Source organism: Pantherophis guttatus, chromosome 5, assembly GCF_059756535.1.
Source record: "Pantherophis guttatus breed Tessera chromosome 5, ASM5975653v1, whole genome shotgun sequence".
Lineage (NCBI taxonomy): Eukaryota > Metazoa > Chordata > Lepidosauria > Squamata > Colubridae > Pantherophis > Pantherophis guttatus.
In genome coordinates, this window is record NC_142067.1 from 50,235,819 (window position 1) to 50,307,907 (window position 72,089).

A 72,089-nucleotide genomic window follows, 5' to 3' on the forward strand; every position below is an offset into this window, starting at 1 on the left:
GCAGGTTGGAAACCAGAAGAGCAGCTGGTGACGGCTCACATGCCCACAAAGAGGGTGTCGACCTGAGAGAGGGCTTTGCATGCCACCTCTGGCACACGTGCCATAGGTTCACCATCATGGTCTTATATGCTATATCTGTGAATATAGGTAGTACTCAACTTACAACCACAACTGAACCAAAAATTTATGTTGCTAAGTTTGTTAAGTGAGTTTTGCCCCATTTTATGACTTTTGTTTTCACCTTTGTTAAGTGAATCACTGCCGTTGTTAAAATTAGTAACATAATTGTTAAGTGAATCTGGCTTCCCCATTGACTTTGCTTGTCAGAAGGTCACAAAAGATAAGCACATGACCCTAGCACACTGCAACCATCATAAACATGAACCAACTGTCAAACATCCATGTCAAAATACAGTAGATGTCAAAAGAAAATGTGTTGAAATTTGAATTTCAAAATAGTACCACTGCATATATTAGACATCATTATTTTAAGAGAACTATTAGCCATTAGTGTTTAATATTGCAAAACAAATACCATTTAATAGACACCGCACAATTTTCTATTAGTTAATAATAAAAGTTGGTATGTGCTGCTAGTCAATACAATTTTGCTTTAGAATATCTGCAGCAGCTACTCCTACAGAATATTCTCAGACTTGGCTTTATGTTTATTAAAATGAAATTTGCTTCAGTTTCCATGTTAACTTAATTTGGGAATATTCTGCAAGTCAAACTAGCTATTTAATTTACCACAGGGTATTCTGCTGTTACCATCTTTAGCCTTTTTCAATTTGTTACCTAAACCAGCCACTCTGACTGCTGGAATGTAATCTTAGGTAAAAGCTCAGAGCTTCCTCCTCCGCCAAAATATGATTTACAATATGTGACCATTAGTACCTCTGAAGTCTCTGTATATAGAAAAAGTTGGCACTGCTTGTATAACATGAACTGAAAATTTTGTTTTGAAATATAGTTCGCTTCTACTGATTCAGTTTTAGCTGTTTCAAAGAATCATCAGTACATCAGTAAGCAACAGTGACATTTCAATGTTTAATGGAGATATCATATCCAGCAGTAATATATAGTACTAGCAATGTATGATCTCCATGATCTCTTCATAGATAAACAAAGGTGGATGGGGAAAGAATGGTGGTATCAAATCTGAGATAAAATGTTTCAAATCACAAATTCAAGTTACTTATCTTTTAAAAATTTTGGATTTACTGTGTATTAGTCATGTCTTGCTGATTTCAGTCAACAACTTTATAAGGTATGTAATATTGTAATGCAGTTTGCATAGGGACTGTAGTATGTTTATATATGTGATACATATATATGTGATACAGCCACACTTCCATACACCCAAATATCTTTATTCATACTGCTTAACATACACACACTTGCATGCATCACAGTCACTTACACATGTTCTATTTTTTAAAAATATTTTAAAAAGCAATATAAAAGCAACTAGTGCTGTGGTAAATTCATATAGCACTTTTGATTCAAATATAAGACATAAATAAAAAAAGAGAAGAGGAAAAAATAATGATTGAAAAACTATTTAAATATAGAAGAATTTTTACAATTGGCATTTCATGTTAAATAATATAAATAAATTCATTACATCCATTCACATACCAATTTGTAAAAAAGCACAATAAATTATTGTTTTTTCAGTGCTATGTTACTTTTTTTTCTTTTTGTATGTTTTCATTTGTACATCTATTTTATCAGTTGCCAGCATACTTTCATTGATTTCCTTTCTATCATAACAACTACTTAAAGGGAAAATTGCTACATATTCAATTAATTTGAGTAGGTTTTGTTGATAACCTACATGCCACTATTTCCCATGTGTTCCAATGAACCCATGATTTGGGTTTTAGCATTTACATTTAGGTACTGTAAATACATACTTTAATTTATGGCTTAGGTGATTGTTCAGGAACACAGAGAAGGGTCTTACCAATGATCAAAATCTGGTAATAAACTGAGACTTTAGCATTCAATTTAATCCAATTTAGCTGATTAAGATTTTCAGAAAAACAGAATAATCGAGTAGTAACTAGGTCGAAGTCCTTGAAAGTAGCCTGCTTCCAAATTAATCTCTAGAACTGTAAGATAATATAATTTGCACCAGCTTCACATTTACAAACAGACAAAGTAGTGTGGAAGACATGAAGATGTAACAAAAACAGAAGTATAGGAAAGTGCAGGCCCATGGGAAAAAGCTGAAATATACATATCAGTTTAATTTTTCAACTTTCTGCTTGCCAAAATTTACAACCACTCTCACAATTGTTAATACAATTCTAATCATGATATAGTAAAGAACTGAAACCCAATTTTTCTCATGCTTTTATTTAAAACTATCTATCTTACTTACACATGCTACGTAACTTAGACTGCTGAGTGCATCCTATCAACTTCAAAGATTCTTCCATTGATTATTCTTTCCTGCCTGACAATGTGATGATTGTTGTTAGGTGAAAGCCTCAAGCACAGGAGAAAATCACTTCACTGTTACAACTCCATGTAGGTATCTATCTATCTATGTATGCATGTATGTATATACAGTGTTATGCGTTTATGTGCATGTGTGTATATAATGCCAAAATCTAATGACAAGGAATTTCAGGAAATGCTGAAATAAGAATAGAATCTGAACATAGTATGAAATGAAATTTATTCTTAATTATTAAAAGAATAAATTTTGAAACTTGGAGCTAAATTGAGATCTTTTTGTTTTTACTTTGCACTGCCTTTTCTCTATTACATAATAATAATAATAATAATAGAAATTGGCTGAATTCTGAGGAAGTTATAGAAAAGACTGCATATTTTCTCAACACAAAAGTGCATTTTTACTTGCAAACCTGCATTATTTGTCTTATAGTATAGTTTAATATTTCTCTTAAACCAAAACAGATAAAACTACTGTTTTATAGCACAATCCAGAGAAGAATGCTCTGAAATTTTGTGCCTTTGTGGATCTGTGATTCAGAAACCTATGCAAGTATATATGCAGTTACTCATCTAAATGTACATAATGTAATGTTTATGTACATTGCCTTGCTTTTGATGGGAATATTCTGAAATACCTGCCTTGATATGTGCATTCCTAGTGACATTCTCTTAACTAATCGTATAGAATTGTATTTCTTTACAATTAGAGACATTTTATAGAAACCTGACATGTGTAGGTTGTTGCTATGGTGCACTGAGAAATGGCAATCTTATATCACTTGATGGCCTGAAGATATGAAACTGCAAGTGTTTTACATCATGGATAATTGCCTCTAATTCAGTCAGTTTATTTATTTGTAAATTGTGATAACTCCACTAGTAATCTAAAATGACTGTGTTGAATCAGGAAATCTCAAAGCTGTAGGCTTCACTCATGTAAACAGGGCTTTTATAACAAAATAGGTTGAACAAATAGTCAGATTTCTTCCCCTAAAAATCATTGCCTAAGAAAACAAATTCTTAAAATGATGCATTCCATCCACAGCAATGTTAAAAGCTGGTGACAGAAGCAAGTATTTAAGTGCAAAGGTTTTAGATTGTAATGTTCATAAAAATTCAATATTTAATATATATTTGTGGCTCCAATGAAATTTGTAATGAAATTCCACTGGAAATTAAAGCAGCTTAATTTGTCTATACTCAAAATATAATGGAAGGCACTGGTAACAAAGATACCATCTCTGTTTTCTATATTTTAATATTTCAGCCAAATACTATATATTAAATGTCAATTAATTTCTCTTGATTCAGATGAGGTATTTATATTACTTTATAAACTGGAAATTCATTTCCCTATAGTTGGTAAAAAATAGAGTTTTCTTTCTGAAAATAATCTTCTGAGCATAAGCTACAGCTCCCAAAACTAAATATGGCTTTATTTTCTTTTGATCTTTCCAGTGCAATCCTATAGATGTTCAATCTGAAAATTCTCATTTTGTTTATTACTCCCTAATAAGTACATTTAGGATTTCAGCTTTACAATTAAAACTTTTGTCTATAAGTAATTCAATTACTTCTAAATTCAATAGAGTTTACTCCCCAAAGTAGGTAGAAACTAAAGCCTTAATCTAAAAAAATATGTAATGACTTAAAAAATAAATACATCTATGATTTGAAAACAACAAAAATATTTCATGGATTCTCCCCATTTATGCATTTATAAGTAATTTTTGAAGTGCTCCTGAATAAACACCCCATTCATTTCACTGAAGGAGCTGATATATGTGTGCCAAAGGTTATGTATCCTCCTTGAAATTATGGGGCAGTTTGTGCACATAAAATGTGTACCCAATCTGAGCATGTGCAAATCTCTGGATTGGTGTGCTTGGTAATATTCAGCCAAATATCAAAAGAACTAGACAAAAAATTGCTTCATGAAAAAAAACCCAATGTTTTTGTTTTTGTTTTAACCACTGTAAAATTCTTCCCTACAGGCCAAATTCATGGCACACTGTTAGATTTCCAGTAGAAACCACTTCAAAACTAATAGGGAAAACAGAGGTGAACAGATTTCATAAATCTGAGCTGGAAGACACTTATGACATGACCCAATGTCTCACCAAAATTTCCCCTTTCCATATATTGGGGATGAGTAACCCACATGTAATTTCAGACTGTTTTCAAAATCTGTGTCAACAGTTAGTACAGATCTCTAATGAGTCATCTGCCTCTCCCATAGCAACTGCAAGATGAAAAAGGAGAGGGAACTGAGGAGGGAAAAAAGTGGCAGAAACGGAAAGAGGTAGTAAAAATAGAGATGAAAAGGAAGTAGCAGAATGGGAGACAGCAGAAAGCTAATGCCCCAAGAACTTTAGATTCTAGCTTCATCCATGTCTGGATTTAGTTGTAGCCTAGACATGTGGCAGTTGGGGGAGGGAAAATTCCCCATTATATTATGTGTGCTGTTCCCACGTAACGAATTCCCTTTATCTCTATTTGTGGCACAACTTTCATTACTTTGATAATTTCTGAGGCACAGTATTCTAAATTGGGGGTTTCCAACCTTTCCGGCTTGGAACTGGTGGGGGAGGGGATGGTTCCACATGAGCAGCAGGCACGCTTCCGTGGCCTGGTTCTGAATGGGACACAGCCCGGAGGTTGGGGACTCTTGTTCTACATGGATAAAATAAAATATTTTTTTCAAATTTTAAAGCATCATACTGGCAGCATTTTTTCCTTTTCTACTGCTGCAGACTGTGCCTATAAAAATTCCTCATCAGAAAGGTATTAATATAGAATAAATTCTATTGTCAGGAAATTTTTAGAATAGAAATGTATTTCCTGTTGTCAGAAAGATATTACTTTTTTTCTTTAAAGCAGCAACCTCTTAATTCTCCAGTAAAATACTAACAGCCACTTTTTTTAAAAAAGAAAGGCGTATGAGTCAACAGTGGCTGTAGACCTACTAGTACTTTGGTCAATCACTTGTGTTAAACATAAAGGCTGCTGTTTGTTGTAAGAAAATCAAGTGATATAAAGTGACATACCAAAGCAAAGATATTTACAAACTGTATAAAAGAAGCTATTGTAGAATCATGGGTAATTTTGACAAGTTGTCTAAAGACATCCTATGTTAGAGGTAGGTGAGAAAAGGGAGATGATTCTGTAACTGGATATCCCATTATAACTTCTCCACTGGTTTATCCTCTTATTTGCAGATACAAAGGGCTCGTAACAGCTAACACTTAGTGCTTTTGACATATTAAGATCACCTCACAGGACCAACTCATATCTCCTTTTGGTCCAAATAGGCATGTCTTGCCAAGAACAATTGCCAAGAATATGAGAGAATAGTGATGCATTGTCTTCCTTTTGTTTCTGGGTAGATCTTATGTCAATATGCCAAATAAGTTTCAAGAAGACTCCTTCTGAAGAAGTCTGCAACCACAGGTTAACATTTTTTAAATAAACATTGTTTGAATGCCGAAGGTCTTTGAGACAGAAGACAGCCTTTAGCTAATTTTCCATTCCCATCTTTACACTGGACAGTTCTTGTATGCCACCCCGTATCACATGTTCGAGAACAAGAAAGCCATGGTCCGGTTATCCACTGGGGTTCAGCAAGTGATGGGCTAATTTTGTTACTACTGTTGTTGTTAGTGACAGAATTTGTCATTTGGGTTTGCTTCTTTGGCACATAGAAACTATAGCGGACATCTACTGATGTAGTTGGATCTGTTGCAAGAATCTGTACTATCAAGATCTCCTTGGTGCCTGTATGTCCCATGGCATGCAAGAAATCGTCTTTATGACTCCAGCCACTGTAGTTCATAACTGTTCCATTGAGGTCAATGATGGTCTCTGAAGTTGAGATCATGTATTTTCCATTGACAAGATATTCACCATTTTTCTTTTTCAAAGCCAAGTAAGCAGTGAATCTACTTTGGTCTTTCATTTTGAACTGTCGTATTTTGATGTGTGTTGCTCCTTCTGGTATTTTAACAATATCTGTATAACCCTTACTGAAACAAAGAAAAAATAAGTCAGTCAAGCAAAACGAAGATCTGACATTTGTTCCCCAAAATGCAAAAGGCCCTCCCTTTCAGATTCCTTCAAAAGGTTTAAATATGGCCTTCGCTATCAAAAAGCTACTTTAATAGGTATAGTATTCTTGGATTAAAAAAAAAAAACTTTTCACAAAACTCCCCACTTAAAGTAGCTACAAAAGTGCCTTGGACTAGTAATTGGCTACAGAACAGAAAGAAGAAATAAACAGATGGTGTTCACATTGGAGAAACATACAAAATAGAACAACATCAGGTTTGGGGTCTGAGATCATTGTTTTTCAATTTTGTTTATAAATGACTGAGTGACATGTAATAGAAAGATAGCCAAATTTATTGGCCTGAATAATAAATTCAAAAAAGATACTGTATTGCAAAGTCTTAAAAAGGATAATTACATGGAAGAACATAGTTCACTATTAATAAATGGAAGTAGAATTTTAAAAAATGCCTTGCATATACATCAACGGATACTTTTGCATGAATTTCATGCTAAGACTCATTAGGAAATGGTTAAAAATATAGTTGTCAATATAATCATTGCCTTATATAAATTTATGGTGGGACTGCAGTTGGGGTAGTTTGGTCACCATACCTTAAAAAGAAAGAAAGAAAAATAACCAGGATGATTAAGGTTTAAATCAGTTCTCTAGTAGAAACTAGTCTACCATATGTGGGCTTTTTATAAAAAAAAAATTGGTAAAAGTATGCCTAACATAGAAATTGTCACTCAAATTCACTAAAACCAAATATGGAATGCTTCTGGATTTTTAAAGGAGCAGTCTATCAAATGGGACAGGAATCAATTTACCTTTTTTAATATAGGGACAAATGTGACCAAAGTCTAGATTTCTGCCTCTTGAATGAGACAGAATATCTTAAATAGTAGCTGCAGACATGGATAAGAGTTTTAACTCTCCCTTCCTGTTGTGAACTTCTCAGGTTTACCTAGTTGACCTCTACATGTTACCACAATGGTTCTTTGTCCTGATACAGCTAGAATCTTACTAAATTCTTAAGTTCTCAGTAAGTAAATATGGAGGCAACAGATCTGTCTCTTGATGAGTTCCACTGCATATCTGAGTGTACCCTACATACATATTTTTAAAACTTTGATAGCCAAGCATGGGACCATTGTAATACAGGATACAATATTCTTTACCATATGTTTGTTATATAAAATACATTTTTCTGAATTCTGCATAAATGCTATTTCCTATGACAATAAGGAATTTGGGTGAAAATGACTTACTGTATTGTTTATTTCTTACTTACCTCTTTTTATTAAAGTGCCCTATAATTTTTGTGCAACTGGAATTGTCTCCACCACAAATTCCACACTTATCATACTGGAGCTTTGAACCAATAATGCCATCACATCCAGTTCGTACACATTTTCCACGGACACATACTGAATTGCTATATGGCCTACATTCTGTTCCATCAGTCACCTGTTCGATAACATAACTACGTTTAAATTGAAATTTCTTTTCATTTTTAGTTGCACACAGCCACACAAACAATAAACATTATGGATAAATATAGAACATTGTTAATACACCTAATAATAGTTTACATCTAATAATAATATAGCAATAAAATATGCAAATTTATATTAGACTAGCTTTCTCCAACTGTTTAAAGAAAGCCAGCCAGAGCTACTACATTCTGAGCTCTAAAAGAACAGTCATATGCTTACTAGTGAACATTCTATACATAAAACTTCAGAAATGTAAATATTTGATAAGCAAGCAGAGTAGCTATTTTACCTTTTGAGAGAAAACTACATAGTAGCCAGTTCCTTTAGCTCGGCAGGTAAGCTTGCAAACATCTCCTGGGAGCACTCCTGCGTATTTTGGGACCCATTCTACAAAAGTTTTGATACCTTTTGCATCTGATTGGTAACCATTTCTTGCTTCACATTGTTCTTGGCGGAAAGCTTTAGCTGAAGAAGAACAACTCATTATTATTCATAACTATGGAGATAGTGTCTCAAAAGTTAATGTAAATATCAGGAGTGTTATTTCTAACACCTCAGTACTGACAGACTCAGGATAAAGCAGATAAAAGCCAAAGACTCTTACTTAATCAAAAAACATTTGTCTACCATGCTCTATCACTAATGAAGTTCCACAGGATCATATTGTGATGATTTGTGTACCATTCACTGTAGTAATGCAAGCCATCTGCAGTGTGTAAGCCACATGTTGAGTTTGACATAAGATGGGTGGCTATATACATGTAATAAACAAACAAACAAACAAATAAATAGACCAACCTGAGAGGCCTTCTATACAGGCCATATAGATGGCCAAGGTGTTGTGACTACAGTAATTATTTCCCCTTTATTACTAATTTCAACTGTCTTTCACAGGCTACAGAAAATGTAACTGTGATAAAAGGATAGCACAGGATAGTCACCTTTTCAGCTTGTAGCTACCAGATCTGTAATTGTGATGAGATTACCAATGTATTGGCAAAGACAATCCTGTTTAATTTTAACAATCACAATTATGCTTCCTACAACCTGACCAATACTGTATAATATCTGGAGAGACTGGATTTATGTACACAGAAGTGGAATGGAACTTTGTCTCTTCCCAGAATATTCACCAAGTGGAGTTTGCTGCAAATCTAAATAATTTAGATTTACATAAATCTGAGCCCAGCATTTTCTCGAAATTCCCATCTGAACTTAATTCACAGCCCTTCCTCCCCAAAAAGTCAATATGACATCTTAATTTCATTTCTTTTTCTTTGTAGCCATAGAATAAGATTAGAAGAGGAACTATTAACTTTATTATTCTTGTTAAAACATTTGGAATTCAGATATGCAAAAATGGACCAGTAGATCCATTTCTACTGGTCTACAGTCTTGCTTTTACCCAGGTTTTTGGCTATGGTCTAACCTAACCTTTGTATTGCTTGTGCTGCTTTATAGAAATCTTACCATTGGCAGGACAGGGGATGATGTTACAGGACCGATAGACAGCCCGTTTTCCTGTACAATATCGACCGTTGTTTCTAGGTGCTGGGTTATTGCAGTGCCGATAGGCGAACTGAACACCTCCACCACATGAACGAGAGCAATGTCCCCATGGTCCCCAGGATCCCCAGTTGCCATGGTTTGAAGCCTAAAACATAAATTTCACCATATTACAGAATGCCAATTGATGGTAGCTGGGAAAAAGTCAAATATAAGTCATCTATACTTAGGTTCCAATTTTATAATTCTATCCATTTAGTTGTTGTTGTTGTTGTTGTTATTATTATTATTATTATTATTATTATTATTTTGGTATTTTAATTTTCCTTGAATAAACTAAATATTATTATTAAAAAAAACCAACGTGGTCTTTAAAATAAAGGTACATGACATTGGTCAGTCACTGATCTTAAAAATGTTCCAGGCTGTTGCATTATATAATACTCTCCAGATGTGCAGAAATTTGGAAACTATAATAAATTAATGCATGAACACTATTCCGTCAGTCATTTAATGAATGATCACGTTAGCCTATAAGGAAATTCTTCAACCTTTCAGTAAATTTGTTACACTAAAGATAGAAGCCCTAATCAGGTATTTAGAATACTACACCATATGGCATCAAAAGACATGTTGTACGGTTGATAAGATAAAATTTTCAATAAAATGAGCAAAAGAGAGCTCCGATGTCAATTGCACCCCAGGAAGGGAATGTGGGAATCCTTGATTAACACTTCACTCTTCCAAGGGATTATTCCATTTGAAACATCAATTAAGAGTGATTAATGTGATCAAACTAAATGTGCCTAGTTTAATAATTAAAATAACAACATACCGAATAATATTTTTTCTTTGTCTTATCAACACATTTCCCTTGTAGGCAGATCCTTCCTTTTCCACATGGTGTCCCCTCCACAGCAGGAAGCTTCTTGGTCAAGCACACCATTTGACCTTGGCGAATGACTGCACACCACAGACGAGAGCACACATCCATTCCAGGACACACTGTGTATTCAGGTCCAAATGCCAGCTTACATTGGCGAATGGCATCATATGTTTGTCCTGGAAGTTCCTCAGGACCTAAGATATGTTTTCGTGGTTGATCCAGTAAACAGTTACCTGAAACAACAACCTCATTTATAATTTGTTTCCTTTCTAAGATACTTGCCATACTTCTGAGCTTTCCAACATGATAACATTTTCAAATTTTTCTTTCAACTCCATTTACTACTCATATTTGTGCAAATCTGGCAATTTATCATTACATCCTATTTGTATATTGTAAAACCTCTTCCTTTCTAATGTAGCTAATCTCATAGATTGCCAGTCACAATTAATTTATTTTAGCATAGTTCCACAAAAAAACTGTGCTCTACATTACATGTAGATGCACACCTTTGCTTTGAATTAAATTTCAATTTACAATTGATAGTATGGATTACAAAATAGGTCATAGAACTTTACTTTTCATGTCTGTTTGTTTCCATTTACCCAAAGTGACTTTGTGAGTGGGATCTTCCGTATTAATCAATTGAATTTTTTTAAAAATAACCAAAACTGCCATTTGAGAATTGCTAAGGCAATACCACTTCTGTAAAGGTAAAGCTTTTAAAGGAAAGACAGAATAAGCATGACTTAAAACAGTAGCCAACAAAATCCTTTAAGAATAGAAGAAGCAGGTGAGAATCTTCTATTCAAAAACCAAACAAAATTGGTACAGGAAAAAAAATATTGATGGCAGGAATTCATTAAACATGCTTAAATGCAAGATGAATCACAAAACTGAACAGCAAATATCGACATCTTTAATAAATGGAAAAAGTTATCATTATGATGATAGACTTTGACTTAACAGATACTTAAAAATAGTTTGTAAACTTGTTTTGGGATTTCTGCTCTAGGTAATAAGGAGTATGGAATACAGCAGCATGTGATACTTGTATTTGGAGTTCAAATGCACCTTCTCTTTTCAACTTTTCCCTTTCTTTTTGTGAAGCTTGGGGCATGGCTATACAACAGTGGGCTGGTTTTGTTTTATTGTTGGAGAGGGAAAGACCTTAGTTTTTATAACTAGTTAGTGTTCTTTTGTTCTTCATGGTTCCCCAAGCAGTGGTTTTCTGTTTTTCTTATGTACAATACTACTAGGACCAAATATGCACAGGATTTACAACCTGAAAATCATGAATAGAGGGAATTATTCCTGCCTCTCACGTATAATTTGCAGAAAATAGGTTGCAAAGTTCTTACTGTATGTGGCTGCTTGGGATTTAATGAATCTTTATTTCTCTTCAGTTAAAACAATTTATCACAATCTGTCTTCCTTTCATTTGATCATGGATGAAAGCATTTAAATAATAAGTCTGATGCTTTAGAAGTATAATGAAGATAGAGATAAGGACTCATCTTTAAAAGTTTCTTCTTCAATAAATCAATAACTGTACATTTCCTTGAAGAACTAACCTATCATGTTTCAATGAGAGCTATATTACTATAATTATGTCACACTATCAAATCTCCACACAAAATTTACAACCAATGACATTTGCAACCATATTTGGAGAAATCCACAGTCAATATTATTCTTCACGCAAACATATTTTTAGACATTCAAAAAAAGGCCACAAAAGAAGGAAGATATACAATTCAATTTAGAAAAGACAGCTTAGTCCATGGTCCTTGGTATGTATAAAGAATAATTTATGGCTGCTAGCTTAGTAGGAAAGAGTATCACTAGAGCAAACTGAAAACCAAGTCTAATAAAGATTTGATTCATTGATTCAATTTCAGGGTCTTTTTTTGCTGCCTTTGGGACTTTAGTGAATATCAAGGTGCATAAGTACAATTTTAAACCTTCACATTTGCTTTTTAGAGCTTTGTTTTCACCTGAAAAGGAACTTGTTTTGGCTTAGAAGGCCTATAAGTCTACAACAGGCTATACCCTCTGAATATTCAAAGCTACTTTGAAGAAGATGGTAAAGAGACCAACAGCTGTTGCTAAACTCAAGTTTTTATCCCAAATCCCTGTTAGAATTTGAGTGTTTTAAAAAAGACATGAGATAAATATTCAAAATTTGATTGATTTCGTGAAAAAAAATTACTTTTTTCCTAGCAACTTCTACTTTTCTAACCAGTGATTATAGGACCTCTGGATAAACAAGATAAAGGAGGCAACATGATCTAAAACTTAACAATGACCACCTCTAAAGGCAGCATTAATACTGAGAACAGGGGTATGCATTCCCCCCAAAACTCTTGTTCCTTTTTTGGGAGAAACACATTTAGAAACTACAAATAAGCATCTTTATTGTTTTTAAGACCCAATTAATGGTTTAGAAACAGTATTTTTAGTAGCTTAGCATGTGACACTCAATATTGACTTACCACATTGTTTATTCTAACAATAAACAGAAAAATAAGTCTGCTGCTTTGGAAGTTGGCATTTGTTCTGCATGTAGACAGAGAAATGCTACAGTAGCCAACAACAAGACAAGTGTCACTGCCCAGAAAACAGCTGGTGGCCACAAGGAATCCTGCAGGCTGCGGTTAAGAAATACTCCAGCAACTGTAAATAGAATGTTGAGCTTATAGTACATGAAGCTACTGCAAGGACAGGTAGTGAAAGAGTCCTTTAGCTATCCAAGGAAGCATTTATGTTTAGTTACAATGTACACCAAAGCATGTGCCTTTACTATAGGCACCTCATAGAAGGGCATCCACTTTTTGTACAATCTACCAACTGTGGAGAGAGAAGAAAGTCTTTCTTTGGGTGGGCAAAAGCCGTCACTTCTGCTTTCTTTCTAGCTAGAATACTTGGCTAGCCACATTACCCCAAAAAGAAGAAAAGCATCATTCTTTCTTCCACTCCTTCCCTTTGTAACCACACAGGCAAAAAAAACCCTCCATAAACTTGAACTATTGCCAATGCCAATTCATGAAAATAACCTGCATGTTCTCCTGTTATTTTAATTTATTTCATTATTTATAACATTTGTGATCTATATTTTCATTAGATCTCAAAAAGAAAATGAATCAGAGCTTTGTGGTCTAATCTCTTCCTGAGTAAGAATCAATTATAGATAGAGTTTTGCAATTATCGCTATTTTTGTTACCAATTTTGTTATCTTGCCATTGTCCCCCACCCACCAAAGATCCAAAGTGAAAGGTGATAGAATTTAAATCAAAACAACCACTGACAAAAAAGGATTAAATACAGACAGGGGACTCTCAACATTATTATGGTAATTTTTTTTTTAAAAAAGCAGCTAATGGTGTAAAGAGGCCTGAACATAAAATGATATTTGCAAGTGAGGATAAGATAAGGAATAGTTTATTGGAAAATATTATAGTTTTAGGTTTTTATTGCTTAAGGATGCCTGTGATATTGTTCCTCAAAATATTATTGAATATTATAATAAATTTAATAATACCAATAACAACAGCAGCCTTGGTCTGTAAGATTCTGTTAATGTAACTTTACAATTAAGAGAGCATTCATTGTTGGGCCATGTGCCTGGACTATTTTAAAGGGCTAACACCAATATTGTAATCAGGTTTGCAGTCAGTCTTCTCTCCTCCTCTCTTTTTACTCTCTGAAAAACTAGGGAGAGTCCCATCTCTTCGTCCTGTTTCCAGGGTAATTCCATCATACCACCATTACAGTTCTATAAACACCCTCTGAAACAGAACAGGCTATCAGGCATATGGAGTATTCCAATGTAAAGGTTCCTATCTTTCTATATGGAAAATGGGTATAGAACAGGAGCCTCCAATCTTGGCAACTTTAAGACTTGTGCACTTCAACTCCCAGAATTCTATTCTATTCTAATATTCTAATTCTATTCTAGAACTCACAGTTCAAGCCTGGTTATTAACCACTACCCCAAACTGGCATTATTTATTATTATGGTTGGTCGCTCAGCGAGCCAGATATTTAGATATTGTCAACTCCAGATAACATTGCCATTCTCACCTCCCCCCCCCAAGATCCAAAATTTGATCCTCACTGTGCATCAGCCCTTGATAGCTTGGGTCAACTCCATAGTCACCATGGTGGTCATGATCATCCAAGTCTCTTCAGTCTCTAAATTCTTCCAAAACCATAAAAAATCTAATGCTACGCCAAGCACAGCATTGAGCAGTTCAGACTCTATACAGCAAGGAGGACAGTGCAGTAAAGCAAACACAACTGAAAGCTGCCAGAGTCTCTCAGATAACAGTATGTACTGTCCCATTGTTCCAGCCTCTATAATTACCACAGATAAGGTTTATAAAGTAATTTCACAGTCCAAACTTTCCACACTCCTAATATTCATCCACCAACACTCTTAAATATACTAGGCCACCAAAATTCTAGTGTCATCATGTTGCCTTGGCACCATTGTGAGGAAACAAGTTATCTTACCAGTTGGCAACAGGTTTCAGACCCTTTCAGGCCAAAAATGAAAAATCTGCTTTTGCTACTGCAAAGTCAGGATTTTTCTACATTAAGATTGTTTATTATTTTTCAATGACTGGATTTTGATTACAATCCTATTAATTTTTTGTTATCGGGAGAAACAATAATAGCAGAATCTTGTCTTTTGTTAATGTGTCAAACTCAATCTAATTTCCCAGGGGGGAAACCCTATCAATATATCAGTGTAGATAATGTTTCTGAGTACATATAGCACATCTGCGAGAGGCAAAAAGATTGTTCACCAAGGAAATGGAAGATATTTAGAACTACGAACATTTTGATAGGAAGATTGCAGGAGATAAGCTCTAAATATTTCTGAAGAAAAGCACTTTGTAAATGAAAATCAATTTAGACTCCCTCCCCCTTGGAAAGATAGGCTGATATGTAGCTGGATAGCTGATAGCTGGAGTCTGTGTTATCAATGTTTAATCAGTTCCAGAAAGGGCACACCATATTTTTTTAATTCCCTCTTTATTAATTTAATTCCCTCTTTATTACTTTTTAAGTAATTCAAGGCAGCAAATGTACATAATACTTCCTTCTTTTATTTTGCCTACAACAACCCTATAAGGTTTGTTTGGCTAAGAGACAGCGATTGGCCTAAAGTCACCTAGAGTTTCATATCTAAGGTAGAACTAGAACTCACAAAATTTTCTCTTCTATTTCTCACAATCGTACGATATAATCCAATGCATACTGACTGGCTGAAAGAAAAGCTGAGCAAGTATTGTCCGTCCATCTGTCTGTCTGTCTGTCTGTCTGTCTGTCTGTCTGTCTAATGTATCTGCTGCCATCTTGCGGTTCAGACAACTCTGAGCAGTTTTTAACTAGAGGCTAATTAAATACCTCTACATCCTCTAAGGGTGTTTAGAGATGAAACTAAATTGAAGAAAGGGGGGATGGATGAGAGAGAAGATATAGAAGGATTCTATAGCAAACCTATTCTTGCCCGTATGGATAATTACTAAAAATAGCACATCTATTGTTCATTCATAGTTAGAATGTGGACTGACATGAGTTAATGCTTATTAATTGCTCAATGAGAAACAAAAAATAATAGAAGAAAATGAGATAAAACATCTGACTGCATCGTACTGCAAATATTCCCAAATAGTGCTTTTCTAGAGTTTTGCATGTAAACTCTGTTTTTCATCTATAAGTATTTTAGTTGCCATAACAACTGGATCCATTCCTCAGTTAGGTCATTTTTGTCTAAGCCTTCTGGAATTTAAAATAGTTAAGAGCTGCAATTGCTTTATGAGTGCACTGAAGCATTTTGTTAAAAAGTTGATGAATAATACTATATGATAATAAGAAGCTGCAAGTTCCTTGAAGCTGTATGAAGCATGTATTTAATAGTCTAGAAAACTAAGTACTAATGTCTCCTTAACTATCTTTATAGTGTATCATTTTTGCTTCAGTTATTCTCCTATTCCATATTTTTCATCTACTGTTATCAGTACTTAGAATTAGTTGCTGTTATCATTACTCCATATCTGTTTAATAACTCTTTGTATATATTATCCAAGGCTCCTAGATTGGAGTTTCATAAATCCAAACAATTTCTGAAGGCAGCAAAGATAATTTTCTGTATCCCTTTGGGGCCCTTCATTGTTATCAGGATTTTGCATCTGAAATCAGGTTGCCCTATATTATTTATATTTGAGTGTGTGTGCCTTTGAGTCAGTGGATGCCTGGCAATTACCCGGACAAGTCCCTGCAGGTTTCCTGGCAAGATTTTTTTCAGAAGAGGTCTGCCATTGCCTGCTTCTTAGGATTGAGAAAGACCGACTGGACCAAGATCATAAAGTTGGGACTAGCATGGTTCTTAACCACTAAACCAAATTGGCATTATTTATTATTATGGTTGGTTGCTCAGCGAGCCAGATATTTAGGTTGGATTTAGCATGTTTATTCATATATAGTTCCCAAGGATCTGAGAGAGGCACATGCTGTTATTTGATGGTGTTAAAGTATCCTTGCAGGGTGTAAGCTGTTTCAAGTAAAGCTGCATTTTGCAATTGATTGACAGGGATTTTGTGGTGCTCTAGTTGCTTTGGGATTGGACCCAAAGTGCCTAATACTATTGGTATTTTCCTTTCTTTTGCCACAGTAACTCTACTTCTCTTTGCAGGTTTTCATATTTTGTGATTTTCTCCAGTTTTCTCTCTTCTATTCTATTGTCTACAGGAACTGCAATATCTATTATCCAGTCTTTTAAGTCCTATGAACAATTGCTAAGTCTGGAATGTTATGTGGCAAGTGCTTGTCTGTTTGAATTCTTAAATCCCAGAATACTTTACTTTCTTCATTTTCTGTTACTTTATTATTATCTGCTGGTATTACTGTTAACTGAGAGAGCAACAACAGAGTATTAAATAGAGCCTTGGTAGTACAGTGGTCTAAGGCACCCTGTTATTAAGCTGGTTATTAAGACCAGCTGCCTGCAATTACTGCAGGTTCGAATCTCGCCAAGGCTCAAGGTTGACTCAGCCTTCCATCTTTTCTAAGGTAGGTAAATTGAGGATCCAGTTGTGGGGGCAATAAGCTGACTTTGTATAAATATACAAAAGGATGAAGGCTATTGCTGAGCACATTGTAAGCCGCCCTGAGTCTCTGAAGAAGGGCAGCATATAAATCAAATTAAAAAAAAAAATCCTACAGTACTCTGCCTATCCATTGGAATCAGGTACCAACCATTTCTGGAGTTGCATAGATGCTACACTGAAGGAGTGTGAAAGTATTTATTTATTATTAGTTTGTCTCTTAAAACTAAACTATAAACTTAATTTTTAAAACTTGGGAGGTTCTCAAAATTTAGCATGATATCCAGTGTCAATGTCAATACATACCATGCCCATCATCCAGAAATTCTGTTATCGTTACTGAAGTACATTTGGACCATGGTTTGGAAGCATCAATGCTTGTTAAGATGGAAGACATAAGTCTCTTATCTTCCATGGAACCAAAGTTCTCTTCACAGAATTTGGAGTCATCATGGGAAAGTCCAAGGAGATGCCCTTTGGAAACAAAAAACAACAACAACAACTATAATGCTTTACTGCTGAAATATAAATTCAAAGAAAGTATTTTTCTCCTGAAATTGGCAAATGAAAATATTTAGCCATTTACTTAAAGATACTTGTATTGCAGGTTTGTACTGTAAAGAAAAATGGTGATCGTTTTGTGACTGTATATTTTTATTGTAACTGTTGGAAACTACATTGTATAGCTTTCCAAATGGGATTGTATCCTATTATTTTAAGGCAGGCACATACTTTGTATTATGAAAGTATACAAAGGAGCTGCAAATCACGATCAGCAGAAACGAACTCACAATGAAGAATAACTTTGAAGTTCATGGGAAATGATCAGTTCTACTATAATTAAATTGATCAAATTTATATTTTTTTCCTGGCTCTACCCAACTCGTCTTAGGTAGAACTCAGAGAAGAAATACAGTATGGCTTTCAGCCTAAAAACACTAATTAGGCACTGCTGCTTTAGAAAGTTTTAGAAACATAACTTGAGTAATGGGTTTTTTGTTTTTCTACCATAATTCATTCTAAGAAATTATATTGTCCCAAAAAAGTTTATTATTGAATTTTCAAACTTTTGGCCTACATCGCATAAGTTTCAAAAGCAACTCTATCAGATTTATGAGACACTGGGAGAAAAGCAAGGTAAGCATAAAATAGTAAATTCCCAAATATGTGTCATCATCACCCTGCTACTTTATTTCCAGTTCCTAATCCTACTGCCTTTTATATTTTATCCCTGATTCCAAGGAAGCATTGTGGTTTTCAGACACACTTTGGCAAAAAAACTTCCCTGTCAAATCACTCTGTTTCATCTTCATTCCTGAAATTTATTTAAATATATTTACTTTTGGACTGGATTGCAGCTTTCCCTACTATGTCACTGAATTATAGGCTCTGATGATTACAGATTATTCTCTGACTGTGAATGAGTTTACTCTGACAAATCTGATGACACCTTACAAAAATGATTTCAGCATAGGATCTCTACATACAAATATCTTTTTTCTCTTGATTTAATACTGCAATGCAAACAAAAATGTTGGCATTATTTCTTAAAAGAATATATGGTCACATGGAAAAGAGCAAGTTACAGTAGATGTAGCTACTGTATATGCTGTCCCTTTAATGATAATTGCCAGGCTAGATAATATCACAGAGAAGCATCTGAAATGCATACCGAGCAGGTAAAAAAGAGTATAAAATGTACTGTTCTCTCAGATGAAAATACACCCATGATTTGCAAGCTGGGTAATTGGCATATTATGTTCTGCAATCCCAACACTTTCCACTGTCCTGAGAACTGTTTTTCTCCAGTAAAATGCAAGCTTGAGATTCCAGTGCCATAAGGATGTGGTCACTATAGCTGACCACACCATAATTAACCATCTCCAGCATTAGTTCTTGAGTCACTTGGAACTAAACAACCTAGAAAAGCAGAATGATATAATCATAGAATTATGCTCAGATGATGGATTGCATCTTTGTCATCACTTCTACAAGTGAGTCACAACGATACACTGGTACAACAAATTTAAACAGTAAATAATTACATGTATGGAATTATATTTTTGCCAGGAAAGGGAACAGAAGAATGTGAATAGCGGAATAATAGAGTTTAACTTTCTATTCATGTTGTTCTCACTCTCCCTACCAAAATAGTGACAATTCAACAACAACAACAAATACAGTAAAAGTACTCCTGGCATATTAGTCCTGGAGTATGAATGAATTTAAACTAATTTGATCATTGACTGATTATGTGCCATCAAGCTGGTGTCTAACCATAGGGACCAGTTAGATAGATTCAGTCATATTGTGTAAAAATTTAGTCACTTTGTGTAAAAATTTAAACTGTTGCAGTTAAAATTTAAACTGTTGCATGCATTCATGTATAGCATGCATGTGTACCCATGCGATAGACAATCATTTTCTCTGTGTATTTGGTGCTGTTGTTGGGAGCATTTATTTTCCAGTGAATATGGAAATATGTGGACTTGTTTCCCATTTGCAAGAGAGGTCTCTGTAACAAAGACAATGACATCCATCCTTTCATAAAATCTTTTTTGCCAGATAAAGCAAGTTCTGTGTATTCTGTCTGAATCACTTCAGACTACCAGTAGTGCATATATATAAAACTTCCAATCAACATAGCTTTTAATAAGCACATTGCTGATTATTTTAAAAGGCATTATGAGTAAAACCATGCTGCACTCCATAAAAGAAAATGATGGATCTCATTCCTCCAGGGTTAGAAAACATTTTAAAAGTTTATTGTTCTCCTCCCCAATAATCAGTTTTTTAAAAAGTTTGGTAGCTCATTTTTTAGAAAAGAAAGCCACCCACACATTTCAGTTCAACATAAATTAAAATGTGGTAATGAATGTGACCATACCGCATATTAAACAAAATACAGCTTTGCATTGTGAAATGAAATGCAGACTCCCATGAAGGATGTAATGGGTTGTCAGAATAACCAGAATAACCAGGAAGAACTCCAGCCAAGGCAATGGTTAGATAAGAGGTATTTCAAGCCACTCAAGAAATGGGTTTGGAGAAAGCATCTCTCAGAAGGGATCCACCATAATTTTCTGGAAAATAAAGGCAAGGTAGGGGGAAGTGCTTTCAGACCTGCAACTTTTTATTACTGTCACTTTCCAACAAAGATGATGTTAGTGCTCATGGTTTTGGGTTTCTATCTGGACTACCTTGAAGGGCTAACATCAGCTCTTGAAGGAAATGCCGTACATAAATCTTAGAAATGAATTACAATAAAATAATCTTTTGCAGTAATCAAATATCCTATGAAGTTACAGGACTTTTTTTTCATAGGCTTCAGTTGCACTTTAATAAAAGAGGAGCATATATACAGTGTTGTGAAGAGCAAAATAAAATGGTTTGGACCCGAGATGAAGAGAATGCTTTGCTGAGCTGAATCTGAAAAGCACAACAAAGAAGTTATAATAATATTCTGCTAGTGACCAATTACCTAGATTCCAAAAATCAAGCAGAATTATTTTGAAAATCCTATCTGTCCTATAAAAATAAAACTTCCCTTGACTGGAGTTTGATCCCTCCACTTCATGGATATATTTGTGCAGTTCTTGACAAAAGTCACCACTTCCTCCTTCTAGGATGCCTTTCACATTCCACTTCACCTTTAGCTCTAACATAACCCGGTCTTTTTCGATCGATGCTCAAGCCAGGCCCAAGAAAGTCAGCCAGGTTTTCTATGACTGAACTCCCTATACAATCTCTGCATGTCCCAGATTATCTTCTGAGATTTTCTGATCCAGGTAGCAAATAATGTGATTCATAAAATCTAATGCAAATTGATTGTGGAAGAACACAATACCTAGTTGGGCAATGAAATGTTGACAAATAAGCAACCAAGCTCAGAGAAGGACTCCACACAACATTTTGCCCTACAAAATGTTCTGGAAACCCTACTTAAATCTTGTTATTATGGTCCTTTTGAGTCAATTTGACTTTTCGTCCATGCAGTTTTTTGGTAACACTTTTAGAGGTGGTTTTCTAGTACTTTCTTATGGGATACTTTTCAGTTTCCCAGTTTATGTCTAAGAGGAATTACTGGCCCAAGTTGACCAGTTAACTTCCATGCCCAGAGGAATCAAAGACTAGCACTTGGGTCTCTCCATTGATAGTTCAGCACCTTTAACTACTGAATTTCTATGGATCTAGGTGGGATAATCTAATATCTTTATGAGACCTGTACAATTCATAACAATATCCAAGAAATATTATCATAGGGGCATGTATGCTTTTGATTCAAAAACAGACAGTTGCTTTGGAGCAGGAACGGCTGCAGTCTGCAACTCCTTAAAATGTTAACACAGTTTCTTAGGATCCCATGAGAATCTTTGAAAAGGAATATTAACTAGGTGTATTAGATTTTTCCGACAGTATCTATCATCCTGTTACAATAATATGTAAACTAGAGCATAGCTTGATAAGTGACATCACAAGCTAGGAATGCTAGATGTCAAGTGGTATCTTTACCCAGAAATTTACAGCTTACATAAAGTACTTTTTTCTTTTTGTGGTGTGGCTAGATTTTTTGCCTAATTTTCCAGTAAGTATCATAGAAGCTGTAAGAAGAGTCAGCAATTGATTCTAGATTTCTGTGTAATCTTTCTAATGGTGCAGTCTATGCAGTAACTGCACAATAAATAAATGAATAAGTAAATGCAAACATTACGAATGCAGTTATGAATAAAATAAAGATAATCACATTTTGACTGGTCCTTACAATTGGCATGCCAAAAATCATCTTCTTTACAAAATATACCATGGGATCATCCCTTTTTCAGATGTCCTGTGATTATAATTCTAAGAATTTCAACCAGTATGTTGGGTGGGAATTCTGGAAGTTGTGCTTTCAGTGCATCTGGAGATGTCCAGCTGAGTAAACTCAATTACCAGTTCAAACACATAGCATCCTGGTAGTATAGTAATCTTGAGGATAATCAGAACTGACATTGGTATCTTGATTTTTTTGGGATAACTTTCAGGTTTCCAGAAGTCTGGCATGATTTGTCACTTCTATTATTGGATCCCCTCTTTAGTTACTTGTTTTAATTGTCTGGGACTCAAGGAGCACTTCCAGTTAAATCTAACTACTGTTGTATTTTACCCAACACTTCCTCTTTTTTAGGGTGGATAGTAAATCAGAAGAATCTACCCAGCCCCCATTTATGATAAGGGCACTGCTATTTCTAGCCATCAGTCACAGGGAGCCTTCTGGGATCTACCAAATAAGGATGGGGGCTCAAAGAAGCCACTTTTCTGAGAAGCCTTTGGATTCATAAACTCGAAATCTTGGTAAGGTATGTCTTTATGTAAAGCCTCAGCACACAAAAAGTCATAGCTGGATCATAAATAATACTTTTCCTAAGTTATTTATAATAATCCCTGTCAAATGAGTATGCTCTTTTCCCATAGATGATATATTTTGTCACAAGGGAGCATGCCATATTTCAGAAACAATGTCAAAATGTGAATGCTAGTATTTCACTGCTTTCCAGCATTACCTTGTTTTATTACTTGTTATTGGTATAAAAGACTATCTAGAAGAGCCCTAAACAGATGTTTAAGTCTCCCACATTCCTATGGGACTGGTTGATGGAACTGATGCTAAGCTTGTGGAAAACGTTTCAGACAGACTTACTCACTGTGTGATGTGATTTTTAAAACAATGTTGCCCAAAGTGAAGTTAATAGCACTCTGCATATTAGCTCATAAACTTTCAACTTTGCTATGTAGCTCTTTTTTTTTTTTTGCTATGTAGCTCTTGAAAACATAGTCTCTCTTAATATAAATGTTCATGAAACTACATTCACAGAGATCAGCACAATTGCATAAAACCTCTGACCGCAGCCAAACTCAAGTGGAATTACTGTTGGATTTGAGGCATTCCTTTGGTCTTTGACAAAATTGTTTCCTTGACTTTCACACGGCCTATTTCACAGCCTTTGTTTAAGAGTCTGCTTTTCAAAAGTCCCCAACAGCTGAACAGCATGGAAGAGAAACTTCCCTGTGAAAAAGAAGGCTATCTTTCATGTTAAAAGGTGGGTATTTAAGAGTAGCCTTACCCAATGTGATACTTCCTTGTTGCTTGGGATTACAATTCCCAAAATTCCCACCATTTTAGACCTATGAAAATTTACTGGCAAAGACAATTTTGAACCATCAAAAATTTAGCATGTGGGACAAAAATTGTCCTTGCAAGGCCAAGATTTGTGGTTAGGATGTGAACTGGCATTACCTATCAGTTTTTTACATATGTATGGTAAAAATATAACCCATGGTTTAAATTCAAGGTTACAATCCCTGTCCTATTTTTCACCTCTCTCTCTCTCTCGAGCTAAATGCTGAGCTTTCATCTTTTTTTTTTCCCTCAGAGGAAGCATGTTTATGAGGGCTTAATACAAATGCCTTACTTGCATCAGAGGTTAAGTTGGGGACTTCACGAAGAAGTAACAATGCAAATGCATTAAATATTTTCTTCCCACAAATGTCAGCAGAACAGCTGTGGTTTAATTATAGTCTCTAAGTTTTGTGTGCTTATATATGTGTATGGTTTTTAAAAAAGCCAGAGAGCCCCATTCAGACACCTGGATATTTGCCCAAACTTTATCTCTCGCAGAGAAAGCTAAGATGAAAGCTAGACATCCTTCACAATAGTTTCTTCTTCCCATGAGACTTCAAAAGATTTGCTCCTGTCTAGCCTAGGGCTTGTTCTTATCTATGATAGCTTGACAAGCTTTCAACTCACAAGACACCCTGTTCAGCCACAACTAGAAGAAGCAAAAAGAAAAAGAAAATCACATACAGAATGTTGATCTCCACATCTTAAATATCAAGTTGCATATAGAAAGTTGGATAGACTTAATGTAGTGCATGCTGGTATTAAGCTTATTATTGTATATATATATAACTGAATCATAACACATGCAGGGCAAGTTTAAATAAACCTGTTACAAAGAAATCTATTTTCTATGAATGAAAATAATAATCTGTAGCAAAGGAATAATAAGGAAGTATGACCTCACGGAACTGTTGTAATATTGCAAAACTCTTCTGTTTGGAACAGTCCTCTGTTGCCTTTACTGCTTCATTTTATCTTTTCTATCTAGCCACCAGTTTGCAATTTATAGCCCTTACATGTGCTCAATATCTATTAATTCCCTCCCTCTCTCTTTTTTTTTAAAAAAATCCTTTAACCCTTTTGGATTCCCTAAGCCCAATATCACACTTTAGAAGTCTTTTTTCCCTAAAAAAAGGCAAATCCATAGAGAATTGAGATTTCTATTCTACACATTACATTTGTATTAATATATAATACAGTTTAGAATACAGTTTAAATTGCTTCTACTTTTACTCTTTATTTTTACAATCTGAGATGCTTCTTTGATATATTTTACATTTGTATTTGCTTCATCCCCCATCCTCCATGTTATATTACCTGCCCTAAAATTCCTATGCAGTACATTAAAACTTAGTTGAGTGAATTTATCTGTCCATGGATTAATATTCACAATCAGTAATTATATAAAGCACTGGTCCCCAATCCTTTTGGCATCAGGAACCGGTTTCATAGAAGACAATTTTTCCACGGACCAGTAGTGGGTGGGTGATAGTTTCAGTTTCACTTGCTCGCCTGCTGCTCACCTCCAGCTGTGCATCCCATTTCCTAAAGGCCATAGATTGGTACCAGTCTGTGGTCTGTTGGTTGGAGACCCCTGATATAAAGCATTCTGTTCTACTGTTCCTAACTTTCTGCTTTGAATCAACAATGACATTGGATTTTGTATTTACAGTTTCTATCCCAACTTCTTTCTCCACAAGTGTAACAGATAGGAAGATTTTTAGAAATTGCCTAGCTGGTACTACCTAACAAATTTGCAGACTGCGAGAATTTACTGTTAAAAGTTATATTCTAGGACACTATATTTATTCTTGGGCAACTAAAAAATGTAGAGCATGTGTGGTTTGATGAGATTTTAGACTCTTTTTAAATAGTTTTTTCCTTGAATCAGAATGGCTATATTAATAATTTGGAATTTGGTATATATTTTAGCAAAGCTCTCTCATTATGCCATTTCCATATATGGGAGGTGTTAATGCAGAGAACAGAAAGAAGAGAGCCATTTGAAACACTAAATAACATATTAGCCAACGTAAATTATATATTTGTCTTAAGTATGGAAGCTGCATTCATTTTCCTGGGTCAGGAAAAAATGCAGTATCCTAACAACAAATACATGAAACCATATTCTTTTATTTGTATTCTATTTCACTCAAGAACCACAATTATTAATATTTAACAGCCATGATCCTCTAAAGCAGGGCTGTCAAACTTGCAGCCCATGGGCTGGAGGCGTCACGCGCTGGCCATGCCCACACCCGTTTAGCGAAGGGAGAAAAAGTCATAATACATCATGTGACAACGCCGTGACGACGTGAGTTTGACACCCCTGCTCTAAAGGGCTTAGGGTTTTCATTTCACTCATCTTCTATTTCTGTAAAAGGTTTTTTTAAATGCTGCTGTGAAATTCTGAGGAAGCTAAAAGCTTTGATACATTTTCTAACCACCAGAGGCAGTAAAAAGCTCACTAGTTTGTGTCTTTACATCCCATAGTCTGAGCAACAAGTGCTCTGTCAAGTGTCAAGATGGTCCAGGTCACATGGGACATTTGTAGGTATCAGCTACTCTTTCTCCTCTCTCTTGCAATGAAAAGAAGCCTGGCTGGAATGACATGCAAGAGGTGAAAAGGTAAACATTACTGTACAGCACTTTTTTTTTTTTTTACAGAGCCATTCATTTCAAACTACATTCTTAAAATACTACAAATAATTTGATAAGCAGAGCCACTTTTTTGGGCCTTGTTATGTGCATGTTACTGTATCAAGAAAAATAGAAAAAGCTGAAAAACCAGGGTAAAAAATGTCATTAGTTGTTTCTTCTTCTTGTCTGTAGTGGACTGGCCCTCTCTGATGGTAAACAAAAAAGTATTTAGCTTGAAAATTAGCTTAATGCTCATGAAGTTCTTGAAGTAAACCACTGTACATGAATAAAGATTCCAGAAAGTTTACTCTAAAATCCAAAAACTTGGGAATTTTAGGTTTTTTGCTACAGATATCTAAACTAGTTTAAACATATCACGGCAGCAGCCAAAAAAGCCAATGCAATCCTAGATTAATACAGGGTTAGAATCAAGATCACGTGAAATTCTAGTACTGCTTTACAAACCTTAGTAAGAACTCACTCAGAATACTGCATCCAGTTCTGGTCACCACAATATAAAAAAGATGTTGAGACTCTGGAAAGAGTCCAGAGAAGAACAACAAAAATGATTAGGGAGCGAGATGCTAAAACATATGAAGAATGGTTACCAGAATTGAGTATGTTTAATCTAATGAAAAGAAGGACTAGGGGAGACATAATAGCAATGTTCCAATATTTGAGGTGTTCCCATAAAGATGAGAGGATGAAACTATTTTCCAAAGCTCCAAAAGGCAGATGAGAAACAATGGATGGAAACTAACCAAGGAGAGAAGCAACCTAAAACTAAGGAGAAATTTCCCAACAGTGAGAGCAATCAACCAATGGAACAACTTGCCTTCAGAAGTTGTGAGTGCTTCATCAGTGGAGGCTATCAAAAAGAGACTGACAATCATTTATCTGAAATGGTATAGGGTTTCCTTCTTGAGCAGAGGGTTGGATTAAAAGACCTCCAAAATCCCTTCCAACTCTATTATTCTATGTTCTATGTTCTCCCACAGTACAGCATTTCAGACACACACAAAAGCACACACACAATCAAACCTGGTTTTTATAGGGCAGAATTTTGACTACAATCAAGAGATGCATGGTCAATCCTTGTAACCATTTGTCAGCAATGAATTTCAGGATAACCTAATTGTTACAAATAAGTGTAAAGCATAGCATAGGTACCATTTTTATCTTATTCTGACAACGTTCAAGGACAGTTTCAGGGTGTGTGCTGTTGTGAGTGTGGTACCAACAATTTCTGTGTTTTGAAGAGATTATAGGCGTCGTAATACTGAATGAAAACAAGGATAGTCAAAACATTCTGTCTTGCCACAGACAGTGCCCTTTACTTTTTAAATTTGTGAATCACAAAGTCTATACAAAGATAACATTAATAACCTCTGCTACTTGCTTTCAGATATTTTGCTCCAGCCTTAGCGTATTTCATTCATCTTTAGTCTGTCCTGATTTTACATTTCTTCTGATGTAAGGTTTTGAGATTACCTTTTCTTAAATTATCTATAGTGCAACTCTCAAAAAGTTCAGGGATTGCAAATTTTTATTAGTAATTCTCATCTCACTAATGTTCCTCCAGCCTAAGTTATGATTGTACTTAAAATCTTATTGGGCTTCAAAGTGTTGGGTAATCTTAAATCTCAAGAACATGGGCAAAATCATTTGTTGCTATCTGGTCATATGAAACTGTCTGTCTGTCTATCATCTATCTATCTATCTATCTATCTATCTATCTATCTATCTATCTATCTATCTATCTATCTATCTATCTATCTATCATCCCACCTTCATTATTTAAAGCAGATGCAGAATATGCAATTGCCTGCCTTGTATGGGCTAATTTTGAGGACAAGTTGGTCTAAATGGGGATCAGCCCCCAACACAACACTAGCAGTAGAACAAAACAAAAATCAAAAGGAATATTGCATGCATCATGTAATTTTACAATCTATAATGGGTCTTCTCAACTCTTATAGACTAGGACAAAGTAAATGTAGGTGTAAGATCAACTCCTTTCCCTTTCTCCCTAGGAACAAGTCCACTAGTTACAGCTCCACATGGACTTGGAGCTCCTGCTAAAGCAGTAGGTAATAACTATGCTAGAGAGACCAACCAGGTCTGGTGCTTTATCAACTGCATGCTTGAGAAGTCCCAACTACAATGACTCACAGTCTTGCCACCTCCAAGTTAGGTTACTACAACACATTACAAAGGGCTACCTTTGAAAAGACAATTCTGAAACTTCAATTGGTCCAAAGTACAGTTAATTATCATCTAACTAGTGATAGAGACATAATGCCTATTCTCCTGGTTGCCAATTAACTTCTAGGACCAACTCATTGTGCTGATTGTCCTACATGACTTGGCTCCTGAGATGTTATTAATGATCACTGGTCTAACTGAAGTTGAACAGTATATGTTCTCTGCATTTGTCCCTATGTACTGGAGTATCTCACATACCAAAAAATATAATGCCCTAAAACTTATTCAGTTTTTGCATATTGCTTGGGACCAATCTGTGCCATTCAGGATTTAAAACTTAATGGAATATGGGATAGGTTAGGGATAAAGTTGTTATTTGCTCATTTTTTATTGTTTGTATCTTTTCTATTTTCTAAGCTGCCATGATTCCTATGGAAATAGGAGGTATGGTATATAAAAGAGTGTAGTAAATAAAATCATTTGCTTCTTTCAGGAAGAAAAGCTTGAGGCTGTTTCATCTATATACCATAATAAGTTACGTTTCCTTTACATTGAGAATAATATTCCACATATATACAAATATATTGTATTTTTCATTTCAAATATAATTAAAATTCTATTGTTTTGTAATGAAAGCTGCTCATCTTTCATGAGTGAAAATTGCTAAAATGATGTTTCTAGCAAAATATTGTCTGAAATTCATAACTGAATTTGCATGGTTTTGCATTATGTATATCATTAATTATCATAATTGTCTGACTGAGCAATTGATGGTACGTCAGAGAAGGCATGCATTGTTGATGTCATCAAATTCTGTGTCCTGCATCAAATTATGTTTAAAAGAGCTTACACACTAATAATCCTTTGAACACTTGGCTACATCTTTTCAGCTTCATGTATCAAAACTACAAATTCTATGAGCAACATATAAAGTAGTCCTAAACAACAACATATAAAACCTGATAGGATTTTTCAAAGAGACCAAATCTGTTGGGTTCAATCTTCTATGATTAAATACAATAGCAACCTTCATAGGAGATTAAAACCTACATGATCAAGGTTTATAGTCATGTGGAGATGTATAATCATGTACATTTTTCCTACAAATCTTCTCTACAACTTCAGAAAAATTAGAGGTGGTAAGAAGGGAGCCACAGCAGATGTTTCTTATAAACCTCTGTACATTTTTAAATTTATGAAGTAGACTAACTAGAGAAAAGAGACGGAAGAGCTTTTTTTCATGTCCCTATTAATGTGCTTTCCTTGCGTCCATAAATTGGGAGAAAAATGTATCAACCTAAAATGTGGTGCCCTCACAAATTATCTTTACCACACCTCAGCAGTGCTGCCCTTACAGAGTTTCAATACAGTAATTTCAGATAGGAAATGGAGAACTCCTGCTATCCTTTCCTGTCTCACCCAGTAGGAAAACCAACAAAAAATTGCTGTCCTGAATCTGTTATAGGGAAAGACTGAGGTGTCAAGCCTTGCTTTTTAAATAAATACTAATAATAATATTTAAATATCATCATTATCATGAAGTACAGATGACTAGGCTCAAATTATCCTACTTCGTGCACATTATTTGAAGACTTAGTTCTATTGCTGGGAAAGGTGGAAGGAAAGAGAAGAGAAAGCAGCAAGGTGAATGGACTCTGCAATCGAGACAATGGGTACCCCCAAATTAAGGGACAGATTATCCCTCTAAACAGTTGCTATGAGTCAACACTGACAATTTTTAAAAAATTTTTTAAAAATATAAACTTTATTAAAACGCATATAAAACACATATAAAAACATTTACACAACAAACAACGTATAAGTAAATTAAACTTTTGAAGCATTTGTTTCGTATTAGTTTTCCAATTAATAGTTGTAGTTATTCCCCTTAATCTTACTCTAATAATTTTCTTTTCCATTCCCCCCCTTATTTTCATCCCCTAAGAATTCCCCCCTTATTAATATATACAGTACATAATGAGATTATATCTTTCTCTTTAAATTTCCCTCTATAAATTTATCCGCCCGTGGGGAGTTAGTTGTATACATATTTACATTTCTATTCTATCTTTCTTCTAATTGTATTTCTTCAATAGTGACGTTATACCATTGGTACCATTTATCCCATATTTTATAGTACTCTGTCTCTTCTTTTTCCTTTAGCTCTTTTGTTAACCTATCCATTTCAGTGCATTGAATAATTTTATCCATTACTTCTTCTTTTGTTGGGGTCTTTTCCTGTTTCTAATTTTTAGCATAGGTTATCCGCGCTGCAGTTAGAATATGTATCAACAAATATTTAATATCTTTAGGATATGTTTTTGTAAATATTCCCAACAAAAAGGTTTCTGGCTTCTTATCTATTTGGAGATTAGTAAATTGTTTCAGCCATTTCTTGATATTGGACCAAAATTTCTTTGCCGCTGGGCACGTCCACCATAGATGATAAAAAGTACCTTGTGAGTTTTTACATTTCCAACATAGTGGACTGTTTTTCGAATGGATTTTAGCCAACCTTGTGGGTGACATATGCCACCTGTAAAACATCTTCAGCTGATTTTCCTTGTATGCCACCGCTAATGTTACTTTCCTATTCAATTGCCAAAGCTCTTCCCATTTCTCCAAATCTATTGCATATTTAAAATTTTGCATCCATTTAATCATTGTATTCTTAACTGTTTCCTCCTCCATCTTATACCTCAACAAGAATTTATAGATTTTACTAATCAATTTCTCTTCTGAGTCTAATATAATTTTGTCTAATTCTTGTTTTTCTTTGTAGATTTCGTATGTTTTTATATATTCCTTATGTTTGGATTGAATCTGTGAGAAGGACCACCAATCAATTTCTCTATTTAGGTCTGCTTCCAATTGTTGTTTAGTTTTCAGTTTCCCTTGATAGTCAATTAAGTCTTTGTATCTAATTATATTTTTAGGTTCTGTTAAATTTGGGTGTCTTATCGCTTCTGATGGTGAGAGCCAGATCAGTATTTTTGTGTACTGTTGCTTTTTAATTTTGAGCCAGATTAATAATAATGGATTCCTAATTGTATGTCTCTTAAAATAGATATGTGTTTTATATTTTTCATCCCATAGAAAGGATTGCCAGCCCACTTGTAGGTCATGTCCTTCAATTGTTAGTACTCTGTTGTTTTCCAGCTCCATCCAGTCTTTAACCCATAATAGCGCCGCCGCATGATAGTAGAGTTCCCAATCTGGGAGTGCTGTTCCTCCCTTCTCCTTAGTGTCCTGGAGTAATTTAAGTTTTATTCGTGGGCGTTTCCCCTGCCAAATGAATTTAGAAGTCATCTTATTTAAAGTTTCGAAGAAGTTTTTCTCTAATTTTATTGGGGCAACCTGAAACAGATACAGCAACTTTGGTAAGATATTCATTTTTATAGTGGAGATTCTTCCCAGTAATGATATCTGTGGGTTTTTCCAATTATCCAGATCTTTTTTTATCTGTGTTATTAATTTATCATAGTTATTTTCTTTTATTGACGAGGTTCTTGGTGACAGCCAGATCCCTAAATATTTTATTTTCTTCGTTATTTGGATTTGTATACTGCTCTCCAGTTCTGTCTCCTGAGTTTTCGTAAGGTTTTTAACTATTAGTTTCGATTTATTTCTATTTATTTTTAGGCCAGCCAACTCTCCAAATTCTTCTATTTTCTTAAACAATTTTGGTGCTACTTCCAATGGCTCTTCAGTTATAAATACAAGGTTATCGGCAAAAGCCTGAACCTTGTATTCCTCTCGTCTTATTTTTAACCCCTTAACTTCTTGGTCTTCTCTGATTTTTTTTAGCAAGATCTCCAATGTTAAAATATACAATAGTGGAGAAAGTGGACAGCTCTGCTTAACCCCTTTTGTTATATCGAATTGGTCTGTCATGTCGTCATTTAGTATTACTTTTGCTGTTTGCTTTGTGTATATTTGTCCTATAATTTTTTCAAGGTTTGATCCAAATTGCATAGTCTCTAATTGCCCTTTTAAAAATTTCCAATTTAAGTTGTCGAATGCTTTTTGGGCATCTAGGAAAATCAGCGAAGCTTGTTTCTCCGGGTGTGCTTCATAGTACTCGAGTGCATTTATTATTACTCTCATATTGTTCTTGATTTGATGGCCCAGCAGAAATCCATTTTGGTCCCGATGAATATAATCATTCAGTACTTTTTTTTATTCTTTCCGCTATAATTATTGCAAATACTTTATAATCCGTGTTCAGTAGAGATATTGGTCTATAGTTTTGAATTAATTGGTGGTCAGTGTCATCTTTGGGCATAATTGTAATTATTGCTTCCGTCCAGGATAGTGGATTTTTGTCTCCTCTAGTGCTTCATTGTATAACTCCAACATGGTCTCTCCTATTATTTCTTGTACCATTTTATATAATTCCACCGGAAGGCCATCTGGGCCCGGCGTTTTGTTGTTTTTTTGCTTTTTCAATGCAGCATCCAATTCCATCTCAGTTACTGGCCTGTTTAACATTTCTCTTTGTTCATCTGTAATTACAGGTATGTCTGACCTTTTTATATATTGTTTTATCTTTTTGTCTTCTATTTCTTCTTGTCTGTACAGATTTGCATAGAACGTCCGAATAATTTCTTTTTTCGCTTTCCTACTATAGTGGATTTCCCCATTTGCATCTTTAAGATGATATATCATTCTTTTGTCTCTGTCTTTTTTCAGTCTGTAGGCCAGCCATCTACCTGGTTTGTTCGCCAACTCGAAGTAATTTTGTTTGGCCATTTTTATTTTCTGCGCTAGTTCTTTTTGGTTCATCAAATTTATGTTATGTTTAGCTAGCTTCCATTCTTCTTTTATTTTTTTATTATGGGGATATTGTTGAAGTTTATATTCTATATTTTTGAGTTCCTCCTGTAGTTTATCTAGGTGTTGTTTCCTTTCTCTATGTATCCCTATGTATCCAATAGTCAGGCCCCTTATATATGCTTTTGCTGTATCCCAAGTATTCTGTAGAGAGGTATCTTCTTTTTTATTTATTTTAAAGAATAATTCTAATTCCTTTTCTAACATATGTTTAAATTCCTTTTGTTTACAAATTCTTTGATTCATCATCCATCTCCTAAATGTTTTTTCTCCTTTCCACCTTACAAGAATTGGATTATGATTAACACTGACAATTTTTTTTTATTATGTACTGTGTGCTTGTTCTGAAGGGACTGCTGATATCCTGGGAGTCATACTGAACTATAAAATAATTACTGTAATTAAATCAGTACATTTCTTTTAGAGAAATAGAAGAGGGATACACTCATGTCAACCAACTCCCCTCAGAATTGTCTGGGCAATGAGAAGAGCAATTTGAAATACAAAGCACTCAAGCTTGAGACAGAATCTCTGAGTATTTCTGCTTTCTCTCTGTCCAGTTTTCCATGAGAATAAATTTTAGTCAGAGATACAGCTTTTTTCCCTTCCATGCACCATTCTACGTGTGTGTGTGTGTGTTACCATCTCTCCAGCACATGCAACATTATATGCTGTATATACACAACACAAACACCAAATAGCAGATAATAGATCTATTGTTCTGTGAGTTTGATATTCCAGTATAAGAATGGAATACAATCTCTCACAAGTGTCTGACAATCAGCTGGAGTAGGAACATTCCCACAGCAGATCTGCATGACCAACTAAAGCTAAGCAAATCATTGTCCTTGACTGTGTCATCTCAAGTTCACCCCTGAGGTGTCTTTGATTGTCAGCTTGGAAAGTTTTGTCTTGGGAGAAGATAGAAAACACCACTTCCAAACTAGAACCAAAGATAGTTGAAGGTTGCCTCAATAACAGGCTGGTTATGAGACGAAAGTGGCATCACAAAGATATATCCTTAAAATGATTAATAAAATACCTTTCAGTCACAAGAGACAGCATATGCGAATAAGCCCTAAATCCAATCGATATTCCATTTAATTGTGTTCCACTCATAAATGGAATATATTCTTTGCTACATTTTTGCTGAAAGGATAGCTTACTGGGCAAGTTCTGTGACATAACCATAAAAATCCATAAGTAGATCACAATCCTGATTCATTAATTAGAATACTTAATAATTTATTTTAAAAAATGATAGTTTCTAGATGCTTCTCCTGAAAGTCTGTCTTTAGCCATGCTACAAAACTGTCCACAGATTATGAAGAGAACTTTATAAGCTGTGCTAATGTTAGAGCATTTTCAATCATTTCCAATCATTTCCATTGGTAGGGTAAGGCATGTTTTAAAATAATATTTTTCATTATACCTATTGAATCCACTCTAGGATTTCCACATAGGTCTTGTTGGATTTTTCATTTTTCTGATAGTACTAATAACACTGATTTGGGGAAATTATGTTATTCAAATTAATAACAAAATATTTTTATAGAAAAGTGAAAGTTTCCTGTCTGCTTTTCTTGGGGTAGTCTGAATCTAGAGAAAGGTCTTACAGGACACAAAGTGTTAAGCAACCCAGTGCCATGCTTTTTTTAATGCACAATTCCCAGTTCCCCTTATCATTTATCATGAGATTGATCTAAAAGACATTGAGAACATCAGGTTACTTGTCCCTGGGATTTAGATGCTGTTAATACTGAATAGTTGTTGCTTTATACTATTTTATGGAATGGCTATTTGAAAAACACTAACTTCTTGAATTGTTGTCATAAAAAAAGAGGTCTGCAAATGTGTCGCATAACACAATTTATGTTACAAGTCATTTTTGAGGTTAAGCGGGAACATCTTTCTTGAGAAGCAACTACTAAAATTTCACTGAACAAATTAGTCCAAGAACATGGCATGTCAGTGGGACCATAAATAATTCTGTGTGTAGAATAACATTATAAAATGACTATATTTGTTGACATTCTGAACAGTTTCTTTATAATCTTTTGTTGACCTTGACTGAACTGTCTGGAAGATTTCATTCTAAACAGTTAGCATTGTGTTTATTTGTTCCATCTTTTGATCTTTTTATGAATTTACATTGATTGTTTATAGGCCTTCCTGAATAATATTAGTATTTGGCCACTGAAGGAAGCCAGGAACCATCCATTAAGTGTGGTACCATTGACATCTTTCTGTCACATATTTAGATATGTGGTAATGGTGAAAAACAATGAAAGCTAAAGTATAATTGCGTAAAATGCCTTGAAATGGCCATTGGATGTGAGATGGGAATATTACAGTCTCTACAACGCTATATTTTATCTTGTTAATTTTTAAGGAGGCTAATCCCTTTATTTTCTCTACATCAAAACTCAGCTTTCAACTGGGAGAGGCATACTGTGACAAAATGCATTTTCATATACAGTACTGCATGACAAACAACCCCGACATGAATTTGAACAAGGCCATAAGCAACAAATTTCATGTACAACTGCAAATGAACAAAAACAAAAAATGATAGGAATGACAGTACAAATATCGTAAGTAGATTCTTGGAAGTATAATTATCTCTAGGGTATGTAAATTTTTAAGACAAATGGTTGTCAGATCTCTTTGTTCCATACCATTTACTGAAATGGTACAGGTGTTCCTGCCTGAGCAGGGGGTTGGACTAAAAGATCTCCAAAGTCCCTTCCATCTCTATTATTCAGTTATTCTGTTAAATGCTTTAGCTCTAGAAAGTTAACATCAACCAGACACTTTTTTAGGTCAAGTAATACTTTCAATATTCCTAGTGATTGCTTCTTCTAAGTCTATTTTATAATTGTTTAGAATTCCAGATGAACCAGTGCTGTTTATTTCAATTATATTATATCCTTTACCTAGCTTGCCCTAAACATTATATTACGGTAATAATAAATCCATATAGAAAAAGAGTTTCCTTTCATCAAAATTTCTGATTAACTTTTTGTGACTACAGAAGAATAAGGTAGTACAACCTAAACAGAACAATTGTTTACCTTAGATCTGCAGGAATAAGTATCTATTCAATAAGCCAGTTTACTAATAAGAATGCTTAAGTTCTTTATAGATAGAACATACACTTTTAAAAAAGCTTTCTATACAGATAGAAGCTTCTCAGTTGCCACTGCAGCTAGTTCCTAGAAGAGATATTGTCAGAAAGGTATGCTTCTGTGTACCTTTATTTGCTTTCAGTTCCCTAATAATTGACCCCAAATGCATGCATATGCACACAGCTTTAATCCCCAACTGAATATCTGAATCAGGGGAAAATCTGGAATTACTTGTAGGGTATTTTGGTTTCTAATGCAGCTGTTACAAGTGTTGTATTTGGCAAGGGAACAAAAAAAAAAGGCGCTGCATACCAATTTCGTGAGCCACTGTAAAAGCCGCATGGAGGCCGTCATCTTCAATCACTGCACAGCTGCGCTCAGGAGAGCATATGGTTCCAACGTCAGCCATTCCCAGAGTATCACATGAATGATGCCCACATAAATCCTACAAGGAAGGGAAGGGAAAGAAAGCATTTGAAGCATAGTTTGCACCCACAGGGTCTGACAGCTTTGAGCTGCAGTCTGATTACCAACTGTAAAGCCAAATCAGGATTATAGCCAAGATAAGGACAAAGACATCAATAGCTATGGCATCCTGTCCAAAGATGGGGTCCTGCAAATGTGTTACAACTGCAATTCCTAGTTAGCAATCCTAGCAAGAAATCAAGAGAAACGCTACTTCGATGGTCTAGACAGGACCACAAAGTCCTAACTGTTGGTTGCTAAAATCAAATTAAAACTGTCCATTTATTGCAAATAGTTATGCCACTCCTTGGATTAGTTGCCTTCATTTATGAAATTATTGTTTTAAGAAATAAATGTCCCTAATAAACTATAGCATTTGCAGTGGGCTATTACATAGAAAACTAATTTCTATGTATGCAATGCTAGACCATTAAAAGTATTACAATGTATTTTTGATGCAATGATGATTGCTGATGAAAGTCAGTATTGGTAACTTTATACATTGTAAACTCTCCTGAACCTTTCCTATGGATAACCTCCAACTTTGAGCCCTACATTTACAGACCGCATTCAAGGTATGGAAGAGAAAACTTTCTGTTGGGATATTTCCCTTCTTTCCTTCTAACTTCTTCTAACTGGCTAACCTCAGGTCTGGTAAGGTGAATGACATCATTCTGTTTAAAGATTATTATAGCTGGAAGGCCGAAGTTCAGTATGATTTAGAACATGATTGCAATACAGTCACTGAACTCACTGTAGTGTCAACTTACATGATAAGGAATTGATGAGGTAACTAAATCATTAAGAATATTGGAAGGTGGGGGGTGCCTCTGAGTCAGTCTTCAATTCTGCATGAATGAATCCCTGTCATTGCTCTTTTCCTCAGGCCAAAAGAGTTATCGTTGGCCCAATCACTTAACTGGCTTTGTGCCTAAAGCAAGCTTCACAATCTCTTGGTTTTTAGCTTGGCACCTTAACTACTCCATCAATTTCCATATGATCAATTTCCATATAATAATAAAATAGGAGGAAAAGGAGAATATAATTTTCTTTGGTGGACAAGCCATAAATGATGCATATATTAATAACTTAAGCATTTATCTACAGTGATCCTATCATATGCTAGTACTTTTAATTGTATGTTCCATTGTGTCTTTTTCCCACTTCCATATGGAAAATTAGCAATTATAAGTAAGAATACAATAAATGGACACTAAATGGCAATTCTGAACATGCAATGTTATTATAAAGACATTAGGAGCCATTATGCAATGATTAATTGTATTATTTGTGTGTTCTACAAAAGTAAGGACTAATTATTTATGAATAGTTAAATAACAGTGTAAGTGTGTTTAACTGTACTAGAAATATAAATATATATGAAATTTAGTTGAAATTTTCTAATCTACAGTCATATACTGTAGCATTTGCTGTCTAGCAGTCTTGGAGATATGAAAAGTCTGTTTAGGGCTGGGGGAGAATTTATTTAATCAAATATATAATAAAGCAATTACACTTTGTGGACATCTGTGTTAGCAGAATTGTTCATTTTATTTTTGCTGCTTCAAAGTGAGCATCTATTCATGAAATATACTTGTTGACTTGTGGGTATCTTTTCTGGCATGGTGGGGAAATGGTCCCTGTTGATATGATATTCTCAGCCAAGGAAAACATTCTGGAAAGATGGCAGATGGATAAAGCTTAGGTACTAAGAACAGAGATGAACCCTTTCTGGCACAATTGGTATTATGCAATTATTTAGCCAACATGAGAATTTCTCCCGCTGTACACTTCCCCAAATGTGAATGGAAAAATGTACATATGTACTGTAATATAAGCAAAGGAATATGATCAAAGGAAAACATTAAAGGAAAAGCATTTTGAATAGTTGTGAAATTAATTTCATTTTAAAGATAAACAATAATAAAATTATGCATTCCTTATAATTAACTTTTCCACTCTGTATTTGTTTAACAATCTTGTGAAGCAATAAGTGCTTTCTTACTCTGATTTCTTATTCAAAATAAGGATCTGGTTAAAAAACAATTTAGGGACAACCCGAACCCCTGATTTTTGTACTAATATAGCACAGCATATCATTAGATATCCTTATTAACTTAATGAATCTTTGAAAAGGGAAGTATAGCCTATGTAGAATCAATGATGCTTGCTTTTAGATGATATACAAGAAAATGTAATCCAAGAATAATGTACATGCAGATGAAAAAGTCAAGAAGATACCTTCAATATATCTAGAAGAATATCTATTTTTTAAAAAGTATTAGCATACTTCAGTCTTTTTGAACGAGGCACATTGTATTTAAGAAATGCTATAATTTTCCCCATTAAATTTGAACTGGCAACCAGTTATTCTGAAATGGAAGTAAATAATTTTGATTTTTTTTGTGTGTGTGTGATTACATGATAGGATGACAGGTAGGTGAAAGAGTGCACAGGCTTATGAGCTCGGTTAATTACTATCATGCTAAAACATGGTCTTCCAAAAGATCAAGATGTTGCCCCTGGATACATATGGATTAACATAATTGTTCTTCCTTCTTCTCTATCATTAAGTACTGAACATGAAATAATCTGGATAAGATTCATTCTACAGTCCTATAAAAGGTATAATGGAGGAACAAATGCATCAAAGACTGCTCACCATTCCTCATATGTTGAATTCTGTGGTGCTCTAATCATTCTGTGGTACTATTAATTACAGTAAGTATATATTCCATACACAGTCTATGTAGGTAGGCATACATGTTTCATCATCATCATCTTTTTTGCCATTATCTATCCTCTGCAGGATAAAAGCCTTTTCTATATGTCTGTTCCACATTACATGCTGATGTCGTCAATCCATCTTGTTTTAGGTCTCTTTCATGGACACTTTTTCTCAAGTGGGATCCATTCTATGACTGCCTTGGTCCACCTGCCATCAGTTCCTCTTGTTGTATCATCAGCCCATTTCCATTTCAATTCTTTTACTGTGTTTCCCCGAAAATAAGAGCCTGACTTACATTTTTTGAACCCCAAAATAAGGGCTTGGCCTTATTATCAGAGGGATCTTATTATTTTGGGGGTGCAGGAGGTGGCGAGCGTGGCCATCTCATGATTGCTGCTGTGTTGTGCTGCTGTGGCAGCGCAACACAGCTGCTTGTCACCTGTTTGCTGGGGCAACCAAAGGTGGGAATCTCCCTGGCATTCTTGGCACTCATCCGCTTCCCATCCATCCTCCATCCATCCCCCTTGCCTGCAAATTCCCACCCCGCTCCCGCCTCTCCGCCAGGCAACCCCTGGCAGCCCCAGATGCCCAAAGCTTGCGCCCACCCAGTTCCCTTTTCCACAGCACCCGGCTCTTTATCGAGGGGAGTGTCATGTGGGGCAGGGGAGAAGCAAGACGCATGGAGCGAGATGGGGCTCGCTCCTCTTGCCATCTCTCCTCCCCCCTCGTCGGGGGCTGGGGAGACGCGAGATGCACGTCTTACCTGCCTTGCAGCTTCGTCACATGTCTTGCCATTGTCTGCAGGCAAACATGTTGTAGGATTAAAAAAAACCTTCTCGTGAATTCAATCAACTTCTCAAACTCGCGAGGTTTTTTTTACCCTACAACATGATTGCTGGCAATGACGAGACACGCAACATAGCTGCAAGGCAGGTAAGACATATCTCACGTGTCCCAGCCCCATCCCTCCCCACCTGCCATCTCCAAATTGCATCCAATTTGGGCAGGAGCAGGAAGCCCTGCTATGCCTGGAGAGAGGCGGAGACAGCAAGAGGAGCGAGCCCTGTCTCACTCCACACGTCTCGCTCCTTTCCCACCCCACCTGCCACCCCCCTCGATAAAAAGCCAGGCACTGTGGAAAAGGGAGCCAAGTGGGTGTGGGCTTTGGGCATCTGGGGCTGCCGGGGGTTGCCCGGCAGAGAGGCGGGAGCAGGGTGGCAGTTTGCAAATGATTGCTTCCCCTTTGCCTTCTCTCCCAAAAGTGCTCCACAGGCCCAACCACTTCTGCAGCAGGAGACTCATGCCTCACACTGTACTTCTGAAGGGTACTGTAGCAGCAGCTATCCACAATTTTTTAACCCTTATTTCGTCCCGACCCATGTGGCCCAGTACGATTGGGACAAAATAAGGGTAAAAACATTGTGGATAGCTGCTGCTACTCTAATCCATGTGCAGTTCTTTCTTTCTTGTCTTGTAATGCCGAGCATGTATCTTTTAAACATAACTTGGTTCTTCTTCAGGTTTATTTTTAAGTCAAATGGTTCTCCTGCTTACATATTTAAGCACCATATACATCTACAGTATGTGTGTTTGTATATATACTGTACAATCTATTTAATTTAAGATCACAGATTTAATTTAAGATCACAGATCTTTGTGAGCAGAGCTTATTTTTTGTGTTTCTAAAGAAGTATGTTATATGAGTGTGCAAGGTATTTCTTGCCACTAAAGTGAATGGGTGAATGCATCATTATTCACAGGGTATGTTTGAGAGTCAATCTGCAATATGTTCAAGAATGGCTTATGATAGTAAATGTGGCAAAACTCCGATTAAAAGCAGCACCTGTGAAAACAGTTCAGATGCTCTCTAGGAGTCATTCCAATCATGCCAATTCCATTCTTTATAGAGTATGTGGTTAAGTAAGTGCCTTTTCAATAATGTTGTTTTTATAAGAAACCAGCCAGGAAATCCATCAGCAGGTTGCCTTATTTCTTCAAATCCTAGATTATCCCGTTTCATTCAAAGATTCGTTTTACTAATTTACCACTTCCGTGAAAATTACATACACCAACAGAGGACATTGTTAATATCATGTACAGTAGTGATACTTAGCTACCTGTGTGTAACCTCTTATTGAATTTTTATTTTGCAAAATGTATACAGAAATTTTGAGACTCTGTTTTTTAATTACTGTTATACTATAGTTGTCCATATCTTTCCACATCTGCATTTGTTCAACTTCATTCAAGAAAGTTGCTAGATTTGGAATACTATACTGCTGAGTTTAGGAAGAAGTCAATGTCTGAATCTCATTAGGAAGACTGGATAATCTATTTTAATTAAAATTAAATTTAATTACATTTAATTATTTTTTTGTTGTTGCCCTGTTTGTTATGTCCAAGTCTTTAAAAATTTATGTGACTGCTTGTTCAATGCAACTCCCTTTGACCTTTACATAGTTGCCTATGGGATTATCCAATGGGACTGCTTCATTGACAGAAATGTTCTAATAGGCTTTTACTAAGTGGGAAAGTATAATTATTTATTTTACTTTGTCTTTTCCCCATTTTACAAGTCTGCTGATCAACTGGAAAAATCAGGTTATCTGAGCAGACCAGATATACACATAAAATACCTGTGGCACCTATTATAACACCATAATCTGTTCGTAAAATCAGGCATCCAACATTTCCACAAAAAAGATAAACTATGTTTATTAATGTGATACTACATATTATTAATTATTGTAATATGGAATTATTGGGATGTAATGATCACACTTATGCTATCTACATTAGACATATAAACTGCCTGGCTCATGTGTTTATTTCCATTTTTTCCCCTTACAAATAGTAGTCTTGAACAGAATCAAATAAACAATTAAATGCTTACTATGGTGATTGGCACCTGCTAATAATACAGATTAAGGACAAAAGCAGAGAATTTATTGTAATTCATTGTGAGCATTTTTACATTGCTGCTGGCTCTTCTCCCAAATGCCTCAAAAGCAATTTGAAGAAATATCACAATCGGCTTCCCTTCTGTCAAAATTAATGAGCAAACACTGCTGACCTTCCACAACAAGCAAGCAAGCTCCCATATTCACTCCATCAAAAGATAAAGGGTTTGCTTTTACTGATCCCAGTGTGTCCTTACTTCACTTTGTTTGCGTTTGTCTGGTCATATGCACACACAAAAATAGTTTCTGTGAGAAAGAATTAAAAAAAAATCAAGATGTCCCTTGAAGTCTGAAAACCTCAGACTTAGAAATCAGGAAACATGGTGCGGCATAGGTTTCATATTGCCCTGAAATAAATTGGCTCAGCTCTCAAATAGCCAACCTTGAAATACCACAGAGATTTACAGCTCTTCAGATTGCAGCAAATATCATATGTAGAAGTCTTTTACTCTTAGCTCTCAAAGAAGTATAATTGGGAGTATTTCTTTCATTTATTTATTTACAACTGGCCTATTCCAAAGTGTTGGTTGTAAATGTGCTGTCTGATTGTTGGAAAGCAAGTAGCCAGTATAGAGATGACCCAGTAAGGATCTGGATTCTTGTGGGATTTAAGACTTTGCTTCCTATAATAGATTTTTCATACAAATGGAAGAATAAAATGTGGAAAGATGCAGCCCTGGACTTCAGTGGGGAAAGATTGGATGAATAATAGATGTACCATTTAGTTCCAGACTGAGAACCAAAATGTCATCTTACTTTCAGTAATTATCCTCTTCTTGATAGCTACTGAAAGCAGAAAAAGATGACATTTTAATTGTCACATTGTAATAATTTAACCAACAAAGGCTGATTTTTTTTTCATTTTTAATGCACCATCCTGATACTGAAAGAATACTGTAAATAGATCAAATAACTAATCAACCTGTAGCTCTAGATAAAGTTACAAGACTTTAAACCATAGTGATAGGAATGATTTTTTAAAACAATAATAGATAAAACTTAAATATTTAGTGAACTGGTTGATTATGAGAAGTTCATAAGAATGAGAGAAGCTCTTCAGCTATATCTAGGCAATGATATTAAGAATCAGTATCAGTGCAAAATGTGGTACAAGTGGTATCTGGCCCCGTCGAGATTGGCAAAGATGTATCCCAACCTCAGCCCAATCTGCTGGAAATGTAAACAGGTACATGGGACTTTCTTCCATGTCTGGTGGCTTTGCCCAAAAACAAAAAAATATTGGTAAAAAATTAAAATTTGGCTAATGGAAATACTGGCAGAAGAAATAGAACTTAAGCCAGAAATTTTTTTATTGGGTATGATTAGAGAAAATATTAGGAAAGAATTAAAATATTTAATATTGCATATAATTACGGCAGCCAGGCTGGCATTCACTCAGCTTTGGAAAATGGACCAAATTCCAACAGAACAATTAGTAATTCAAAAAATTACAATTGCGTTGAAATGGACAGGCTAACACTGGAATTAAAGGATAAGGTAGACTCGAAATATTATATGGTATGGAACAAATGGTATGTATGGATAAATCAAAAACAAAGTTTGTAAGATAACAAAATTAACAACTAGACACCATCAATAACGTATATGTATATTGATATATATATATATTGTAGTTTGTATTATTATATTGTGTGTATTTTCTATTTTTCTTTTTTTCCTTTGTTTTTTTTTTGCTTCTTTTCTTTCTGTGTGTCTCTCCCTTTTTTGTCTTTCTTTTTCTCTTCTGTTCTTATTGTTCTTTTATCTTTCTTTATTTCATATTTTATAATGTATGTAGTTAATGTGATATTTTATCTTTTTATACCTAATAAAGATTGTTTTTTTAAAAAAAGAATTGTACTACTTTTGATATTGAAAATATTAAAACTTATTTATAATTTGAATCCTCCAATATTTGTATAATCTTCTTTTAACATCGTACAATTTGGCAGTCTTCATGTTATGATAACAAATTCCATTTTTCAGCTGTGTACCATATGATAAATGTGAATTATAAGAAACTAAGAATATGATACATCATAAAAGCACCCAACTTCCTGTTTGGTCAACAGCTTTGTTACCTAATTAAGTTTGTGTACACAGATTGTGATGAAACAGTTTAAAAAGATGGGGTGAAGAGGAGGATAAGAGAAAAGTACTCATTAGTAAAGAACATGAAAGCTTTTTATCTATAAAAGGAAGAAAGTTATGATACACAGCATTAAACTTTACAGAAGTGATGGAAAAACAAGGTTAAACTAAGTGGAAAGTATTATCTCTTATCAACCATCCAACAAACAGAAGTTATAGATGATGCTTTCCACAGTCTTTTTTTAAAGATACATAATAGTAAATTTTTGTGGGAATGTAATTTGTATTGTGATCCTATAATCCAGTTATCCAAGACAAATGTATGCTAGGTGAGAAAAATCTGCTAAGTGTAATCCTTCCAAAAGATCTCTGACCTGCCTTTCCGCAACTTTCTGCTTTAGAGAATGGAGGAGATAATAATAAATTCACTCATATTTATCAATGCTATTAAATAAGCTGATGTCTCTGTTTTAAGTTTAATATGTAAAACAAATGTGGAGACTTTCTTCTTACCAGGGCCCATGCTTTATTTGTTGATGATATATCAGTGGGGAGACAGGTAATCTGGCTATTAATATCAATTTAACACAAGAATGAATAATAAATCTAGTATATTTTCATTCCTTTGGGGGCAATTATGGAAGATTGAAGCCTTAAGATTTTTCATAAAAGAAGGAAAATCACACTGAGAGCTAATTTGGTGTAGTGGTTAAAGCACCAGGCTGGAAAATAGGACACTGAATTTTAGCCCTCCTTTAGACATGAAAGACAACTGGGCGACTTTGAGAAGTCACTTTCTCCAGCCCTAGAAAGGAGACAATGGCAAACCAAATCTGAAAATATTGCCAAGAAAACTGCAGGGAGTAGTGCAAGCAGTCACCAGGAGTCAATACTCAAAGATGAGAGGGAGGGAGGGAGAGAGGGAGAGGGGAAAAAAACCCATGTACTGAAAAGCTCACTTTGAACTTAAAAAAACAGGTTGTAAAAAACTCAAGACATTGAGAGTAAAAGAGTAAGTATCTTCTCATCTCAGGAGAAGATAGTTGAGCCAGTGCTCAAGAAAGGTATGATTATTTTTTTAAAAAAAGACTAAAAGTACGATCACAATTAATTCTGATAATGATTTGACAATGGTAATGAAGATAATTGGAGAAGGTCATGATGAATAGAGGTTAGTGAAGAATGCTAAAAAGAACATTTTAGATTTATTCAAAGTAACAGGAAATGAAATAATATCCCAGCCACTTGGTGAAGGTGACTAAAGGATAATATACAATAAAAAGTAGAAAGTAGATACTGAAAATTTGTTTTAATTGTTATCTAAGGTAAGAATATCTAACATAAGAATTTGAAAAAAAGAAGACTGAAGGCTACTTTACTTTGAATATGAAAAAATATAGTCAGAAAAAACCCTACTGACTTGGAAAGAGTTCAGATCTAAACTAAGTCTTAATAGGAGAGACTTTTGTTTAGCCATAACTGAGTAAGGAAGGACATTATTACATCTTTTAAAAGAGTTGCCTCTTGTCACTGCAGATTGCAGGACATGGAATAATGTTCTTAAATTCCAGGAAGGCATATATAATTGAATATTAGGAAAACTCCCTAAGAGTGAGAGCAGATGGACAGTGCAACCAATTACTTCCTGTGATTTAAATTGCTCAGTGTGTAGGAGATGATGAATTTCTCCTTATGGGATGTCTTAAAACAGACGTTGCCTTTAATCTGAATTCCTGAACAGGATTTGATAGCCAAATGGGGTTGGTTTTTTTTTCAAAATCTATGATTTTATAAAATATTTTAAGTTATAAAAACAAATAATCTGGTTAATATTTTTGTTTCTCATTCTTAGATAATGTATTTAAGGATTTGTTTTATATAACCTTTACACCAGTCACATCAATATATTCTTTTAACATTACATTATGTCATATAATATTAGCCTATAACATTAGCATATAAAGCCCTCTTGAAGGGCAGATACTCATTCAGATTTAAACTGTTCAGCATACTTGATAGTAACGTTACAAAAGAAACACTTTCCTATAGACAGCTTTGTGGTGGCATATGTATACCTGGGTTAAGATTACTATAAAAAGAAAACATTTTTATCCTATATAATCAGGGGTATATAAGGACAAGGTACTTTAACTATAAGAACAGTACCAAAGTAGCATCCTTTAATAAATAGGACATTTGATACACCATCATATAAACAATAAAATATTTACAATAATAAAGCAAAACTTGGAATTTGTTAAATATCCTAGGAACCAGATAAGGCAAGAGTTCCAACATTGCCTGTTGTGCACCTCTAGATGGAATACTGCAAGATTGTCTTTATAGCATTTCTTTTAGAACAGAAGTCAACAATTTTCTTCTAAGTCCCAGAAATATAGGCACCTGTCTCAGGTTGGCACTGGTCTCTGATGAAGAATTGGCCTTAGTCCTACCAAAGAAGATTCATGAAGGTTTGCATTGTGACCATTGTTTAAAATCAGAATGTGTCAAAAGATAAATTTTGGAGCATGTTGAATTCAAGAAAGATCAAAGAAATCATGTGCTTATTACTGTATCCTTTTTTTAAAGGAATCTATTATTTAGCAAGCATCATCTGATTCCTGACATAGCACTGCTATCTGATAGCAAGAACAATTTAAATTGACCCCATTAGCAATCTCTAAATTTTATATGTACCTTTTGCTGTCTCAAAGACACATGCCTCAACTTAATACATTACTTTGAATATATGCAAATATTAACTTTGAAATGAACAGGACGGAGAGTAATTGAAAAACAAACTGTTTAGAAGAAACACTACAGAAATTCAACAGACTCACGTTTGGGCTTAAGCGTCTAGTTGCTAAGAAACCTACTTCATGCTTTCAAAAAAGAGTTGCAAAAGTTGAATATCATCCTAATGCTGCTTCTTGTCTCATTGGAAAAAACCCCCAGCTATTTTTTAAAAAATAAGCAAGCTTGAAAAAAGAAAAAGAAAAACCTGCAGCTTTTGAGCTGTTCCTTTTGACATTTTTACCTTTAAACTCTTAGTTATGCATACATTCTGCACCATGAGCAGTGATTCATTCTCCTTCAAATACATTAGATGAGGACCTAAACATATTTCTTCATTTCCAGGCATATTTATTTATTTTTCCCTAGATAAAACAAATATAATTTTTCCAATTTAAACAAATAATTCACTGGCAAATCTGTAGTGAATTTAAAATACACGATTTGCAGCTTAAACAAACTGAGGTATCTTGGTTGAAATGAAAAGATGCTACAGTAGTTTTCTTTCATTGTGCTATGCCATCATGCAGTGTTGGTATAGCATGATGTGTAATTCATCCAGTATGGTTTGTAAATCATAATTGAGTCCTCAGTTTTATGTGTAAATCAGGCTACTGGGGTTTAATAATCAAGGCTAAACCAAATATGACCTATGAACCTAACCTATGTTATATCACCTGTATGTTGCCAGACCTGAAACAAGACATAACAATGAAGACAGAATGTACATGATGTGAATACTGTTATAACTAAATGGTATAGTAATCAAAATATATATATGAAGCAGGCACACCTTGGCAAACATCTACCTTAAAAAAGTAAGTGAAGCCAAGTTAAGTATCATGATGGGTACATATAAAATGACTCATGTTACTTGATGAACTATGCAAAATATAATGGTACCCAATTTATTTTCATATCATTTTAATAAATTGATTAATCTTCATTTTTACACCCCCAGTTTGTACAATACAATGAATGGGAAGAAAGATGTAGCCTTTACTAGTCCAGTTTACCATATTCATATTAATTCAACACAAAGTAGACATCAACTTATGCTTTTTTTGTTTTAAGAGATCATCCTTAGAACAAAAGAGCCTTGATAGTACAGTGGTTACGCACCCTGTTATTAACACAGCTGCCTGCAATTTACTGCTGGTTCGAATCTCTCCAAGGCTCAAGGTTGACTCAGCCTTCCATCCTTCTAAGGTAGGTGAAATGAGGATCCAATTTGTGGGGGTAATAAGATGACTTTGTATAAATATACAAAAGTATGAAGGCTATTGCTTAACGCATTGTAAGCCGCCCTGAGTCTCCGGAGAAGGGCGGCATATAAATCAAATTAAAAAAAAAAAAAAAGCTGCTTCTTGCTGTAGCTGGATGGGTAGTTCTCACCTTCTTGGTTTATGAAAAATGGCTGAATCCACATATCTTATTAAACAACGGTTTGCTTAATCAGGATTTATAGAAAAATTGGCTGAGGCTACATAATGTAACAAAACAAGGGAAAAACACCAAACCACCATATTATGGATTGTCACAAGATGTAAAATAGGTCATTGAGAGAAATAAAGTAAATAACAATTTGTTACCTAATTTAAGAGATTAATTTTGTCAATGGAATTTAACTGTGCATGAAATGATGTTTTTAAAACTGGAGTTAAAACCTGCAAAACATGGGGGCATTTTCCTGTCCTGAAACTTTCTGTTCAAAAGGTATTTTTATATTTACTTCAAGAACATATAGCACAAGTACAGCACGACTAGAACATCATAATATTTCAAGTATTTAGAGTAACAGAAAAAAAATACACAGCTTGGGTATTTTTTTTCTTCTTTCGCTACTCCCTCAACCAGAGTAACTCATTCCACAAACTATCCCAAGCCCTTCTTTTTCTGGCACTCTCCAGTGCTATAGCAGAGGAAGGGAGCTAATGGAAAGTTATGTGTTTTTCTGAAAGAAGGAGAAGTGGAAGAACACTCCAAACAAGACATTTGAAGCAAAAACTCAGTTTTTCTTAGAAGATGTTCTGTTATACAAACAGTGCCACATGCTCCACACCAGAGCCATGCCCCCAAACTGGTTTAGCCAATCTTTCCAAAACAACATTCAGAACTCATTCCAAAAGTAGCAGGAATAAGACTTGGCAGACTGGGAGACCGGTTTCTATCTTGTGGATAGTGAGGTACTGCAACCCCACCCTTCACCTAACCTGGTGCACTATTCTGCGGCTTGTGTTTACATGTGGTTTGAATTTATGTTCTTCTCTCCTGAGCCACACATGTTGTGCCTCACCAATTTTATTACTACTTTCCCTCCATGATGAAAATGCCCTGTTAAGTCACCAGCAACTATGCAAGAAGGCTGTAAGCTTCCTAAAACTGTATCACACTATTTGTTCCTACTTAATATCAACAGATACAACTCTGGATCTGATTCAAAGAAGCTCAGAATCATTTTGCTTGCTTACATCACATTTATATAATAATAACTTTAAAGCACTTAAGAGGGAAAAAGAATATTAATGCAATCTGATGGATTACTTATTTTTCTATTCATATCTTATTTCACTGAGCACATTTTTAAAAAATATTTCAGCAACCTTCAGCAATAGCTCATGGAAATGTACCTGGTTAAGTTAGAACTCTAAGAGAAATTTAATGTATCAGACTTAAGTGCCAACTTTAAAATGGAAAACATTCTATGGCTTACAGAATTGTTCCAGAAGCTGAATTAGCAAAATTGGTTAGAGTAAGATTTCAGAGACTAGAAGTTGCATAGAATACCTTATCAGATTCCAGGTGGAATAAAAACATAAATGTTGTGAGACCCCTGAAAGATATGCATAGCACATATATCAGGATTTTATGACATTATCATGAGGTATTAGACATGCCTGTTCTATGTTAGAGTTAAAGATCAATTTCCAACTTGAGTGGATTCTGAGCAAATCTAATAGGAGACCAATTTATCTAATGTTTATAAAAAGCTCAAGTAAGGATAGCTGCTTAGACACTTGCAGTTGAAGACTGAATCCATAAGCCATTGTTCCATTTTTCTAATTCCTACAGTGGCATCTGTAGCATCACATCAGTCATTGCTTTTGTATGTGTGTGAAGTGTCAAACCATAAATACAAAAGGAATACAACTTTAAGCACCACAGTTATGATATTGTTGTCATTTGCCTATCCTTGCAGTCCCCATTGATGCTTCTGCAATCTGATGTCAAGAAAACCATTAAACAAGGTACTTGTGTGATAACACCTCCCCTCTCCTTGAAATTCCTAATGCAGAAGTACAATAATTGTTGGATCTTCCAGCAGTAATTATAGGATATATAAATTTAAATTAGGTTTTCATTAGTGTCTATGGAGATTCTCAGTCAACCAGGTCATGGTTGTCCCAAAGGTGCTTTTTTTTTCTCAAGAGGCAACTAGACTTTCTGGTTTTTCTTTGAAGACATTTTGCTTCTCATCCAAGAAGCTTCTTCAGCTCTGATTGGATGGTGGGGAATGGAAGGATTTATACTCCTTGCAGATAGCTGGATAACTGGACTCGGCTAAAGAATGCAAATGTCCAGCTGTCTGCAAGGAATATAAATCCTTCCATTTTCCATCATCCAGTCAGGGCTGAAGAAGCTTCTTAGATGAAAAGCAAAACGTCTTCAAAGAAAAACCAGAAAGTCCAGTTGCCTCTTGAGGGGGAAAGCACCTTTGGGTTTTCATTAGTATTCCAGTAGAGCAGCATAAGCAAAGTGCTGATGTGAATAGAAGTTAAACCAGAACCTCAACTACAACTCAGTATTAACTTCATGAAGTTCAGGAGAAAGCTGCATAATCATCTGATACACCTGCTATGAAACAGAAATGGTACTGAAAATGGAAGTCAGTGTTCTTGGACTCCGTCAGCCATGGCCCCTTCCCTAACTTACCTCACGGGTGAAAAGAACAGCAGCATCATAGTGCTCATCATGATCATCATCCAATTGATTGTGCTGGTGCTGCCACTTGCAGAAGTTTTTGAGTGTGGTGGCTGCATTCTTGGTGATCTCGAGACCTTTCTCCTTGTCCCCCAGCACCACAACCTTCACAACCACCAGGCGGATGTGATTCTCAATGCTGGCATGTCCATAGAGCCGAGAAGCAATGTTGGCCAAGGTGAGCAAGTAGTGATGGAGGCCTTTGCCATACTTTTTGGTCATGGAGTCATCAGCCACCAAGAGAAGTTCTACCTGCCTGGCTCTAGAGATAGAGCGTTTCCTTCTTTTCCTAGAGTCCACAGGAGGGGCAAGAGTGGTAGAGGAATGTGCCATTCTGGTGGTCAGATCTATTCCCAGTTTCCCCTCCTGCCCTTGGGCCAGTTTCTTTTCATCCAAAAGCAGGGTCCTGGAAGAACCATGAGTCTCACAGCTGGGGCGGGAAGGCAGTGTTTCAAAGCTGAAATGATCCCTGAAGAAGAGATGGAGTATCTGAGCAGACACATCCCCATAGATCCAATCGGGATAAGCCTTTTCCTCTCCTGTTATAGCTTTGTCCCGGAGTAAAGGTTTCACTGTGTAACGGTCATGCTTGACCGCAAAATAGCCATCTAAGCCACCACAGAGATTGAAGACTGCCAGAGACTGGGCACTCCCATCCACCGTGCCCCGATAGTAGCAGTGACCCTTGCCCTGGAGAAGCTGCTCGGTGGATCCAAGCAACGCGTCCTTCTCCAGATCTAAAAGGAAGCGCTTCCCATCCAAGTAGAGGATGTAACCCACCTTGCCTCCTCCGGAGTAGGTCTGGTCTATGCTTTCTACTACCCCGCTAGGTCGCTGCTCCCGGAGAAAGGGTCGGAGAAGCCGAGTTGTCCCAGGCGCCGCAACCGCTTTGGATTGCTGCAAAGCTTTATCATAGGCAGGTGCTGAAGTTGCTGGGGAAACTCTGGCGGCGGCAGCGGCAGCTTGCAAGCTTGCAGCCAGCGGCAGCAGCAGCGAGCAAACAATCTTCAGTTGCATGGTGCTGAGCTCCGGGACCGGCGATGCGATGGCCGGGCAGGGGACGGAGGAGCGGGGCGAAGACCGAGCGTTTGCAAAAGAGGCAGAGGCAGAGGCGGCGGCAATCGCTTCGGTTCTCCTCACACGCTTTGGAGAGAGAGACGCCGCGCTTCCCGCCGCCAGCAGGCATGGGAGAAGTTGAAAGACTTCACACTTCGCTTGGCGGCCGACGAGTCATCCGGCTGGGAAACTGCCGGCGGCAGTTGCCGCCTCACTCCGACCGGAGGAACCCCTCGATTCCTTCCTCCGCTTCTTTTATTCTTGCTATTCTCCCTTCTTCTGTCGTTTGGCGGAAGGAAGGAGCGAGCGAAGGAACGGAAGGGCAGAAAACAAGCCCTCGCTTGCCGGGTAAGGGAGCGGGGCGCGGGGGAAGGGAGAGACAGATGTCCCAGGTTAAAGTGACGAGCCTCCTCTTTTGAGTTTACGGGCGGCGGCGGCGGCGGCGGTGGCGGTGGCGGCGGTTAGCCCCAGTCTGCCGAAGCGAACCAGAAGAACCCGGCGAGCGCTGTGAAGATGAGAGGAGGTGGAACAATGCATTTATAGCGGAATGCCATCCTGCAATGGCAATTTCAATAATTCGTCATTGCAGGCTGCCTCTTAAAGGGAGAGCTTCGAAACATCCACTCCCACACTTCCTTCGGAAGGGGGTGGGGGAGAAGAGCAGGGCAGGGGGTCACGGAGGTAAGAAAGAAAGAAGGCCAGGAGGGGGGCGGGGGCGGGCCTGGGAGGCGACGTTTGGATAAGAAAGGGGAGAATTCCCAAGTTTCCTTCTGAATCGCTTCAAGCTGCAGCCTTTTCGGGAAAAAGGCTGCTATTTCTTAAGCAGTCAGGTTGACGAGATACTTTCCTTCAGCCCCCTCTTTCCGTCCGGCCAGTTTCGACATTGCTCTTGTTATGAGCCATGCCAGTGAGCGGTGCGACGACTTTGTGGGTAGAGGAGAAAGAATGACTCTTCCTCAGAATTTCTCAGCAGAAGTTCAGTAAACAAAAACAGAAAAAGAAAATAAGACATTAACGGGGCTCTCCCTCCCCCCACAGTGACTGACTCTTAATGTTGTAAGTTGGCCAGAGTCTCCTCATGGCCCGATGGGTGGCAAACGAATTTAATAAAGAATACCCATTATGATACCATCGGTTTGTCTAAAAGAGCCTTACACTTCTATGGAATAGCAGCAGCATTCCACCAGAATTTGGTATAAGAGGAAGAAAGTTAATTCATCCAACCTTCCCTTTGTGTCCTTAGCTTAAGGAGAACTGGAGAAGGCAACTGTAACTTGGGAAGGTCTGAAATTTCCTCAATTTCCCAGAGAGCAGCAAATAATTAAAGAATTGACTCTTACTGCAATATATCTGGATTATATTTTATTATGCTGTAAACCACTCAGTGTCACCTTGGACCACAATATAAGTAGCATATAAATTTAATAAATAATTAGGGGTCCTTGGTGCTCTCAGCTTGCTTGTTTCCTTGCAGATGTTTCATTACATAAACTAGGTAACATCATCAGTGCTAGTTATTATTTAATAACAGTTTAATTTTAATTACAGTTTAATATTAATTTGAATTTGGTTTCTACCTTTTTCTCTCTCCACTAAGGCAAATGCCTTAAGATATTCTTTATTTATTGAGCTGTTTCATCATCATCTTTTGAAACGTCACACAATGCTTGTAAGGCCATATTAAAATCAGGGGTAATAAAAAAGATAGATAATTATAAATATGTGACAACCCCACCATTTTTTAATGTGCAACACATGTATGATTAATGTACTAAAGGGCAAAATTTTGATCAATGGTTGTGACATCATCTTAAACTCTTCATCTAGAGTTGGACTAAGGAAAATGAAGCAACAATATGGACTCATGAAGAGTAAGTCATAAGCAAGCACAATCTGTCATTACTTAATATTGGCATTGATCATGAGGCAATTCAGCTGAGACATCACTTAGCTACTAATTTGCTATTTCTTAGAACTATTACTAATACAAACTAGTATCAGTTTTTTAAAGGAGTTAATTATCTTATAATAAGATGGTTAGTTACATTACCCATAAGACTGAATTCTTACAGTCTTATACATACACCTATTCGTCTGCAAGGCCCAATGTTGTTGTTCAGTTGCTAAGTCATGTCTGACTCTTCACAACCCAGTGGACCACATTACATAAGGCTTCTCTGCCTTCCACTGTCTTCCACAGTCTGGCCAAACCCATGCCCACTTCATCAATGATACTATCTAACCATCTCATCATCTGTCATCCCCTTCTCCTTTTGCCTTCACTCTTTCTCAACATCACAGTCTTTTCCAATAAATTCTTTCTTCTCATTTGGGGGCCAAAGTATTTGAGCTTTGGCTATGGTCTCCATCCTTCCAAAGAATAGTCAGGATTTATTTCCTTTAAGATTGATTGATTTGATCTCCTTGCACTCCAAGGGACTCTCAAGAGTCTTCTCCAACACTGAAACACCCAGTACACTCAATATAACTTCTCCCACATGAAGTTGTGTCTTGGACTACACCTACCTCTACCTACAAATACAAATCACAATGTAATGCAAATGGAAAGTAGAAATGCAAACGGTAAGTAGTGGGCAAGGTGCCAAACTCTACCTACCGTTCCTCCGTACGGATTATTAAAACACTCATACGTAAGTGTGAAGATGGAATCTTCCTATATTGATTCCATAACTGAAGAGAATACAGAGCATTTGTTCATGTGCAAATGCAGATTGATTTGGTAGTAAGTACGGTAGGTAGTAAGTAGGTAGTAAGAAGCTACAAGGATGGTAGAGAACAATCAAAATTCAAGTTTGTTTCAGGCAAGGAAGCTCACTGAATAGATCTTGGACTACACCAAGATCTGAATAGATCTAAGCAACTATCTCCACTCAAACTATATCTGGTGGTGTTATGGTAGGGGAAAAATGGAAAAGGTGGATTCAAGGTAATGCACACAAACATTTTAATTTTACCTTTCATAACTTTTCTGACTTTGTAATTCTAAAAAGAAGCAGTGATTTCCCAAAATTTTCAGTGCATTTTGTCTGAAAGATTCCTAGATGCCTCTGGTATGCTAATAAAGTAATTAAAGCTAATAACTCACCTTTATTGTGTTAGGCACTAAAATTGCCTAAGTTATGTAATAGACTGCATACAGATTACCATATTAAATCAGACAAGCTGGAGCATTGGTATATAGAAAACTGAACTTTAGAATTGAAACCCATCCTAATTTGGACAGATCCTGCACTTTGCTGGAAGAATTGTTTGCTCACTGGAAATATTCATCACTCAATTTTCAGGTAGTAGCTGTGACAGCATACTTCTACCTAATTCTAAGTGTGCTAATGGTACTTTTTAACACAAACTCAAGAAACATACAAGAACACTGTTCTGTCTTAAGTCCTCTCATTGAGAGCTCTCCTTTTTCTCTTAAGGGCCAGAATTTGTGCACTTTTTAACATTGTATTTTGTTCCTGCTCTGTTGCAATACATTTCCCCTTCTCTTTTACACCTTCTATTCCTCCTGAAAGAAAACCACCTTTTTTGTTCAGTTGCTGTATTGTTTGCTGGTAACTTCAGAGCTCCAAAATGCACTTCTCCAATCACACACACCTGATCTGTTTCAAGGTCCTAGCTTGATTGGCAGCTCTGCTGTGCTGGTGGTAGGCAGAAGGCAGCATAGGTGCTTGCAATTTAACTAAACAGCCTGCTCTTCTAGGCTGGTTGGACTTAATGACACTTATCTATACCTTGGATGCACTGCAGTTTGAATATTACAACACATGCTACATAGAACTCTCTTTAAAAGACCAGAGCAAAACACAGAAGGTGGGTAATAATTGATGTTGATAATGCAACAATTATTGATGTTGATAACACAAAAGTAAGTTTTGAAATACACGCTTGCCAGATTTATATTTTAGATATTGACTATCAAAACTCCAAACAGCTTGGAGCCTGACTGAGAGAAGGTCTAGGTTTTAAGATATTCAAGACAGCCTGTTTAGAATAGAATAACAGAATTGGAAAGAACTTTGGAGGTCTTCTAGTCCAACCCCCTGCTTAAGCAGGAAACCCTATACCATTTCAGCAAATGGTTGTTCAATCCCTTCTTAAAAACTTCCAGTATTGGAGCATTCGCAACTTCTGGAGACAAGTTATTCACACAGAATGGTGTGTGTGCGTGCATGTGCATGAGCACCCATCACAAAAGGAGAGGTCCATCTCCTCAAGCCTAGGTGTGATTGGCAGCTTCCCAGCACTGATCCACCATTCACAAACTTGGAATAGTATGTGTGTGTGTATGCCAACAGTGAATAGAACAGAACAGAACAACAGAACAGAACAGAATAACAGAGTTGGAAGGGACTTTGGACGTCTTCTAGTCCAACCCCCTCTGACATCTTCAGTATCAGATGCCACAATAGCCTCAATAAAAAACAATGATATCAGACATCACATGCCCAATACATCATCATATAAACATGGCACTTACATGCTTGCTATCTGATGTAAGTGCATAAGACATGCCATTTGCATGATGATGTGTTTGCACACAGCCCACCATTGCTGGCTTTCCCACCCCAGAGACCCTTCTCTTTTTTGGCCAGTGGGAAAATGTCTTTTGCATTGTTTCTGGGCTAAGGAATTCCATTTGGGCACTGCTGACTCAGCACAGAGACAATGTTATGTAGAGATGTTACGTAATAACTATAGTTGTTATATCACTTTAATACTAATTTTGTATTCATTAGAGCCCATAACTCCCTTCAATGTGTGTTGGTGTGCCTGGGCTAGGTGGGCTAGACACTTGGGGAAAGGGATAGAAGGGCAGGATTGCCAGCAATCCCTTCCTGGGAATTGCTGCAATAGTTACTTGTGTTTTCAATTTTGAAGCCATTCAACTTTTTTACTTTAATATTTTTTTAAAAAAAAAATCATTGAGGTTGAAATGCAAAGTAAAGAAAACAAACATTGAAATTTATATTCTAGCTTTCAACCTCTTTAGTTAGATTAGATGCAATAAATCTAATCTATAGTATTTTTAACTACAATTAAAAAGATAAAAACTAATGCAAACTAAAAAAAATAAATATATAGAAAAGAAAAAAAGAGAAAGAAAAATATGAAAAGAAATTATTCCCCCTCCGTCCCTTCATCACAAGAATAAACAATTTTAGTGACTTATCATCTTCTCTTAAAATATAACAAATTATCTCTTCCCATATTCCATCTCTTATCTATAAACATTGTTTCGTCTGGTTAGCAAAATTTCATTGAGGGTTACTAGAGATAACAGTATATCTATTTTAAGATTAACTTTGATCAAATATTCCAACTTTAGCCCTTCTCAATTCTAAATTCTTCAAAGATTTAACTTCGTAAATCTAATATAGAAAAGTTAACCACATTACTCTTTTGGCTTTTTATTTTTATATTTCTTTTGAATTATTAAGACCCCATTTATATATCCGGTGTCGAATCTTTTTCTATATCAATCTTGTATCAGTTCTAAAAACTTATTTCAAATCCATCTGGGTTGTTAGTCTATTTGTAATTTTCCAAAACCAAAGCTCTACTCACCATTTTTCTTCTTTATTCTGAAATAATTTAACTTGTATTTACAGCATCTTTTACTAAGGAATGAAAGAAATTCACTCAATGTCATAAAACTTGTGAATCCAAAGGTTCCTAATAGCTGAAAAGCAATTAATAAGTAATTTACAAAGTCATTCATCATTTATCACATGTTTCACATTCACATTAATTTTATAATATGTTAAGTACATTACATATTTAAATATTGTAAAATTCCCCATTTTCTTCTTAGCATCTTTCAATAATAATACCCTGTTAACATCAAATATCATTATTCTCTTCATACATATACTAACAATTTTAATCTTACAGAGATGTACAGTATGTATCCAGATGACACACTGCATAAGGAAAGATTGAATGTTTTATATTTGTTTTGTTTTTTAAAAAATAAAATATATATAAAGAAGCAATTTACAAAGCGACACAAAATGGAAGTATGTGAACCCAATGCCCTTTTAAAAGTTCTCACCACATTTTGTACAAATAAAGATGGCTTTCCTGCATCTCCCAAAACATGAAGACTGCTTTCTTACAGTCTTCTCATAGGAGCGACTCAATGGAACACTTATAGGTGATCTCGAGACCTCTTATTATCTGGAAAGGAATTATGAAGCAACTCTAGTCACTAGTTTTTCATTTTGCAGCGGTTGTTGGTTCTACTTTTAGTGGAGATGCTTCAGTTTGGCACTTTCTCTCCAGAAGTCATTGTTTTGAGAATTGCCCCATGAACTGATTGAATTAATACATTTGAAATTAATTGAAACTGGATTTGAAACAGCAATTAATTGAATTTATCTTTACTTACACTCCTATTTCATGTTTTAAAAAATTTAAGGAACTGATGAAGGAGTTCTGTTGTTTACAATAACATTCAGAACAGCTCCATATGTGCTTTGCTATATTTCTTACAAACACTTTATTTTCCAGTAAGAAATACAACTTCAAGAGCAATTACTTCAAGAATAATTCACTCCCACTGGTTAGTTCACACATCATACTAAACCATAGACTGTTTATTTATGGTTGAGTGAAAAACATGAACAATGTATTAAAAATCTGATTTACGGTAACTATTTATATGAACACACCCTCAAATTAACTTTTTAGAAAAGCAGAATATGGATGCTATGGTGCCTATGCTTTGTTATCCCAGCTAAAATTGGTAAACTTTTCCTTTACTGTAGAACAAGTTTTACTTCTTTTCTGTGAGAACACTGAGTTTTAAAGTATGATTTTGCTTTTCTTTATGATCAAGATATCTTCCTGAAAGAGTGGAGCGTGGGAAGTAAAGGAAACGCCTTTGGCTTCAGTCTTGTGTTTTTGAGAGAGAGTTCTCTCTCTCTCCCTCTCTCTCTCTCCCTCCTCCCTCTCTCTCTCAGAAAGAGAGAGGGGGAAAGAAAGATAAATGTATTAGATATCCATAGAAATGTTCTTTGATACAAATTTGTATCAATTTCATGGCTTCCCTACAACTAAGGAAAATAGCCAGATAAAGACTAATGTTAATGTTGGGTTAAGAATAATTTAATGGGTATATGGTTATATTCTGTTAGGAGAAGCAGCATTCTGTGATATACTATGTATGAAAAAAATGCTATTTAAAAATTCAATTGTGTTTCTGGTTCATACTTATAATTTTATGTTGTGAATAATTAGAGTACTTGAAGATCAGTTGATAATTCCTACACTAGAGATAGCAAAAGCTGAAGTTTCAGTGTAGCTTTTATTAGCAGTAAGTCTATGTAACATACAGAGATTTGATGCCTTATATAAACTTTACTACAAATGCTGAATTCACAGAAATCACTGTGCAAAATAAATGGTAATTTTTGACCACTGAACCTAATATGCAATGTGTTTAAAACACATGTTGGGTGGAGACCTCTGTCTAGAGGAAGTATCAGATGCTTATGGTCTCTTACCCCTTCTCTTCTATAAACCACAGCAAGAATATCAAGGGAAGAATAAAATGTTAAATGCTCTGTTTTAAAAAGAAAGAAAGAGAAGGCAGATTCATGTTAAAAATCTACACAGTTTTAAAACAAGATATATATGCTGTAGGATATGTATTCCAATTGTTGTTTTATAAAACATCAATTGAAACCTTTTGAGTATAATGCCTTATGATAAGAACAAATGTTTATCTTTTTTTCCTCTGTCACTTAATAGCTGCCCCTGGAATGGTAACAGCACAGCTGTAGGCAGGAAAGGGCAAATAGAATTGGAGCCAAGAGTATTTCAAATATGTCCCTTTGAGCTCTACTATTCCTTTGAAGCAGTTTCAAGAATTTGAATAGCTAATATTTTTTAGTGCCATGCTTAAGATTGCCATAAAGAAAATTAGTGTTAAGTCTTAAAGGATGGATTAAATTCACGTATCATGCTAAACCAAGGGTTATTGTGTTTTGTTTTGTTTTGTTTGTTGTAATGTGTAATGTGTGAGCAGTGTATGAGTCTACCCATTATGGAATTATCTAAGACCAATTTAAACAGCATATTTTTGTTGACTAAAGTACAACATATAGATTTGTGCTTGCACATGTTCAAAAGCATGTGCATGCAGAAATATACAAACACATATATGTAGGCTGGGTAGAATGGGTTTGTATTGGATTCCATATTGCCTTACAAACTTACTTTCCTTTTTTAAAATCATCTTCTATCTTTTATAATTCCTTTTACATGGTTGGGATTGTTCCTGTTTTATGTCTCATAGGCATACAATAATAGTATAAGTTATGTTACCCCATGGAGGTTTGCCTTAGTATTTGTTTCATTAACTTGAGAGGCTAATTGAAGCCAAGCAGGTTACCAAACCTCAGAAGTATTCTTGTCCTTGCACCAGTGGTGGGTTGCCCCTAGTTCACACCGGTTCTGTAGAACCGGTAATAAAACTGGTGGGAGGCTCCGCCCACCGACCCTAACATCATCAGAATGCTTCTGCACATGCGCAGAAGCTTCTATGCATGCGCCCAGCCTCGTTGCAAACCAGTAGTAAAGGTAAGTAAAACCCACCCCTGCCTTGCACCCTAGATGTCTACATAGGAGATATTGGGCTGAGATAAGAGGGAAAAACACCAGTTCTACACCAGAGTACTTAAAATTTGGACTGCCCCAGTCATGAAATAAGGAGGATAGAAAGCCAACACCATAAGCATACATTCTCTACAAAGGGAGGACATTTTACTTCCACGGAGAGCAGCATGTGTGGATGATGCCTTGGTGTTTCTCTGAGTTTTACTCCTTTGATCCTGGGGTTCCTTTGTTTCTACATTTTCTAATTTTTTAACCACTGCTGCTTCTGGAGTTTAACCTAAATTCTATTGTCATTAAGCTGTCTTGCTCCAACACTTCAGTAGGAAAGAATTTAACTTCCAAGAAAGGAAATGGTCTGACCAAGACACTCTGGAAGGAGACTTCATTATTTGGAACAAAAATCTTACAACAGGGAAAAAAAAGACATTTTTCTCCTTCCTGTAAAATGCTAGTGAGAACTTTCTTACTCATAAAAAGCAAAACAAAAAGGAAGGTATAGACTTTCCAGCCTCAACAAGTAATGAATCAGCTAAAGTTGCTCTTTGTGGATGCTGTGGTTTCTCAATTTCTCTCAGTTGTCCTCACAGCTGATGGTGGCTCACTCAGAATTCACCACTCTGTCATGTCCTCAAAAGTCTGTAATTAGAATTGCCATACTTCTCTCCCTCTCTTTCTGTCTTCATCAGAGACCAGGATAAATATTAACTAAGTTTTGGCGAAGCCAAAGTTTAAGATAAGGCTTGCGAAAAATAAAATAAAAATCTAGGTTGCATCCATTTATCATCACAGCCATAATTCTATCTTTTTTTGGGGGGGGGGAGGGGAATCTAAGGTAAGCACCTAATTATTATTTATTATTGTGGTAGCTGTTTGATGCCTACTGAATACATGTTACATGTTATTCTTAATATTTACCTATTATTGCCATAACAATATCAAAAGCAGGAGCATTTAATTCTTCTCTTTGATAGTCATTTTAGTATGTAAGAAGGATATGACAGCCACAAAATAGGGATACTTCATACTTTTTTGATTGCACATCTTATAAGAGTTGCCAGACTGATAAACTGATCTAACTTGAATGTCTTCTCAAGAAACAGGTGTTCTTCTTGGCAGAGTATTCCATGTCTCCATTTTAATGTACAAATCAGAGGAAATTTTGTGTATTTGTGCATCTTTTTCAGCTTATTTCTTCCATTGTTCTGTACACTAATTCAAAAACTCAGTCAAAAAAAGGGAAAGAGAAATTATAGACAATTTACAGAAGAAATTACATTCTTTTGCTCCTGATAAATTGTCATTGAACAGCATCAAATGCAGCAGTCACTCTCAAAGACATTCCTATGTAAGACATTTTCAGATTGATTAAGGAATTATAAATTGTTTTGTAAAATTTGTGAAGAACTTAGTAAAGCTGTTTGGTTAGAGTAAATAAATAATTCTTCAAATATGTCCTAGTGCTCGTGATACATTTCACTGGCCGGGTGAGTGAGATACAGCTGAAAACAGTATGAAACAAACTTACAAATGGCACCATAGTCTTACAATTTAATTAATTAATTAATTCATTATAGAGTTTGTAACTACTCCAGACAATAACTCATTCATGTATATATAAGTATTGAACAAATTGCTCTGGGGGTATTGCACAAAGGCCACCTTATTATAAATGACTAAGGATGCCATTTCGGAAGAAATGAGTAACATTGTAGATTTGCAGAACCAAGAACTAATGGGATTATAACTTTTAATATAGCCTTAGAACAAATGTCATAACGCATGGATTTCAATAAAAAAGCAGAGCCCACAATCAATATAAATACTGTACAACTAAATAAATGAAAGTTATTATGAGAAGCTCTACAATGTTTGATTTGTGATGCAAAATCAGTAGGGTTTTTTTCCTGGATGTGACAATGGCAGTCGGAAAAGCATGCCTTGCTAATTATATCAATTTTTCTATGCTCAGGAGATAGCAATCCATCTGTAGTTTATCACAAGTATATTGGGAAAAGAATAAGTGAACCATATCACCACCATGTTTTGTGGTACTAGTCACTCATGATATGTCCTACTGTATCTTGCTTCCTTAGACATTTAAAGGACATTACCATTCTGTCCAGCATTTGTGAAATTTTGGTAGTAGACATTTAAAGTCTCTTCAATGAGCACTGAAGAGTACATACACTTTTTGGAATAGCACCTGAAAAAAATTAACAGCACCAGACTGAGACAAATTAAAAAATTATTCATGCATTTCTTTAAAGTTGAATATCACAATTGGCTGAACAGAAGATGGTAAAGAAACATTCCCTTTCCTTTTGTAAATAGAGATGGAATTGATGGAATGAAGAATCAGAATACGCAATGGCCACTGTATATTCTGATTTTTCGTTCTCCTCTTGATTTCTGCTTCAAAATATAGGTTGGTAGCTAAATGTGGTGTGGCATGTACATGGAGCATATAGTCCTTTATCACCTAGAAACACCTTTCTTACCAAATCTGACTTATAATGTAGGGCATCCAAGATTCTGGGACAAAATGAAGAAAAGTCAGGAGACATTGCAAAAGCCAGATATAATTGGCAGATTAAGAGAAAATGCTATGACCATCTCCCATATATTTACTCTGATGAATCCCAGTGAAGTCTGTTATTATTTCTTGAAATATGTTAGTCCTATCATAGGAAAAACAGTATTGTGTGAAAGCATTTGGGGGAACTATGGGGATTTTGTTTAGTTCAAATGGCTGAAATGTCTTTTATTTGCCAACTTGGGTGTTTGCATTTTGCTGGATTGCAGAGCAATCAAGAGAAAACTATAGACCACAGGATTTATACAGTAGTTAGTGTTATAAACATTTACCAGAACTGTATTTTCCATAAGAAAATCAGCCTTTGGCACTCTCTCATGTGGACTTCTCTAAGATCCACCCCATCGATGGACGATTCCAAAATGGTGGTTTTGAAAATAAATTTCCAGATTTAGCCACATCTGAAGAATCCACGATTTACTTCTTTGAAGGTTAGGATTAACACCTTTCCCACACTGAACAATAAAAGCAGTATTTATATGTCATTTCTTTCCCATTTCTTTTGCTAATACAGTATACATACATACATACATACATACATACATACATACATACATACATACACACACATACACACACACACACGTACACACATTTATATATGTACATACATACATGTATGTCTGTGTGTGTCTGTGTGGTTTTGGTAGAGAGCAGTTGGTGGAAGATTCCAATCAAGAATGCATTGATAAAATCTCAGACTTTCTCATACATTAAATAAACTTTGGTGGAAAGAATATGTTGGCTAATATCAATTTTAGTTTCCTTTGGAGATTATGTTGTTTCACAATGCATCTCTAATACATACATTTGGGATCCATTAATATCATATTACTTAATGTGCCAAAAAAGAGATTATTTATTAAAGCATTGAGGCTTTAAAAATATTTCAGGAAATGGTCCAGTGGTGGTATTCAACTGCAAATCATAGACAAACAGATAATATAGCTTTAATATTTGACTAAATGAGTTCCAAAGAATACTATACATTCAAAGCAGCAATACTATTTGTATGGAAGGTCATAAAAGTGATAGGCAATTTTGGGCATTCTTATGGATTTAGTGCTCACTTTAAAAGTCTATACATCAAAGTGATTTTTATACATTTAGCTGGCTCATTAATGCAGCTGCCTGTAAGAAAACTTGGTTTGACCAAGTGGCGGGTTGCTCCCGGTTCTGCTGGTTCTTGCGAACCGGCAGTAAAAGTGGCAGGAGGCTCTGCCCACCAGCCTGGACGTCATCATGGACAATCTGCGCATGCGCACATGCTCCCGTTGCGAACCGGTAGTAAAGGTAAATAGAACCCACCCCTGGCTTGACCTCAATTACTCATGCCATGGTTATAGTTGGGCTTCATGCACTCTGCTTGTGGAACTGTATTTAAAATAATATGCGGAAACTACAATTAATGTTAAATACGGCAATGAAAACATTTTGATAATCTAGGTATTTTCTATTTCACCATAAGATTGTATTATTAAATATTTTTAGTTTTAAAATGTTTTTAGTTAAAAATTACAATATTTCTGGAAAGAAAGCAGCATTAAGAATTATTTTAGAACTGTTGCATTTTCTTGTATAATGTCAAGCTTGATGAACTTTCCAACATCAAACAGTTTTCATAAAATGTCAATAATATGTTGAGTTTATGGAATGTTGTTACTGCTTTTTTGGCTCTCATGCTCCATCACATATATTTTAGTGCTTCAGACTCAGATATTGTGGTCAGCCACCACCCTGTTTACATGCATTTTCCTTTCCTTCTACTCCTGATTTCCAGTTAGCTGTTTGCATATCACAATAATCTTTTTTTCCTTTTTCTCCCTCTGGAAATATTTTTTGGGAGAGTTCATGTCTCTGAACATTATTTTGTTCGATCATGAAGGCACAAACAGTCTTTAGGACAAAAAGGCATATTTAGTATTAGCTAAATATTTATATATTTAGTTAACACTTTTGCAATTCTATGGATCCCTGTGGTCCACAATTTATGAGTATTCCACCTAGTGTGAACAGATATTTGTCTTTGGAAAGAGGCATCTCAGGGGCTGGAGACATGCACCCAAATCAGGAAAATGTCCTGGATTCTAGGAGCCTATCTCAGCCACAGCAGTGCAAGCAGTAACATGAGAAACAATTTCCATGTTTGCCAATTCTGTGCCTGAATGATGACTTCAGTAGGTCTACCTTATCTGGTTGATAAAAATCCGGATGACTACAACATGTCAAAAAAAAAAAAAGTTTAGAAATGCTACTATTCATCAAATGTTCATCCAGATTTTTGAAGTCCAGTTATCATAGCTCTAACTTGAATACTGTGCTTGAGATGGATTGAGCATTATCATCATCAATATTGCTTCAGGAAGCAATATTTAGAGAATCATATTAGGTTATCACACTGTCTTGATGTTGCCTGGGTTTTCTTTAATTCATAATGATAGGTATTAATTCCTCATTGAATAGGAGGTGAGGATAGAACAAAACAATATATTTCATTCTCCACATTCAGATTGATGGATAGTGGAATCTATTGATTGTTAGTTATTTCTTAACTTGGTTTGACCTGGGTGAAAATCTTATTTTATACAATTAAAGAGCACAATGGAGAGGGATCAAAGAGTGTTTGGACTATTGAAAGTTGTTACAGAAAAAGTCTTTCCAAACAGCCTTCCTCCTTTCCCAATTCTACAGCAGCATTTTTTGTCTGGAACTCTTGGGGAATTCAACTATGGGTTTATATTTATAAATGTTTAAATATACAAAAGATAGTGTGCCTCATTTTTTATTCTCGGAAATATTGTTGGTTTTTCTGCAGCCATTTTTTTTTTCATTCAGTCAGTGTTGGGCTTTACTTTTAATTTAGGACTGAATCAACTGAATATGTACAACCTACCTGGTTGATCTGTTTGTGCGTAAAGGAAGGACTCTCTTCCTAATTCAATATATAGTTTCCTATTTTTGTTTCATTCAGTCTTAGTGAAATCAAGAAATTACAATTGGCACATCTTGCTACAATCCAGTATATAGAAAAATATCTTCCTCATATTCCCCAAACAGTTTTCAGTGCTATTCTGCTCTAATAAAGCAGTCATACAATCAAAGAGGGAAACAGAAGATTGAAGAGTACCTAACAGGCCTAGTTCCTAAGACTTAAGCTGAGTTACCATAACTTTTTTAAATGTATTTTTTCAGACAGTTACATCAGGTTTATGATTAAGGTAATTGTTACAAATCTAGGTACACTGGGAAAGCCCATGTTAAATCTAAAACAATATAATTTATCCATATTAAATCTTCTAGTTGGTTTTTTTCACAGAGAGCAACTATAATCAAAAGATCTCCCTTTAAAGTCATTATCTATGTAGAATGCAGAAACATATAGATTTTTTGATAATTACCACTTCATTTGAATGTTGCTCTATAATACATACTATAATACATCAAGTATGGATGAGCCTATGTAAGTTGAGGTATGCATCTTTTTAAACTCTGGTATGCTTATTTTAGGATTATTTAAATTCCCATTTTCATCTGTTTCCCAACAAAAATGTCATAAAACTGAATTTTCACTTCAGTAAGTTTGATTGGGAATGAGTCTGAGGTGCATCAGAAAATAATTTGGGGCATCTTTCAGGTAAGGATCAATGGCAAATTAAATACCGTAGGTACAGATATTGATATAGATGATACAAATATAGATATAGACATAAAATAAAATATATAGGAAAATTGACTGGAGACCTAATGCAAATTACTGACAAAGTAGAAGTTTTAGAAACTTCCAAAGTCATACTGTAAATGGAAGTCATAAATAGAGAAATGAAGAAAGACTTGGACAACATGGCATTACTGGAATTGAGAGAAAAAGAATTTTGTTTAAGACTTAGAGTGCTTCCAGAAGAACATGAAAAATAGTCTAGTCTCTAATTTCTTGGGTTGGGATGAACATGAAATTGAGACAGAGATAGATAAATTTTATAGAGTTAATAGACATTTTGCAAAATTAAGAAATATTACAAGGGATGTCCCTCATGAACTTTGTTAGGAAGAAAACCCAGATCAAGTTTTCAAGAAGCATTTTAATACTGGATTGAGGAATGATAATACAGAAGTGAGTTAATTTCATTTATGCTAAGAGAAAAGCTCATTTTTTCTGTCAAACATAAAATAAAGACAATTCTATTTAGATGGGATAAATTAAAAGGGGGGGATTTTTACTTTTAAACAGCAGAGATTCAGACTGAACTTTGTGCAGAAAGTAATGATATTTTTGAAAAAATATAAAGAAGAATTGGAGCAAAATGGATGGGAGAAATACAATTTTCACTATTGGAGCAAAAGATAGGAACAACGTAAGATAGAATTTGAATTTGCACCAGTGATGAATATGTAATTGTTAAATTGTATATATTTTTCTTGAAATTTGAAATACGAAGCCAGAATTGTTCTTTTTAAAATGGATGGATGTGCAATTAGAAAAAATGCATGGAAGATTATTTCAATATATGATTCTTGCATTGAAGTTACTATATGCACAAAGATGGAAAGATTCAGCACTATGCACTATGAAGAGATGGTTGGTAAAATTGACAGCTCTTGCTGACATGGGTAAACTGACTAGAAGAAAACTAATATCTCCATTTATTACTGAATGGAAACCCCTTATGTACTTTTGGCATAAAACAGAAAAAATAACTTACTATTTATAGTTTTGATGGTTACACAGGATAGAATATGGAAAGAAGACAGTCATGATGCAACTTTAGTGAGGCTAAAATATAATTGTAATTATAATTGCTATGAAGAATATTAGAAGCCAGGCCTTTATGTCTTTATATTTTGCTCTTTTTTCTACTTTCTTTTTTGTTGCACTTCTACATTTTTCTGTTACCTCTTTCTTTGTTTTTCACATTCTTTGTCCTAATTTAGTTTGTTGTTGTTCTTATTATTGTTCTTAAAACTTTTAATAAAAACTGTATTCCCAAGTTACTGTATTTTAGATAAAAAGATAGAGACAGATAGATAGACAGATAGATAGATAGATAGATAGATAGATAGATAGATAGACGGATGGATGGATGATAGATGGATGATAGATGATAGATAGAAGATAGACAAACAGACAGATAGATAATAGATAAACAAAGTTGGAGCCACAAGTTGTTCACTCCTGAAAGAATATCAGGAGATTCAGCCTGATTGCAAGAGATTCAGCCTGATTGCAGCCAACTGTTATTATCTTTTACTTGAAAATCATTGGAAGAAAAGTCTGCCAATAAAATTTACATTACTTTCCACCTAGCTTGCATCATTTTCTTGTACTCCTACATGAAACCATGAAATAGTAACTTTTGGCAGCTATTTTTTAAATGCTGTTTCACATTTAACAGTTTTTTTAAATAGAACTCTTGGAATGTAACTCAGTAGGCTTTTAATACATAGTTTTTCATTCTGACCATTTCTTTCTCTTGCAATGATACTTTTCTCTCAGTGGTCTAAAGATGAACTCAATTGGATCCCCTCTAAAACGTGTAGCTGGGATATAATATATCATGTACTAGTCCAATTTAAACAGTACTTGTAATACTTGAAGTTAAAGTATGTTTCTGTTTACTATTTTATTAAAATTTGAGTTTTCTAATTATTTTTAGATAAAAATTTGGGAGATACGGGTGCAAAAATCTTGCAAGAATAGTAGTTAAGAAAGCAGGTTTTGCAACAGTCTTATTTCACATCATTTTCTTGCCTAATGAAAAATCAAAATTAATTAAAACTTTTTTATTCATTAATGACAGTTGAAAAAAAAATACCAACATAGCTCAGTCAGCTTTTAACATCTAACCTTAAAAGGAGAGAATCAGGGTAGGTAATCTAAATTCCAGGTTATGTGGAAGCCTTTATTGATATGTTTGCTACAGACAGTCCTGTTACATCCATGAAGACTGCCTCTTTTGTGATACAAGAAACATAAGTTAGAGTGGAAGATTTTGCTCATATAATATTACATGTCTGATCTATTCAATAGGGCTGTAGAAGTTAACAATACCTGATAAGTGTAATGGTGGAAAAGAAAGAAAAAGAAAGAATGAAAGAAAGAAAGAAAGAGAAAAAAGAAAAGAAAAAAGAAAAAGGAAGGAGGGAGGGAGGGAAGGAGAGAGAAAGAAAGAAAAAAAAGAAAACAAGGAAGGAAGGAAAGAGGGAGGGAGGGAGGGAGAAAGGAAGGTGAGAGGGAGGGAGAAAGAAGAAGGGAGGAAGGAAGGAAGGAAGGAAGGAAGAAAGAAAGAAAGAAAGAAAGAAAGAAAGAAAGAAAGAAAGAAAGAAAGAAAGAAAGAAAGAAAGAAAGAAAGAAAGAAAGAAAGAAAGAGACATCAAATGTCTGGCAAATCCAAGAACTGTAGAGATGCCAAGTATGTGCTTTTTTTTCAGGCAGCAGGGAAAGAGAGAATACATACCTTCTCAGATGTAAGTCCAGCTTAGTTCTGTGGTGCACTGGTACGTCAAGCTAAGTTGTATAGAATTACAGCCCTCATTGCTGATACAACAATCAGATATTTTAATCACTGTAAGCCTTACTGAATTCTCTGAAACTTACTCGTGACTATATGTCTGTGCAGAATGTAAGTTCAATGCAAAAAATAACCAATTCAGATAACTGGTAGATATGAAGTTCACAGATGGCTTTTGCTCACCAGGAGGTTTATATTTTATATAAAAAATTCTACACTAAAATCTAATTGGAAGAAGGACGTGGTTAAATGAAATAAACCACCAAAATGAACAACATTGCTAGCTCTGGAATACAATAAATCAAATAAAGTTGGCAGATTTGAGAGTATTATGGAGAGGCGGAAAATTGTTAGTTATCTCTTGCTCCCATATTTACATAGCCTGGAGAGAAGTGGTTCAAATTTTTGCTCAGATTCTACCAGGACTGGCTTGACGTGTTAAAAACGACCATTTATGCTTCTAAACTAGGTCCTCCTATCTCGTGTTCTGTTCTAACTGCGCTAATGTTTTCAAATGTGGTCGAAAGATTACAAACCAATCATACCTTTTTATATAAAAAGGACAAATTGGAAAAGTAAGTCCAGATGTATTTGCTTTATAAAAGGTTTTATTTTTTATAAGGTCACAGATCTTTTTTGTAAAGTTCTAAAATACTACTCTTTTTTTTAGAAATCACCCAAGTTCAATCATTGGACCTAGTTCAAGGGCCACTGTCATGTTTCACACAAAAAGCCCTTAGAGAAAACATCAGATGCATAGGCATGCACACACACACACTCACTCACACACACACACACACAGAGACACCCACACACTAATACAATTTTTTGCTTTGCCTGAAAATATGTTCTGTTTTCACAATTAGTATTGTAAGATAATTAGAGATGAAAACTGAAGTGTGATTGGTACTTCTGTTTTTCCGCTTGGGTATCAGTATGAGAGGACTTGGCCCTGCCAAAACCAAAGAGCTCCCCTCAAATTCTTTTGAATAATATTTCCCCAAAGAAATGAGCTTCAGAGTAATAGCTGAAAGGTTGTGTCAGCTTCTCTTCATTAGCTTTTCCATATGCTCAGAACTAAACAGGCCATTTCAATATGTGCAGCTTCATATTTCAAAGACGACAGAAGCAAGTTGGTTTTGCATCTACCCCTTTGTCACCCTCATCCATTCCTGCCCAGTAGCAGAGCAAATGAAGCTATTTGTCTGTTTCATGGTTGCTAAATGTATACATCTGCAGATGGCAAAGATTTACTAGATATATACTTGGCTTGAGACCAACGAATACATTCTGAGAAATGTAGAGTGGTACAGTTTTGGTAGAATTGCACCACTGCAGAACATAAATATAGGGTAGCCAGAAGAAAAGCCTTTTTCGGGAAAGCAATCACATGGAGAAAATTGTGTAATGGAAGACATATCTTATTATACAATTGTATAATATGATCTGCTCTCAGCCTTGGGGTTGGATGGGATCAAAAACACAATAAAATAATATAAGCCTATGATAAGTTATCAGGATGCATCAAAGAATTTGGCCAATTTTTAACATACAAGATAAGCAGCTGTTTGGTCTTTTCTCAGTCTTTTGTTGGTCTAAATAACCAGTGATGTAAAAATGTAATGAAAAATATGAATTTGAATAATTGGGTCTTCCACACCAAATTTGAAAGCCACCTCATAGTAGTGGTTAAGGCATTAAGCTAGAAACTGCTAGTTCTGTTCCTGTCTTGGATATGAAGCCAGCTGGGTGACTTTGGACCAGTCACACTCTCTTAGTCCTAGAAA

General features: G+C 35.4%; 1 protein-coding gene across 2 annotated transcripts; it reads right to left on the bottom strand.

Annotated features, from left to right (window-relative positions):
* Positions 1 to 2,235: 2,235 nt before the first annotated feature.
* ADAMTS5 (ADAM metallopeptidase with thrombospondin type 1 motif 5) lies at positions 2,236 to 53,558 on the bottom strand. 2 transcript variants are annotated; one of them, XM_034428438.3, is made up of 8 exons: positions 51,457 to 53,558; positions 36,799 to 36,931; positions 17,827 to 17,994; positions 10,355 to 10,638; positions 9,484 to 9,667; positions 8,303 to 8,478; positions 7,809 to 7,984; positions 2,236 to 6,491 (listed from the first exon to the last, which is right to left on the bottom strand). In XM_034428438.3, the coding sequence occupies exons 1-8, from the start codon at positions 52,519 to 52,521 to the stop codon at positions 5,921 to 5,923; spliced, it is 2,757 nt and encodes a 918-aa protein (XP_034284329.2). In that variant the 5' UTR covers positions 52,522 to 53,558; the 3' UTR covers positions 2,236 to 5,920. The 2 variants fall into 2 exon arrangements, with proteins under 2 accessions (XP_034284329.2, XP_060542362.2); XM_060686379.2 differs by lacking the exon at positions 17,827 to 17,994.
* Positions 53,559 to 72,089: the final 18,531 nt, after the last annotated feature.

Excerpts from the sequence above, each read along its gene's own strand:
- ADAMTS5 (XM_034428438.3), bottom strand. The coding sequence starts at position 52,521 with ATGCAACTGAAGATTGTTTGCTCGCTGCTGCTGCCGCTGGCTGCAAGC. Across the intron at positions 36,932-51,456 it reads CTGTTCTTTTCACCCGTGAG|GATTTATGTGGGCATCATTC; the intron begins GTAAGTTAGGGA and ends CCTTCCTTGTAG. Across the intron at positions 10,639-17,826 it reads ATTTCTGGATGATGGGCATG|GTAACTGTTTACTGGATCAA; the intron begins GTATGTATTGAC and ends TTGTTGTTTCAG.